Here is a 72,089-nt window from a genome sequence, read left to right as displayed (position 1 = left end):
ATATGCCATTTAGCAGACACTTTTATCCAAAGAGACTTACAGACATGTGTGCATACATTTTTACGTATGGGTGGTCCTGGGGATCGAACCCACTACCCTAGCGTTACAAGCGCCATGCTCTACCAATTGAGCTACAGAGGACCACATGGCATTAGTAAATTCATGGCATTAGTAAATTCTATCCACAAACCACTACTACCTAATAACATATTTTCATTCACATTACTAGAAAGTATTATTTTAATACCAGTTTACTCAAACAATCCATTTCGACATTTCTCATCTCCCAATTAACCTACTTTCCTTTTAACACAGAAAACCCTCTACAATCTCTATTATCCTCTACCGCTGTCTTTCCATCTAACGGTACTTTAGCAGGTGACAAATTATTGTTAAGTTATAGTCAAAACAAATAAAACATATATTCACAGGGATGCCACTTTAATTACTATGTTATCCTAGCTGCCATGGGTTGGTGGGACAATCCCTTTCGTATAATCTTACCAATTCAACCAGTGATCTGGGTCAACAGCATCAATGTAACAGTTTCCTTCCTTCCCTACATGGGCTTGAACCAGGGACCCTCTGCACACATCAACAACAGTCACCCTCGATGCACCGTTACCCATCGTTCCACAAAACCTGTGACCCTTGCAGAGCAAGGCAAACAATTACTTCAAGGTCTCAGAGTGAGTTACGTCACCAATCGAAACGCTACTAGTTCGCACCGCTAACTAGCTAGCCATTTCACACCAATAACACTCATCCCCCTTTTTACTTCCTCCTTTTCCGCAGCAACCAGCGATCCAAATACACCAAACTTAACCCATTATGACACTTACAGCTCTCTCACATTCAGCGAGCCCCAGTTGCTAACACACGCAGACCAACACCTGGAAACTCTCCAGACAACAAATAGAAACCATTCTCAAAGAACGTTCTGCATTTACCTCTATCGTAGGGTTAAAAACTAACTTGACAACTTTCCCAATCCTAGATTGCTGTTGTAGCTTCATGTTTGGTTCAGTTTCTCTGTTACGATATTGGGTCAGTAATATTTATGTAGTGATCTCAGCTAAAAGGTTCTATATTCCTCAGTTAATGTTATCTTTCATACTCTGCTTCCTTCCAACACTGCTTCATTATCCCTGGTGTTTTTTAATACTATTTTTATTATCTTTGTCCCCTTGCTTCACTACCCATTAAGATAAGACACTTGCTTCCCTGTGGTTCGTCACTATACTATTATTGTCCCCTGTTATCAACTAAGATAATAGCCACAGCTCTTATGAAACCACCAATCCGCCATTATTAGAAGTCAGCAGATCTAGGTAACTGTCCTTTCTAAGTAGGCTACAAGTAATAAACCAAACACTGGCTGTAGTTGACAAGCATATATTGAATTTGTATCCATAGTATTCATATTCAATCTATTCATTGACATTAAGCCACCATTCTCAATCGTTTAATCTAGCAAACCATTAGGCAACACAAAAAAATGACTACCTCGAAATCATCTCGCTATTCCTGTTAAATAAGTGAGTCTTTCAATTTGAACCAAGCACGCTGCTAAATCTTCCATTCTACATCACCAAACCAAATACTTTGTAGTATCTGTCTAAGCAACACATACCAACAGTTGAATTACACTCAGAAACCCAGATTTCAGTCTATGCCATTGAAATGATAAAGAAATCCTGCAAATAGCCCAATTACACTGGTTTATCGTCTTACCATCTGATACAAAATGAAGTTCCTTCACTTCATCGCCTTAGCTCCGCAATGATAATTAGTTTAATGGAAACCCTAAATTGGCTTTGTACTATGTTATAAGTTACGTCTAGAAATTCCACTCCTTATGGGCAGTTCATTTCTTAAACCTTATCTCTATCAAATGATCCATTAATGGCACCAACTCAGAAAACCTTTATTCATTATTTCCCACCCCTGATGTATGTCTACGTTTGGGTGAGCAAGTTAATATCTAAATATTATTTTAATTATTACTTTATCACGTCTCTAGTAATCGATTACACACAGAAAATTATTCCTATTTTCATATCTTCACATAATCCATTTAGAACGTTAGAAACTCCTAGGTACTCACATCCAACAATCCCTTCGTGTTTTTTAACGATTCTCAATCGACACAAATCAACTTCTTCAAACATACTCCAAGCAGAACCAAAAAAACAGACTGTAGTTTCCAGGACACTGACCTTCCTGTCACGGTTCTCTAACCTTCAAGAAACCCCATCAAAGTCAAGCCTTTCATTAAAACATAGACTTTTCCACTACTCTCTAAAATAACCTCACGCTCTCCATACCACTCCTTGATATTCTATGACCTAATTCTGTTATAAATCGGAACTTCTTATCCCAACTTATATCAAATGATCATACACATTCATATAATTGATTGTGCACCCTGTAGGGATTTATTATTCTCATGAATAATATGACTAGCTTGGAAGGAATGCATTAATGATTAAGGCATGGAGGGTCTTGTTTCACTTGGCAAGCTGTGATTGATGTGAAGAGCTGTTTTAGGGGGTAAGATAAGATAATAATTTGTGTCTCCAAATACTAGACTATATTGCTTCTTTGTGATCTGTGAACCATCCTTGGACGTAGGAATGGTGTCTAGGGGAGCTGGCTCTTCTCACCATGACAGGTTGTTATGATAAGAACTTATGCCTGGCAACAGGGATGCGCCAAGGGCCTGGGACCAACCGGTGCGCCAACGGATTGGCTGAGTAAGTCTAAACCACGCTCAGTGTCTACTCTGATAGGCCCAGCAGAGAGCGGGAACTGAGAACTGTCAGAGTATTTGAAGAAGAATCTGTAACAATGGATTAGTTTTTCTCTGTCTGCCCTGCGTGGTGTTTCAGTGAGCCCGTATACGAACCAACATACTTATCATTCATACATTTTGCATATAATAAATTTAGCTTGGATTGAATATCTCTTGATTCTTATTCCAATACCAGATCTGAATTACGCAATTTCTAACAACCCTTCAGATTAAAATTACATTCTGCTCTTTGTTCCTAAAATAGCCTATGTTGTTCCATTCAATTATTTAAGTTTGTTAGCTGACTTTTCGCTCTATCTTTAATCTATCCCTTTTAAAAATACCTTCTTGAGGATCCTCATTATCTGTCCATGCTGATAAATCCCTGATATATGGTTCCCCATAGAAAAATCCTAATTTACTTAACATCCATTCGCACATTGTCTGATTTTCACTACTTTTAAAAGAGACTTGTTTTAAATGCGGATTTGTCTGTAATAATTTCGTCATTTCCTTTCTCTCTCTTAGAGGTAAAAGAAGCTCTGATTTACTCTTAATGGTGACTGTCTTTCCAGATACCGGTCTACTAAGTTGGCTATCCATTACTTTTATTAGTTCATGCAATATTAGTAATCAAATACTTGAAATCCCCAACTTGATCTTTATAAAAAATGTGTTTGCCTATTTTGTCATTGGTGCCATGATTCAACATGCTTAATTGAATCTGCTCTGATTCTTTATGCAGTATGAGTTATTGTTCTCTCTCTCTTGACTGTTTTGAGTCATTTCATAAAGGACTCATTTTCTCATAGGGCTTTTACAATATGGTTGAGGCCTTGAACCTCTTCACATCTAACACTTTATCATGATTCTTTCACACCACAGGACTCAAACCTATTTAGCACACTTTATGATTATTCAACACCACATGACTTAAACCTATTTGTCACACTTTATGATGATTCTTTCACACCACAGGACTTAAACCTCACTTTATCACACTTCATGATGTCGTCATGTTGAGGACTTGAACCTCTGAACAACTTTATAATGTTTTTTTTTTACATTACAGGACTCAAACCTCTATCTTTACACATTAAAAGACCCTACACCCAATCTTGTTAAACCCACTCTCCTTCTCCTCTGTTGTTTTCTACACATTAATATGAACAAACCCTGTTTAGAATCATAGCACCATGTCATTGTCTAATTTGATATTTCTCCTTACATCTGTTTACGTACTTGAATACCACTCATCTGTCCCCCCCAACATTTTTTTTTTGCATTTTAAACATTCGTCACAGCTCAGCTTTACCACAGATAAGCAGAATCTAACCTAATCAACAAATGAAAGTCTGCTTACCTGTTAGTTCAGCTGTAAACTGCATCCTGTTCGTTTAGACTCCAATCTGTTATGACGAGTTTCTCTGGTATTGAGGACTTCAGGATGTAAGAGAATAGTTAAACACTTAGATGGAGAGTTGATTTAGAGTTATTTTATATTACAGTACTGGATTTGCATGACAAGCGGTACGGCGTAGCCTACTGTCATCCGAATGACTTACATAGAAAACCTCTGTTTATATCATGTTTTCCGAGCTAATTCCATCCAACAGTTGCCCACCAGTATTGAGTGTCACTCATCACCTACAATAGGATCCCCCTACATGGTATCGTGTTGCACCCTAGCCAGGATATTCCATCACATACTCCTTCTAAGATTAGCACAAGTGGTCCCCAAGCTATCTTGCCACGCAGACCTTCTGGCACCCACCCGTGACAGAAATAATTACATGGCGTGTCCTCCTCCTCTCAATTCAATACCGCTCATGAGTTTAAAGACATTAACAAATACTGTATAAAAAAAGTTATATCAGGGTCTGAATACTTTCCGAATGCACTGTACATTACTTACAGTAATATATAACTTTTATGAGAAACAGAGTATTATAATGTGTTACTGTCTTCAAATATTGTAATATTATTCCAGTTACTTTTCCAAATAACCCGTATATATTACTTTCAGAAGCACATCTCTACCGGCGTGTGTATATATATATATATATATTTTTTAAGCCTTGTCTCCTGCTTTATTTATTTTTTGTCATTTAGCAGACACTCTTATCCAGAGCGACTTACAGTTAGTGAGTGCATACATTTTTCATACTGGGCCCCCGTGGGAATCGAACCCACAACCCTGGCGTTGCAAGTGCCATGCTCTACCAACTGCTAACAGAATTCATGCTGTAGGCTAACTCGTTTACAGTAAAGCTGAAAATCAAACAAAGATGGCAGCTGTGTTTACCTTTTCCTTGTGGAAATGCTCCCAATATTTTGAGTTAATCGAGGAGAAAGAAAACAAAATTTAGTCAATTGCAAACTCTGCAAAGGCAGCATTGATCTCTTCATCCAGAAACACCACATATCAACTGAAAAAGCCTCTGGCGGTCATGTACAAAGGTACAAAGCTGGTAGCCAAAGTTCCAGAAATATGTGATAAAGGAGAAATCTATAAACATTATGATAATACATTTCTAACGAAATGTCATAATAAACAATAGAAATGTCTGATAAAAGCAATTCAAAACTGCAATAATAACATTGCTAAGAATGTGTGACTCCCCTTGTGGGTCTCGAACCCAGCCCACCAGCACCAAATAGCCTAACCACTGTCCTAATTAGGGATAACTCTATGGAATGTGCTAATTGGGCCAGTATAGTTAGGCCGTGTCCAGAAGAAACCCTAAATCCTCCTCCCTAGGCACTTGTGTAGATCTGAAACAACTTTATAAGTGTAAGCAATAGGGTGAATGCACTTTGAAGTAAATCTCAGCTCTGTTAAAAGTATACTCAATAAAATATTTGATTGATAATAATGGTGATTCAGGAGTATCATAAAAAATATTAATATGCCCCACCAACATTAGACAACTATACAGAAAGCCCTTTAATTGCTGAAATAACTATATAAAATCTTTGATGAGAGAATTGTCAGATTAACTGACACCTGACGAGGTGGCATAGTGTTGTAATAAGATTAGTGTACTGTGAACCAAGAGGTTGTGAGTTTAAATCCCAGGTGAGGACATGTTGAATAATAATTACTGTAGAACATGCACGATGTAACCATGTATTTCAAAGTGTGTCAAGTATGTCAGTTGAAAACACTTCATAAAGTAGAATACGTTTTTAATGAGTTTGCTAGATATCAAGTAAGCAACATGTGGAAAGAGTACATCAACAGACTGACATTGCTCTGCAAAAGCAATATTTTTATCTTGCAACCGTGACTGAAGATTGTTGACACTGCTGGAAGTATTTTCAAGCTATTTGCTAGCTTATGTTAGCAAGTAGCTAGCTAGCCCACGTAGCTAGCTAAGTGTGGAGAGACTTGTGTTACATCGATGGACTACCATCGCTTGTCCAATATTAGTCTGGACAATAGAACAAGTAAACATTCACCCAAGGCTGAAAAAAGTCAAAAGAATGTTGGTTGAGCTGGAATACTAGCGCAAGGTCATAGCAAATGAATTTAAACAAACCTTTGCTGAGCATCTTCTGACAGGAGTGATGCTTAGAGTTCCATTTTCCCTAAATTGCACAATCAAATTATCCCTTTTTATTTTACCACTACAATCTGTTCTTAGGACGAAACTGAAAAATAACAACTTGTGTAAAAAGTAAACATCCGCACCTCGATGGTGTCAAGTGTGCTTGTCTGCGTAACGAGGAATTAGGAAAAAAATGGCAACTTCTGACTATTTCTGGTCCAGCGATCGATACCAGCAGAGCTCGCTGCACAGCCTTACATCATTACAAAGACGAGATTCTCCTGACTAAAATGGTGTCTACACATTTTCTTGACAAAAATTTAAATATACACATTTTGAGATATTTGCCGAAATAGATTTCCCTATTTCCCCAAAACCATGGCAGTCTCAAAATTCTAAGAGCAGCCTTTTATTTAAAGATGCACTACGCAGAAATCGCTCAGCCATTTCCTGTTTGGTAAAATCCTAATAGTTTGTCTAATTTCAGTTTATGTGACAAAACAAGCAAGTATAGTGTAGAGCAGGGGTTCGCAAACTTTTTCAGTCGGGCTTCCAGCATTGGGGAACATCCCGCGCTCATCCTGCTCACACGCGCACCACATCTATTTCTATGGGCACAAGCACTGTTCATGACACAAACTGTTTCACCCCTCTTGTTGGCCAAGATAACATTTTGAAGGTTTAAAGCTTATTTCCTGCAATTCTACACATTTTGTCATGGGGTGCAGAGAAAATGGTGCTGTTTTAAAGCTCATTTTCTTGCAATTCTATAACCTTTTCCGTGCCTAATGTGTATGTATTCATGTGATATTTGAGTGACTCAAACATTACAACAAAATCTATGGGCTAAAAAACCTATCTAAAAAACATTAGCTGGCATTGGCTAGTTGATCTGGACATTTCTGACAAGTTATAAAAGCTCTCTAAGGTATGCAATGACTGACATGACAAGAGGAAACAGATGATGCACTGCCCAATTTTGAAGCTGGTGTAGAAATCGGAAAGTAAAAGACGCAAAAACGAAACTTAAGAACGGGAAGCAAAGAAATAGCACACATTGAACAGATCTACCACTTAGACTTGCTTTCAATGAGAATTACAGATCTATAACTCACATTTCTATGTGAATTTTGTCAGGATGCCCAAAAAGTTAAAAATTGCAGCTTTAACCAGCTAACTATTTATCTGCTACCATTTGTCTTTTTTGTTTGTCTTTTTTGTGGTTTACATTTTGTGGTTTGAACTAGTCCTCTATGTGAAAGTGTGGCAATAACTTATAAACTTTTCATTATCTACTCCTCTGATGGCATGGCTGGTAGGCAGGCAGCAAATTAACTATTCTGATGCATTAACTATTCCATGAAAAAGTGTTAATGTCCTTTCAACACATTCAAACCAAATATGCTATCCCATGTAACGAGATATGCTATCCCAATATCAGATATTGACTTCTTGACTTTTGGAGCTCTGTAGGGGACTTATCGACCACATTCCGGGGGAGCTTACTGATATTCTGTCCAGGGGTTTGAATTGTATGTCATGTTATCTAGTAGGTAATAGGTAGATACATTTGAAGTCGGAAGTTTACATCTTAGCCAAATACATTTAAACTCAGTTTTACACAATTCCTGACATTTAATCCTAGTAAAAAATTCCCTGTTTTAGGTCAGGTAGGATCACCACTTTATTTGAAGAATGTGAAATGTCAGAATAATAGTAGAGAGAATGATTTATTTTGCTTTTATTTCTTTCATCACATTCCCAGTGGGTCAGAAGTTTACATACATTCAATTAGTATTTGGTAGCGTTGCCTTTAAATTGTTTAACTTGGGTCAAACGTTTCGGGCAGCCTTCCACAAGCTTCCCACAATAAGTTGGGTGAATTTTGGCCCATTCCTCCTGACAGAGCTGGTGTAACTGAGTCTGGTTTGTAGGACTCCCTGCTCGCACACGCTTTTCAGTTCTGCCCAAACATTTTCTATAGGATTGAGGTCAGGGCTTTGTGATGGCCACTCCAACAACTTCACTTTGTTGTCCTTAAGCCATTTTGCCACAACTTTAGAAGTATGCTTGGGGTCATTGTCTATTTGGAAGACCCATTTGCGACCAAGCTTTAACTTCCTGACTGATGTCTTGAGATGTTGCTTCAATATATCCACATAGTATTCCTACCTCATGATGCCATCTATTTTGTGAAGTGCACCAGTCCCTCCTGCAGCAAAGCAACCCCACAGCATGATGCTGCCACCCCCGTGCTTCACGGTTGGGATGGTGTTCTTCGGCTTGCAAGCCTTCCCCTTTTTCCTCCAAACATAACAATGGTCATTATGGCCTGTGGCAGATCAGGGTGTTGGGTCAAGACGTTTACACAGATCAGACACGGACAGATTATTATTAGCTCGGTTTCAAGGGTGTTTATTAATAAAATAATCAAAAGAAAAGGATAGGTCTCCCCCATGAGACCCTCTCCAGGATACCGTCTCCAACTACACAGAAGTTACCTTACTTCACCCAGTCCTCTCCCATGTGCTGCCCTTCTGGCAGCTTTATGGGCCTTGCACAGCTGGTGAGCAATCCGCCCTTAATTACTCACCAGCTCCCAATCAGCCCCAATTAGTCCTGTCCGGAGAGCCCGTTGAGACCTGGCACGTCCAGCAGATGGAGCCACCGCCTGGTGATGTATACTCCATCTGTTACCAGGCCTCAACGAGTCTCCCCCTGTTGGCTGTCCTGCTGTATGCCCCCCCCCCCCTACCCCTACCCCCAGTTCTGTCGGGGAGGGAACGGTCATCAGTGCAACGTCTGTCTCCCTTCTCAATAGGGCATCTGTGTTTCCATGCTTCGCCCCTGACCTGTGCACAACAGAAAAAGAGAAGCGTTGAAGGGACAAGAACCACCTGGTGACACAATCGTTTGTGTCTTTTCCCCTGGCCATCCAGACCAGGTGAGCATGGTCCATGACCAGGGTGAAGTGGGTACCTAACAGGTAATACTTGAGTGTCTAGCGCCCACTTCTCTGCCAGACACTCTTTCTCAACAATATAGTTTTTTTTTTTATCTCGGTATCAGCTTTCGGCTGATGTACATGATGGGGTGCTCCTCCCCATCGTGTATCTGGGACAGAACGGCCCCTAGTCCCGTATCACATCCATCTGTCTGGACCACCATCAGCACCTGGAAATTGGGCGTTACGAGAATCGGATGGGAGTACAGCGCTTCTTTCAGACGGCTGAACGCCGCTTCTGTCTCGTCCGTCCATTTCACTGTTTTCGGGAGGCGGGCGCTGGTTAGATCGTGAGGGGGGAAGCTATAGCCGCAAAGTTGGGAATAAACCGGCTATAGTATCCTGCCAGTCCCAGGAAGGACTTGACCTGTGTCTTGGTGCGTGGAACGGGCCAGTCACGTACCGATCAAATACCCCAGGTACTCCACCTCCTCGAACACTAGCTTGCATTTCTTGGGGTTTGCGGTCAACCCGGCTTGTCTGAGAGTGTCCAGCGCTGCCTGGAGGCGCGTCAGGTGCTCCTCCCAACCTTGGCTGTGGATGATGATATCATCCAGATAGGCCGCTGCGTATTGCTGGTGGGTTCGAAGCACTCTGTTCATCAGTCGCTGGAATGTGGGCGGGGCTCCTTGGAGACCGAACGGGAGCACCCGGTACTGGTACAGACCGTCTGGTGTCGAGAATGTCGTCTTCTCCCGGGAGGAGGCTGCCAATGGTACCTGCCAATATCCTTTGGTCAGGTCAAGGGTGCTGATGTATCGGGCCTTTCCCAATCGGTCGATTAGCTCGTCTACCCTCGGCATGGGGTAGGCGTCGAATACGCTTATGTTGTTCACACCCGGGAAATCATTACATAAGCGGAGGCTACTGTCCGGTTTGGGCACCAGCACGATGGGGCTGCACCATGCACTGTGGGACTCTTCAATGACCCCCATCCTCAGCATAGCCTCCACTTCTTGTTTCACGGCTTTCTGTCAGGCCTCCGGAATTCGATACGGCCTCTTTCTTACCGTTTCCCCGGCTTCTCGGAGAACACTGCCGTGTTCCGATCGACAAGCTCCCGGAGCTCTTGCTTCTGGGCCGGGTCGAGGTCCTCACTGCTCGGGACCACCACTGGTACCGTTGGCGTCCTGGGTCCCGACCATAACACGGCCAAGGCTGTCCTCTCGTGCCACTTCTTCAACAGGTTCACGTGGTAAATCTGTTGAGGTTTCCGTCTCCCCGGTTGCCGTACGCGGTAGTTGACATGTCCCAGTTTCTCGACCACCTCGTATGGTCTGTGCCATGTGGCCAGGAACTTACTTTCGGCCATGGGGATCAACACCAACACCCTGTCTCCCACCTGGAATTCTCGGGGCTGGGCTCCCCGATTGTAGACCTGGGCTTGGGCGTGTTGGGCCTTCTCCATATGTTACCTCACGACTGGCCATATGGCTGTCATCCCCGCTCCTGCATCGTCTCCACGTGCTCTACCACGCTGCGTAAGGGGGTCGGTTGGGCTTCCCACACCTCTTTGGCGAGGTCCAGTAGGCCACGTGGCCTCCTCCCGTAGAGGAGTTCAAACGGGGAAAACCCAGTGGAGGATTGGAGTACTTCTCGGATTGAGAACATTAGGTGGGGTAGTAGCTGGTCCCAGTTCTTCCCATCCTGCTCGATGACCTTCCGCAGTATCTGTTTGAGCGTTTTGTTAATGCGCTCGACGAGCTCATCCGTCTGCTGGTGAAAAATGGAGGTCCGGATCTGCTTGATCTGCAGGAGGGCACATAACTCTTTCATGAGGCGGGACATAAACTCTGTACCTTGGTCTGTCAGGATCTCGTTCAGGATGCCCACCCGGCTACAGAGGTGGAACAGCTCCCGGGCGATTCCCTTGGATACCGCCGCCCTTAGGGAAATGGCCTCGGGATACCAGGTTGCATAGTCTACTATTACCAAGATGTACCTGTGTCCTCGTGCAGTCTTTACCAGGGGTCTCACTATGTCCATGGCGATGCGTTCAAAGGGCACCCCGATGATTGGCAGGGGGACCAGAGGGTTTTCGGAAGTGTGCTTTTAGGGCAGTGAGTTGACACTCCGGGCAGCTGCTACAGTAGTCTTCCACGGCCCTCCTCATCCCGGGCCAGTGGAACCGGGCGGCGACCCGTTTCCGGGTCTTCTCCATTCCCAGGTGCGCCCCCAACAGGTGGGTGTGGGCCAGCTGATGAACGGTTCCTACGTACCGTCGGGGCAGCATCAATACCTCTCGAAGTTCCCCCTGTTGGCACGACACCTTAAACAAAAGGTTATTCTTAATTTGGAAATGGGGGGTATCGCCAGTCACTCACCCCCGGAAGTAGCTGTCCATCCACCGCTATCACTTGGGCTGCGGCAGCTTTCAAATTCGGATCCTCCTACTGGGCTGTCCCGAATTGTCCCCTCAGTTGGCCCCCAACGGGGGTCTCGACTGGCCCCTCGAAATCGAGAAGGGGAGGCTGGGCTCCTCCTCCAGTGGTTCCTCGGGGGTTCGGGTTCCGGCTCCCCCTCCGACTCCGGATCCGTAGAGTCAGGTGGGTTAACCGGTGGCTGCCTGGCCGCACAGGCGAGGGGTCGTCCCTGCTCCCTTCTTCGGCCGGCTCGTATCTTTTTTTTCAACTCGTGCCCCCATAGGGCCGCGAACAGAGGACAATCCCATCCCACTAGGATAGGTACCGGTAGCTCTGGTACTGCACCCACCATCATCTGGCAGCTCCCTTGTGGTGTCATGATGTTGGTCCTAACGGCGGGACACCACTTTGTGTCACCGTGCACACAGGAAATTGATATCTCCCTACCCCGTTCGGTCTCCTGGTTCAGCAAGCTCGTGGTTACGAGCGTAACCATGCTTCCGGAGTCTAATAGGGCTTCTGTGTCGTGTCCATCAACATTCACAGGGACCATGGGTGCCGTTGATTCACGGTGCACCCAACAGGAGGTGACATAATTCACGGCGTGACCCACCTGGCCTCCGGTGCTAGCTGATGGCATTGACTCCTCTCGAGCAGGGCAATTCCAGGCAATGTGCCCCCGGGCGCCACACTCAAAACACCTCCGTTGGTCTCCATCTACCTGGGGTCATCGGTGGCGGGTCGGCCCTTCCCCAGCCGTCTCTCCATGGGTTTGTGGTCCCTTGGCCCTGCTGACTGTCGGTTCGGGGTACCCCGCGGTGGGGTTGTCCTTCCGTCCCCTCGCACAGGTCGCCGACTCGTCCCGGCTCCCCCTCAGTAGGGCCTGAGTGTTCTGATTAGTCTCCACTGCTTCCAGGAGGCCCTCCATGGTCTGGGGCGCGCATAGGCTTGCTGCCGTCTTCATGTCGTGGGGTAGCGCCCATACGAAGCGATCCAGGACCACTTTGTCGAGGAGGGAGAGGTTGGATACGTCGGTTAGGAGCCATGCCCTGGTGACTTGCAGAAGGTCGCTCATCTGGGTTTGGGGGGATGCGTCGGGTACAAACCTCCAGTCGTGGAACCGTTGAGCCCGATGGGCCAGGCTGTACCCGTAGCGGCTGAGTATCTCCCGTTTGAGTCCGTCGTAGTTAGATGCCTGTTCGTCGTTCAGGTCCCAAAACGCCTTTTGGGCATTCCCAGAGAGGAACGGGGCCAGCAGACTTGCCCACTTTGGCCTTGGCCATCCTTCCCGTAACGCTGTCCGTTCAAACGTACAGAGGTATGTTTCAATGTCATCATCTTCCGTTAGCTTGATTAAAAACTGGTTGGGATGGGATTCAGGAGACGCTCCTCCTTGCAGCTTCCTGACTTCCTCCACGAGGCGGACGTTTTGTAGTCGCTGTTCCTCCAGCGTTCGTTCCTGAACCGCCTGTTGTGCTTGTTGGGCCCGGACGAACTGAGCTATCAACTCATCCATGCTGATGCTGTGTAAACGGCAACCATGATCTGACCACGTTGTCAAGGTGCCCGTATTCTCCACCACTTGTGGCAGATCAGGGTGTTGGGTCAAGACGTTTACACAGATCAGACACGGACAGAGTATGATTAGCTCGGTTTCAAGAGTGTTTATTAATAAAATAATCCAAAAAAAAGGATAGGTCTCCCCCATGAGACCCTCTCCGGGATACCGTCTCCAACTACACAGAAGTTACCTTACTTCCCCCAGTCCTCTCCCATGTGCTGCCCTTCTGGCAGCTTTATGGACCTTGCACAGCTGGTGAGCAATCCGCCCTTAATTACTCACCAGCTCCCAATCAGCCCTAATTAGTCCTGTCCGGAGAGCCCGTCGACACCAGGCACGTCCAGCAGATGTAGCCACCGCCTCATGATGTATACTCCATCTGTTACCAGGCCTTGACGAGTCTCCCCCTGGTGGCTGACCTGCTGTACGCCACAGGCCAAACAGTTATATTTTTGTTTCATCAGACCAGAGGACATTTCTCCAAAAAGTACGATCTTTGTCCCCATGTGCAGTTGCAAACCGTAGTCTGACTTTTTTATGGCGGTTTTGGAGCAGTGGCTTCTTCCTTGCTGAGCGGCCTTTCAGGTTATGTCGATATAGGACTCGTTTTGCTGTGGATATAGATACTTTTGTACCTGTTTCCTCCAGCATCTTCACAAGGTCCTTTACTGTTGTTCTGGGATTGATTTGCACTTTTCGCGCCAATGTACGTTAATCTCTAGGATACAGAACGCGTCTCCTTCCTGAGCGGTATGATGGCTACGTGGTCCCATGGTGTTTATACTTGCACACTATTGTTTGTACAGATGAATGTGGTACCTTCAGGCGTTTGGAAATTGCTCCCAAGGATGAACCAGACTTGTGGAGGTCTACAATTTTTTTTCTGAGGTCTTGGCTGATATCTTTTGATTTTCCCATGATGTCAAGCAAAGAGGCACTGAGTTTGAAGGTAGGCCTTGAAATACATCCACAGGTAAATCCTCCAATTGACTCAAATGATGTCAATTAGCCTATCAGAAGCTTCTAAAGCCATGACATCATTTTCTGGAATTTTCTAAACTGTTTAAAGGCACAGTGAATTTAGTGTATGTAAACTTCTGACCCACTGGAATTGTGATACAGTGAATTATAAGTGAAATAATCTGTCTGTAAACAATTGTTGGAAAAATTACTTGTGTCATGCACAAAGTAGATGTCCTAACCGACTTGCCAAAACTATAGTTTGTTAAGAAGAAATGTGTGGAGTGGTTGAAAAACAAGTTTTAATGACTCCAACCTAAGGACGGAGAGCTGATTGTCCTCGCAGTGGCAGACCACGTGTAACAACACCTGCACAGGATCGGTAAATCTGAACATCACACCTGCGGGACAGGTACAGGATGACAACAACAACTGCCTGAGTTACACCAGGAACGCACAATCCCTCCATCAGTGCTCAGACTGTCCGCAATAGGCTGAGAGAGGCTGGACTGAGTGCTTGTAGGCCTGTTGTAAGGCAGGTCCTCACCAGACATCACCGGCAACAACGTTGCCTATGGGCACAAACCCACCGTCGCTGGACCAGACAGGACTTGCAAAAAGTGCTCTTCACTGACTTGTCGCGGTATTATCTCACCAGGGGTGATGGTTGGATTCACGTTTATCGTCGAAGGAATGAGTGTTACACCGAGGCCTGTACTCTGGAGCGGGATCGATTTGGAGGTGGAGGGTCCATCATGGTCTGAGGCGGTGTGTCACAGCATCATCGGACTGAGCTTGTTGTCATTGTAGGCAATCTCAACGCTGCGCATTACAGGGAAGACATCCTCCTCCCTCATGTGGTACCCTTCCTGCAGGCTCATCCTGATATGACCCTCCAGCATGACAATGCCACCAGCCATACTGCTTGTTCTGTGCGTGATTTCCTGCAAGACAGGAATGTCAGTGTTCTGCCAAGGCCAGCGAAGAGCCCGGATCTCAATCCCATTGAGCATGTCTGGGACCTGTTGGATCGGAGGGTGAGGGCTAGGGCCATTCCCCCCAGAAATGTCTGGGAACTTGCAGGTGCCTTGGTGGAAGAGTGGGGTAACATCTCACAGCAAGAACTGGCAAATCTGGTGCAGTCCATGAGGAGGAGATGCACTGCAGTACTTAATGCAGCTGGTGGCCCCACCAGACACTGACTGTTACTTTTGATTTTTACCCCCCCCCTTTGTTCAGGTGCATATTTTCCATTTCTGTTAGTCACATGTCAGTTTATGTCTCAGATGTTGAATCTTGTTATGTTCATACAAATACAAATATTTACACATGTTAAGTTTGCTGAAAATAAACGCAGTTGACAGTGAGAGGACGTTTCTTTTTTTGCTGAGTTTAGTTTATGTTTATGTCCTCTATCCCTGTTATACACCCTGATTTAATAAAATAGTACACTACAGTTCATTTAAACAGCAGCCATGTCGTTTTTCTCTCTGTATGTTTAAGAGAAGGAGTGTGACGTAGTCCCCAGAAGTCAGCAAAAGGGCATTCTTCCTTGCTACTCTTGTGACCCGCAACCAAATGAGAACCTTACAGTATTACTGATCGTGTGCTACAGTTAGTAGTGTACAGTGCATTTGGAAGGTATTCAGACCTCTTGACTTTTTCCACATTTTGTTACATTACAGCCTTATTCTAAAATTGATTACATTGTTTTTTCCCCCTAATCAATCTACTCACAATACCCCATAATGACAAATCAAAACAGGTTTTTAGAAATGTTTGCTAATTTATAAATAAAATAAAAAACTGAAATATTACATTTACATAAGTATTCAGACCCTTCACTCAGTACTTTGTTGAAGCACCTTTGGCAGTGATTACAGCCTCGAGTCTTCTTGGGTCTGACGCTACAAGCTTGGCACACCTGTATTTTGGGAGTTTCTCCCATTCTTCTCTGCAGATCCTCTCAAACTCTGTCAGGTTGAATGGGGAGCGTCGCTGCACAGCTATTTTCAGGTCTCTCCAGAGATGTTCGATCGGTTTCAAGTCCGGGCTCTGGCTGGGCCACTCAAGGACATTCAGAGACTTGTCCCGAAGCTAGTCCTGCATTGTCTTGGCTGTGTGCTTAGGGTCGTTGTCCTGTTGGAAGGTGAACCTTCGCCCCAGTCTGAGGTCCTGAGCGCTCTGTAGCAGGTTTTTATCAAGGATCTCTCTGTACTTTGCTCCGTTCATTTTTCCCTCGATCCTGACTAGTCTCTGCCGCTGAAAAACATCCCCACAGCATGATGCTGCCACCATCATGCTTCACCATAGGGATGGTGCCAGGTTTCCTCCAGACGTGACGCTTGGCATTCAGGCCAAAGAGTTCAATCTTGGTTTCATCAGACCAGAGAATCTTGTTTCTCATGGTCTGAGAGTCCTTTAAGTGCCTTTTGGCAAACTCCAAGCGGGCTGTCATGTGCCTTTTATTGAGAAGTGGCTTCCGTCTGGCCACTCTACCATAAAGGCCTGATTGGTGGAGTGCTGCAGAGATCGTTGTCCTTCTGGAAGGTTCTCCCATCTCCACAGAGGAACTCTGGAGCTCTGTCAGAGTGACCATTGGGTTCTACCCAAGGCCCTTCTCCCCCGATTGCTCAGTTTGGCCGGGTGGCCAGCTCTAGGAAGAGTCTTGGTGGTTCCAAACTTCTTCAATTTAAGAATGATGGAGGCCACTGTGTTTTTGGGGACCTTCAATGCTGCAGACATTTTTTGGTACCCTTCCCCAGATCTGTGCCTCGACACAATCCTGTCTCGGAGCTCTACGGACAATTCCTTCGACCTCATGGCTTCATTTTTTATTTGACATGCACTGTCAACTGTGGGACCTTATATAGACAGGTTTGTGCCTTTCCAAATCATGTCCAATCAAGTTGTAGAAACATCACAAGGATGATCAATGGAAACAGGATGCACCTGAGCTCAATTTGTAGTCTCATAGCAAAGGGTCTGAATACTTCTGTAAATAAGGTATTTCTGTTTTTATTTTAAAGAAATTTTCAAAAATATGTAAAAACCTGTTTTCGCTTCGTCATTAGGTGGTATTGTGTGTAGATTGATGAGGCAAAAAACATGTACTATACATTTTAGAATAATGCTGTAACGTAACATAATGTGGAAAAGGGGAATGGGTCTCAGGGATGTAGCTCAGTTGGTAGAGCATGGCGTTTGCAACGCCAGGGTTGTGGGTTCGATTCCCACGGGGGCCAGTATGAAAAAGTAAAAACAATGTATGCACTCACTAACTGTAAGTCGCTCTGGATAAGAGCGTCTGCTAAATGACTAAAATGTAAAAATGTAATGTCTGAATACTTTCCGAATGCACTGTATATGGACTCCATCCCTGTAGTCTTCTGACTTCTGGGGGTCTACCTCACACTCCTTATCTTCAATCAAAACTGACACATTCCTCTCTGTGAGATACCACCACAACAACCATTGCCTGATTTAGAACAGATTCTAGAAAGAAGATCCACACTTTAGCTCATCCTATGAAACATTTTCAGTTGCTACCTTCTTGAACCTCCTGATTGCTCTTTTAAAGCGATGCTCTAGTTCTACACATGGTGTATGTCTTTCTTTTTTGTATCGTTTTCCTATTGAGAGGGGATGCACGCTCAAGTTGTTCTTCCAGGTTGTGATCAAATGCTCGTTATTTTCATGGTTTCTATATGTTCTATATTTTTCACCATGTTAACGGGCCTTTACTAAATGTTTGTAAAATGTACAACCTTTTGTGTTTTGTCAATTTTCTGAAGATGCATATAATTATAGTAGGCTATATTTTATGGTATACTGACCTAATCTGATCATAGGGAAACAGAACATAAGTAGTTGCCTATACAATGTTTTACAGACATCAACCATAACTTAAGAGGTCCTTAATGGTGTTCTACTGCTGGATAAATTGCTTTGTAATGACCCAGTGTCACAAATGATGGCTCCTATTGATTGTGCAGCATACCCTGGGATACCCTTGGATGTAATGTAGCTGGACACATTGGTCAACTAACGTTAGCTAGCCATGCTGCCTCATCATGCTAGTTGTGTTACACTCAGCTATAGTTTTGTTTCATTACTGGTAGCATGTTTTATCTATCTGTGATCACGAGTGATCATTGCTTAAATGTTTGATTAGATGGATAGTCATGGATACAGCACACTATTGATTACAGCCAACAACATGTGCCTTACCATAATTACTCCAAATGCATCTTCTGTTTATTTATTAAATACCTTTCAAAGTCTGTTGGACATATACCTTTCTCTGGACAGTATTGCAGTCAATTGCTGCACATAGCCTCATCTTTGCTTCAGTAGGTATCAGGATCTTTGACAAACACATGAGGTTCCAGCTCAACATTTTCATAATCATGCTGGAAATTAGCTTTGGGTAATGATTTGTTTTTCATATTGCTTCCCCTCCCCCTAAACAAAAACAAAGAGAACATTTTACAGTAAACAAGGTATTTATTGACGTCGTATGTGTCTTATCGTGATTTTTTAAATTATTCTGAGACTTAGGACTAGTAGTGGAAAAACTTGCAAGGACATTGATTTCTAGCTATTTACGCCAAGTACGTTTTTTGTTTTGTTATTTGTGAGTTGAGAATTAGCTAGCTAGCTCAATATCTATGGGGACAAGCAAGCTATCTACCGCCAAGAAGAGGACAGGGACCATTTGTGTGCTACTGAATATGCATGACGTTGTTCATTAGGAAACGGCAACTACCTAGTGCACTCGTCCTAAACAAAGTAATCTCTATTTCAATTAGGTAAGTCAAGCCTACCAAACTTAGTGCACTCTGTGTATTACAGGTTCTGGTTTTGGAAACAGAAAACGGTATGTAGATCAAATGTTTCATTGATGAGAAAATTAGCAGAATGTCGGCCAAAATCCATCTCGCTCCATCTTCTCCCACTGCGGCCACTGGGCTTCCTCACATCACCATATTTGGTAGTAAGTGGAAACGCCAACCGGATGCTTCATATTTATACATCCGGTGAAATCGGTATCCTTGTTCTAGCTGCGAAATTACGGGTGTGTTCGTAAATTCACTCTGCAGTACCAGAGGGCGTTCGTAAATTCAGAGCGTTGTCAGATTGTCCGTTCGTAAATTCAGAGCATTTCGCTCTCGGAGCGCAAACTGGACGCTCTGGCAGGAGAGTAGGTTTGACCTCACAACTGCAGTCAAACACCCAAGCTAACTGGCTAAAGTTAGCTAGCGTAGCTACTTCCAGACATTAATTAGAGAACACCTCACTCTGACCATTTTTCTCGCCCTAGCAGAGCTGGTTAGGCTGTTTCAATGTTATCTAGAGCGTTGGTGACTAACTATGCTGCTGGCAACAATTTAATTACGTTTTTTGCCGACGTTTACTGACACTGGTCATATTTAACGGGTGTTGCGCGTTCGTAAATTCATCAGTTATTCTGCACACTCAGACGAGAGCGCTCTGGAAATCGGAATAGATAGCCAGAGTTAATTTACGAACGCACTCTACATCGAACACAACGGTCGGCCATCTTGGAGGCGATCGCCAGTTCATATGCCGCGTTCAAAAATACTGGGAGCTCGCACTCTCCGACTTCCGAGCCTTCAATCAACTGGGAATTCGGAGAAAAAAAACGAGATACTCGGGCATCTTTCTAGAGCTCCGACCTGAAGATCACTGACGTCTTGATTTGACCTCGTATTTTTCAGAGTTCCCAGTTATTGTGAACGCGTCATTATTATAGCTCAACGCGTGAAAGTACGGTATGTGACGTCATTATAAAACTGCTGTGACGCTGGGGTCGACTATTCGGTCAATACGGTACTTTCATAGTTACCACGTTATATTAGCGAACGCTAAAGTTATCGCATACCATACTGACTTTACATTTTGTATCTAAACCAACCTGTTTATACATTGTTGCCATCAAGGTACACTCAAGAACATGGCAGAAAGTGACTGGGATACCGTGACCGTACTGAGAAAGAAGGGACCATCTGTCGCACAGTCGAAGTCGAAACAGGTAGCTAACGTTAGTTAGGTAGCTAGCAAGCTTGGGCTAATGCGTTAGCGAACGTTAGCTGATAACTAGCGTAGTCTGGTTAGCCAGCGTCTGAACACGCTTGTCAGTGAACTGGGACCTAGCTGGTTTGGCTATCTTTGGCTTAAAACCTATTTACTTTTTCTTACTAGCTGTCTACCCTGCTAGCTTATTTGCATTCGAACTTGTAATTAGTTGGCCGACGTTTGCCAGAAATGGTTCCAAATGTACCTAGCTAGCTAGTAGTTAGCTAAAGACTACAGTCTAGTTATGTTAACCAAAGATGGTGGTGTTGTTATTATTGACTTTCCCTTTAAACTTTGGTGTGTGTCCTGTAATGTGGCTAAGTAGTAACGTTTAACTAGTTATAATTTATGAACTTGCTACACAGCCAGAACACATTGACACAACAATGTGATACGTTACTGTCTTTTAGGCTGTTGCAGCAGCTCAAAGACGTGGGGAAGAACTTGATACCACTAAGAAATGTAAGAACTCCCATCAATTTGTTCCTGTCCTTGTGTTATCTTTTGGTTTTGAAGGATGTTGTGCCATGTCTGTGGTTATTTATTAATAATGTTGAGATAACAGATGGATTGCTTGCTACACACACCATCTCAATAATGTCATCAAGGCCTTTAGTTTTTACTCAATTACAATTTTTGTTCTTTACTGCCAATTCGAATTTCATTATCTACAATGATGGAATCATGGCAGTATTGAGCAAGTGTTTGAATTCCCAGGGGAAGTGTACTGAAGGGGAGTAAACGTATTCATATTTAAACACAAAAGCACAAACACACATTTGTCTGTGACGTAAGTCTAGAAATATAGTTATTTAAATCTGCCAATACAGGTTGTTAGAGCCATTTTGTATGATATGTAACTAAAGGGGCCACCCATTGTCTTTCGACAACTAGGCTACATCGGCCATCAAAGCAGACTGCTGTCAAACTCTGACATAAGACAATGTCAGTCAACGTCAATCTTGATTCTTGGGATCCACAGGGTGTACTTTTTCCAGCCCAGTAACATACAGTAGTTGATTAAACTCAAGTGCTTTATGATTAGTTGAGTCAAGTGTGTCTACTGGGCTGGAACAAAAACCTGAAAACCATGTGGGTCCCCAGGATCAGGAATGAAGAACAAAGGGTGGCCCTTTTTGTTTGAGTCTTGTATCTTAGAATACATTTAATATTGTACAGCATTTGCCTGATAGTCCCAATAATTAGATATTGTTGTTGAATTTGTGTTAGCCTATATTACCCCTCTCTTCTTCTCTCCCTCTCTCAGGGGCTGCAGGACAAAACAAACAGCACGTGATCACCAAGAATACAGCCAAGCTTGACAGAGAGACTGAAGAGCTTCAACACCAAAGAGTATCTCTGGAGGTGGGCAAGGTCATCCAGCAAGGCCGGCAAAATCAGGGCCTGACACAGAAAGACCTGGCCACTGTAAGTACACTCTCCCAAATGTGGATGAAGAGATTAAAATATAGGAACTGTTCATTTTCACTGAGGGTTGTTTATTGAAGTGTATTTACCTTTGCTTAGCAGGGCTTGGATCAAATTAATTTTCTATACCAGTCATGGATATGTTGTTGGTCAATTTTTTTTAGAAAATCAATGAAAAACCACAGATAATTGGAGATTACGAATCTGGAAAGGCTATCCCCAATAACCAAGTCATGGGAAAGATTGAAAGAGCAATTGGTGAGTTTTTATTTACAGGTCTTTTTTCTGACACTGACATTCTACATTTTCTAGCATAGCTTCATATGGATTTGTGGTTGTCAAATCATCCTTCTCACAGCATAGGCCTGTTTGACACCATTATTGGGTTATTTTTGTACTAACTAGTCTGATTACAATAATATATGATTATATCAGTATCACTAATGGAACAATAAAGCCCAGGTGTTTCGAGATGGTGTCAACAAAAATCTGAGCGTTTTTCCTCCTTGTTGTCCATAGGACTGAAGTTGCGTGGGAAGGACATTGGGAAACCCTTGGAGGCAGTCCCAAAGAAAAAGTGAAGGCAAAGCCTCGAAGCAGCTTAGCCTACAATATTACCACCACAGCTGACAGCCTTGCAAATTCTCCAGAGAGCTAGCACACCTTAACCAGTTTATTTAACTTGGGCTGCTACTTTCTTTTACTGCCCTGATTCCAGTAATGAATGTCAAGCTTGCAGGACCTGATTTAAACATCAACATTGCATTACTAGATTCAAATATACTGTGGTTTTGTTTTGCATCTGGCTTTCAGCAAACTACAAGAAGAGAAAATTGATTTTTACTGAATGGTTTTAATGTCTACAATACTATCTTCTATACTCGCTGAGGTCTGTCTCCATGTTCTGTGGTCATTCCCTTTCAACTAGACATGAATAAGTTTGGCATTTTGGCTAAAGGGTTTTATTGTAGCGTATGCTTTTCTAACATTTATGCAAGAATGCTGCTTTCATGGGCTGGTCTCTCCCGAAAAAGTGATTTATTAAATCTCAAGGGACCAAAAAGTTAAACTAAATAATAAAATCTGGAATATGAAACCATTGTGTCTCGGATTGATTCTCGGACACACTGTTGCCATATGCAGTACCAAAGACTTAAGCCATATGTCCACCAGATACACATGTGTTTTGCCATTTGTGCCATTTGTGTACAGATCCTTGCTACATGGGGCCATGCATTATAATGCTGAAACATGAGGCGATGGCGGCGGATGAATGGCACAACAATGAGCCTCAGGATCTCATCAGGGTATCTATGTGCATTCAATTGCCATCAATAAAATGCAATAGTGTTCGTTGTCCATAGCTTATGCCTGCTCATACCATAACCCCACCGCCACCATGCGGCACTCTGTTCACAACGTTGACATCAGCAAACCGCTCGCCTGCTCACATGACGCCATACAGGTGGTCTGCAGGTGTGAGGCCGGTTGGATGTACTGCTAAACTCTAAAATCACGCTCCATCAAAACTTGAGTTATCTGTAACAGGGATGTAAACAAATTTGTGCACAACAATACTATTGTTTTGTGTATTGGAACATTTCTGATATATTTTATTTCAGCTCATGAAACATGGGACCAACACTTTATATTTGTGTTCAGTATAGTTTGTTTCTAGCCTTCTGTCTCAATCTCAAGCAACATCAATACATTTAACTGGTTGTCATATAGAGTACTGATTTGAAATCACTAGCTTCACCTGCATGATGGGATGCTAAATTACACAAGCCATTCTGTTGGCTGGTTTGCACTACCCAAGTGTAGTAATGATGAATTCTCCCAGTGTCCTCCTTACCCGGAGACAAGTCCTTCAGCCGGTATCTTCTTGTCTCTAATAACACAATAGTCAGTATCATTTTGGCCTCTATGGTGCCACTCTTCCCCATGGGGAACATTTATGAACTTCTGTTTGTACCACCGCACGGTAATGCAACGCATTAATATTGAACGCATGTGGTACACAGAACGCACCGCAGCCGTGCTGCATCCCAAACTTACTAGCCTGTTCAACCTCTCTTTCGTAACGTCTGAGATCCCCAGAGATTGGAAAGCTGCCGCGGTCATCCCCCTCTTCAAAGGGGGTGACACTCTAGATCCAAACTGTTACAGACCTATATACATCCTGCCCTGCCTTTCGAAAGTTTTTGAAAGCCAAGTTAACAAACAGATCACCGACCATTTCGAATCCCACCGTACCTTCTCCGCTATGCAATCCGGTTTCCGAGCTGGTAATGGGTGCACTTCAGCCACGCTCAAGGTCCTAAACGATATTATAACCGCGATCGATAATAGACAGTACTGTGCAGCCGTCTTCATCGACCTGGCCAAGGCTTTCGACTCTGTCAACCACCGCATTCTTATTGGCAGACTAAATAGCCTTGGTTTCTCAAATGACTGCCTCACCTGGTTCACCAACTACTTCTCAGATAGAGTTCAATGTGTCAAATCGGAGGGCCTGTTGTCTGGACCTATGGCAGTCTCTATGGGGGTGCCACAGGGTTCAATTCTTGGGCCGACTCTTTTCTCCGTGTATATCAATGATTTCGCTCTTGCTGCTGGTGACTCTCAGATCCACCTCTACGTAGACGACACCATTTTGTATACATCTGGCCCTTCATTGGACACTGTGTTAACAAACCTCCAAACGAGCTTCAATGCCATACAACACTCCTTCAGTAGCCTCCAACTGCTCTTAAACACTAGTAAAACTAAATGCATGCTCTTCAATCGAACGCTGCTGGCACCCGCCCACCCGACTAGAATCACTACTCTCGATGGGTCTGACCTAGAGTATGTGGACAACTACAAATACCTAGGTGTCTGGTTAGACTGTAAACCCTCCTTCCAGACTCACATTAAGAATCTCCAATCCAAAGTTAAATCTAGAATCGGTTTCCTATTTCGCAACAAAGCCTCCTTCACTCATGCTGCCAAACATGCCCTCGTAAAACGGACTATCCTACCGATCCTTGACTTCGGCGATGTCATTTACAAAATAGCCTCCAACACTCTGCTCAGCAAATTGGATGTAGTCTATCACAGTGCCATCAGTTTTGTCTCCAAAGCCCCATATACTACCCACCACTGTGACCTGTACGCTCTTGTTGGCTGGTCCTCACTACATATTCGTCGCCAAACCCACTGGCTCCAGGCCATCTATAAATCACTTCTAGGCAAATCCCCGCCTTATCTTATCTCATTGGTCACCATAGCAACACCCACCCGTAGTATGCGCTCCAGCAGGTATATCTCACTGGTCATCCCCAAAGCCAACACCTACTTTGGCCGCCATTCCTTCCAGTTCTCTGCTGCCAATGACTGGAACAAATTGCAAAAATCTCTGAAGCTGGAGACACTTATCTCCCTCACTAACTTTAAGCATCAGTTGTCAGAGCACCTTACTACTGCACCTGTACACAGCCCATCTGAAATTAGCCTGCCCAACTACCTCATCCCTATATTGTTATTTATTTTGCTCATTTGCACCCCAGTATCTCTATTTGCACATCATCTCTTGCACATCTATCATTCCAGTGTTAATACTAATTGTAATTATTTTGCACTATAGCCTATTTATTGCCTTACCTCCACAACTTGCTACATTTGCACACACTGTATATATATTTTCTGTTGTATTTTTGACTTTATGTTTTGTTTTACCCCATATGTAACTCTGTGTTGTTGTTTTTATCGCACTGCTTTGCTTTATCTTGGCCAGGTCGCAGTTGTAAATGAGAACTTGTTCTCAACTGGCTTACCTGGTTAAATAAAGATGAAAAAAAAAAAATAATAATAATAAAAGCGTTGCGGACTGCTCCATTGCCAATGAATGACTTCCGCCGCAAGTCCATTGACAATGAATGGCTTCCGCCGGAACGCAGTGTTTTAACGCATCTGGTGGAAAAGAAGCTTTGACTTAACTCTGTGGCAGCACCAACAAATACACCTCGGCTCAGCAATGTCTGATTGATTTATGTTGTAAAACCTGCGTCAAGATTGCAAATCACTACGGAATCGCATTGAACAAACCTCACAGAAAACAAATCCAGTTGATATACATACTTTTTTTTTTAAGGAAGCTGGATCGCTAACGATGTTACGTTAGCAACAAGCTAGCTAACGTTATCTATATCCACATGTACGTGTGGTGGTCAACGTTTCACACGGTTGGGTGGCACAACAGTATGGTCGGGGACGGTGTCATTTACAAGCTACTGCCAACCAGATTATCTCAGTTAGCTAACGTTAGCTAGCTGCTTAATCTGTCGCGCAACCCGAACCGTTTTCTTTGATAACTCCAAAACTACGTCAACGCTACCCCATCCCTGCCCACCCAGGCAGTCAGTGGCAACAAAACAAGAGATCGGAGAGATGACGGCAACATCATGTCTGAGAGATATCCTTTAGCCGAGAAAGGCCTCTCGGAGGGCTATGCGCGATTTAGGTTCAAGGACACGTCGCTGCTCATTTGGCAACAGCAGCAAATGGAGCTGGAACAGGGCCCACCGAGTAACTACCTCAGTAGGAGTCAAAGTACGTGGTACAGTCAGAATGGAAACCAGGCAGTCGTAGTACGGGACAAACGAACTGTCACAGTGGATCCAACTGCTGACACTGGAAGTTCCAGAATATGTTTGATAATGTGACAGTTATAGTGACACACATGTATTCATATGCCCTATGCTTCTATATTTGTAAACGGCTTGTACAAAAATATATGGTGCAGACTGAAGTTGATTATTTGTGTGCTGAAAGACGTCTGCCAGAAATATGTTATGACCATTCACTGGCCGACTAATGTGCTGGTCAAAGCAAAGTAAGCCTGTGCATTTACATTGGGGTATGGCAGTATCATTTATATAGCATTTTTGCATTTCAATGCAGTATTATTGTAAACTGACGAACTGCGGTATTGTCAATATATGCGCTTGTATCACAACACTTGTAACAAAACAATTGTTGCAACAGCAAGTGTAGGTTAATTATGTGTATTGTCATGTGAAATAGAAGTCTGCACTTTCAATTCAATTTCTGTCTGTTACTTACCACAAACCTTTAACATAGCTATGTCCCTGCCTTCTATTGGCTGTAACAGCTGTGATGTGGATAGGATACAAAGAACCAAAGAGCTCACAATTGTATGTTGGTGGTTTATTTATGAAAACAAAGGAACTCAGAAAATAAGGGATCCCATGTAAATAATTACATAAAATATAAACTTATTGTTTGCCCTGCATCCCCATGTAATTTCACCCTTCAATGAATCTTACATTTCTCAAAAGACACATCTACAGAAGTTACTATACTGTGCTACAAAATATTTAAGAAAGTTACAGCAGTATGCAAATACATACAATTGTTTTATTTAAATAAAATTTACCTATGACCAATAACTAAAATGAACAAATCAGTGAATATAGTGAAAACACGTCCTTAAAGTGCCTTCTGAAAGTATTCACACCCCTAGACTTTTTCCACATTTTGTTGTAACAAAGGGGTATTCAAATTGATTTGTCTGTCAATGATCTACACATGTCAAAGTGGGAAAAAATTCTAACATTTGTAAGACAAAAAAAATAAAACACTCTTGATTAGATAAATATTCAACCCCCTGAGTAAATACATGTTATACTGAACAAAACTATAAACACAACATGTAGTGTTGGTCCCATGTTTCATGAGCTGAAATAAAAGATCCCAGACATTTTCCAGATGCACAAAAAGCTGATTTGTCAAATTTTGTGCACAAATTTGTTTACATCCCCATTAGTGAGCATTTTATACTTTGCCAAGATAATCCATCCACCTGACAGGTGTGGCATATCAATAAGCTGATTAAACAGCATGATTATTACATATGTGCACCTTGTGCTGGGGACAATAAAAGTCCACTAAAATGTGCATTTTTGTCACTACACAATGCCACAGATGTCTTAAGTTTTGAGGGAGCGTGCAAATGGCATGCTGACTGCAGGAATGTCCACAGAAGCTGTTGCCAGAGAATTGAATGTTAATTTCTCTACCATAAACATAGTTTTAGAGAATTAGGCAGTACGTCCAACCGGCCTCACAACCGCACACCACGTGTAACCATGCCAGCCCAGGACCTCCACATCCAGCTTCTTCACCTGCGGTATCGTCTGAGGCCAGCCATCCGGACAGCTGATGAAACAACCAAATAATTTCTGCACAAACTGTCAAGTTACACGTTTTTAATGTCACATGCACAAGTACAGTGAAATGCTTTTCTTGCAAACTTAAAACCCAACAATGCAATAATCAATAACAATGTAAGACTAGAAAAAACACAAGAAACAAGACATGAAGAACACAGTAAGGATTCAGAACGTATTCAGACCCCTTGACTTTTTCCACATTTTGTGTAAAGGAAAGAATGGGGCCTTATTCTAAAATTAATGAAATTGATTTTTCCCCTCATCAATCTACACACAATACCCCATAATGACAAAGCAAAAATGGGTACAAAATAATATCTAATTTACATATGTATTCAGACCCTTTACACAGTACTTTGTTGAAGCACCTTTGGCAGCGATTACAGCCTTGAGTCTTCTTGGGTATGACGCTACAAGCTTGGCACACCTGTATTTGGGGAGTTTCTCCCATTCCTCTCAAGCTACAGTGGGGGAAAAAATTATTTAGTCAGCCACCAATTGTGCAAGTTCTCCCACTTAAAAAGATGAGAGAGGCCTGTAATCTTCATCATAGGTACACGTCAACTATGACAGACAAATTGAGAAAAAAAAATCCAGAAAATCACATTGTAGGATTTTTTATGAATTTATTTGCAAATTATGGTGGAAAATAAGTATTTGGTCACCTACAAACAAGCAAGATTTCTGGCTCTCACAGACCTGTAACTTCTTCTTTAAGAGGCTCCTCTGTCCTCCACTCGTTACCTGTATTAATTACTCGGAACCTGTTTGAACTTGTTATCAGTATAAAAGACACCTGTCCACAACCTCAAACAGTCACACTCCAAACTCCACTATGGCCAAGACCAAAGAGCTGTCAAAAGACACCAGAAACAAAATTGTAGACCTGCACCAGGCTGGGAAGACTGAATCTGCAATAGGTAAGCAGCTTGGTTTGAAGAAATCAACTGTGGGAGCAATTATTAGGAAATGGAAGACATACAAGACCCCTGATAATCTCCCTCGATCTGGGGCTCCACGCAAGATCTCACCCCGTGGGGTCAAAATGATCACAAGAAAAGTGAGCAAAAATCCCAGAACCACACGGGGGGACCTAGTGAATGACCTGCAGAGAGCTGGGACCAAAGTAACAAAGCCTACCATCAGTAACACACTATGCTGCCAGGGACTCAAATCCTGCAGTGCCAGACGTGTTCCCCTGCTTAAGCCAGTACATGTACAGGCCCGTCTGAAGTTTGGATGATCCAGAAGAGGATTGGGAGAATGTCATATGGTCAGATGAAACCAAAATATAACTTTTTGGTAAAAACTCAACTCGTCGTGTTTGGAGGACAAAGAATGCTGAGTTGCATCCAAAGAACACCATACCTATTGTGAAGCATGGGGGTGGAAACATCATGCTTTGGGGCTGTTTTTCTGCAAAGGAACCAGGACGACTGATCCGTGTAAAGGAAAGAATGAATGGGGCCATGTATCGTGAGATTTTGAGTGAAAACCTCCTTCCATCAGCAAGGGCATTGAAGATGAAACGTGGCTGGGTCTTTCAGCATGACAATGATCCCAAACACACTGCCCGGGCAACGAAGGAGTGGCTTCGTAAGAAGCATTTCAAGGTCCTGGAGTGGCCTAGCCAGTCTCCAGATCTCAACCCCATAGAAAAATCTTTGGAGGGAGTTGAAAGTCCATGTTGCCCAGCGACAGCCCCAAAACATCACTGCTCTAGAGGAGATCTGCATGGAGGAATGGGCCAAAATACCAGCAACAGTGTGTGAAAACCTTGTGAAGACTTACAGAAAACGTTTGACCTGTGTCATTGCCGACAAATGGTATATAACAAAGTATTGAGAAACTTTAGTTATTTACCAAATACTTATTTTCCACCATAATTTGCAAATAAATTCATAACAAATCCTACAATGTGATTTTCTGTTTTTTTTTCTTCTCATTTTGTCTGTCATAGTTGACATGTACCTATGATGAAAATTACAGGCCTCTCTCATCTTTTTAAGTGGGAGAACTTGCACAATTGGTGGCTGACTAAATACTTTTCCCCCCCACTGTAAAATAAACAACAGAAAAGTGGTGCGTGCATATGTATTCACCCCCTTTGCTATGAAGCCCCTAATTAAGATCTGGTGCAACCAATTACCTTCAGAAGTCACATAATTTGTTAAATAAAGTCCACCTTTGTGCAATCTAAGTGTCACATGATCTGTCACATGATCTCAGTATATATACACCTGTTCTGAAAGGCCCCAGAGTCTGCAACACCACTAAGCAAGGGGCACCACCAAGCAAGCAGCACCATGAAGACCAAGGAGCTCTCCAAACAGGACAGGGTTGGGTTATCAAAAAATATCAGAAACTTTGACCATTAAATCCAGTATTAAAAAATTGAAAGAATATGGCACCACAACAAACCTGCCAAGCGAGAGCCACCCACCAAATCTCACAGACCAGGTGAGGCATTAATGACAATGACATGGAGGGCATTAATCAGAGAGGCAACAAAGAGACCAAAGATAACCCTGAAGGAGTTGCAAAGCTCCACAGCGGAGATTGAATTATCTGTCCATAGGACCACTTTAAGCCGTACACGCCACAGAGCTGAGCTTCACGGAAGAGTGGTCAGAAAAAAGACATTGCTTAAAGAAAAAAATAAGCAAACACGTTTGATGTTCGCCAAAAGGCATGTGGGAGACTCCCCAAACATATGGAAGAAGGTACTCTGGTCAGATGAGACTAAAATTGAGCTTTTTGGCCATGTCTGGCGCAAACCCAACACCTCTCATGACCCCGAGAACACCATCCCCACAGTGAAGCATGGTGGTGGCAGCATCATGCTGTGGGGATGTTTTTCCATCGGCAGGGACTGGGAAACTGGTCAGAATTTAAGGAATGATGGATGGCGCTAAATACAGGGAAACTCTTGAGGGAAACCTGTTTCAGTCTACCAGAGATTTGAGACTGGGACAGAGGTTCAACTTCCAGCAGGACAATGACCCTAAGCATACTGCTAAAGCAACACTTGAGTGGTTTAAGGGGAACCATTTAAATGTCTTGGAATGGCCTAGTCAAAGCCCAGACCTCACTCCAATTGAGAATCTGTGGTATGACTTAAAGATTGCTGTACACCAGCAGAACCCATCCAACTTGAAGGAGCTGGAGCAGTTTTGCCTTGAAGAATGGGCAAAAATCCCAGTGGCTAGATGTGCTTAGCTTATAGAGACATACCCCAAGAGACTTGCAGCTGTAATTGCTGCAAAAGGTGGATAGTTATGCACGTTCAAGTTCTGTTTGTTTCACAATAAAACATATTTTGCATCTTCAAAGTGGTAGGCATGTTGTGTAAATCAAATGATACAAACCCCCCAAACTACTATTTGAATTCCAGGTTGTAAGGCAACAAAATAGGAAAAATGCCAAGGTGGGGTGAATACTTTCGTAAGCCACTGTACGAACGGTCACTGTGGGGACGACACCATCGATGCACTTATTGATGAAGCCAGTGACTGATGTGGTGTACCAATGCCATCGGAAGAATCCCGGAACATATTCCAGTCTGTGCTAGCAAAACAGTCCTGTAGCTTAGCATCTGCGTCATCTGACCGCTTCCTTATTAACCGAGTCACTGGTGCGTCCTGCTTTAGTTCTTGCTTATAAGCAGGAATCAGGATAAAATGATGGTCAGATTTGCCAAATGTAGGGCGAGGGAGAGCTTTGTAAGTTTTTTTTCCTCTGGTTGCACATGCTGGTGGAAATTAGGTAGAATGGATTTAAGTGTCCGGCCACTAGGAGCGCTGCCTCTGGATGAGCGTTTTCCTGTTTGCTTATGGCCTTATACAGCTCATTGAGTGCGGTCTTAGTGCCAGCATGGGTTTGTGGTGGTAAATAGACAGCTACAAAAAATATAGAAGAAAACTCTCTTGGTAAATAGTGTGGTCTACAGCTTATCATTAGATACTCTACCTCAGGCGAGCAAAACCTCAAGACCACCTTAGTATTAGATTTCGTGCACCAGCTGTTGTTTACAAATATACACAGACCGCCACCCCTTGTCTTACCGGAGTCAGCCGTTCTGTCCTGCCGATGTAGCGTATATCCCGCCAGCTGTATGTTATCCATGTTGTCGTTCAGCCACGACTCTGTGAAACATAAGATATTACAGTTTTTTATGTCCCGTTGGTAGGATATCCTTGATCTTAGGTCGTCCATTTTGTTTTCCATTGATTGGCTAATAGGACTGATGGAAGAGGCAGATTACTCGCTCACCGTCAGATCCTTACAAGGCACCCCGACCTACGCCCACGATATCTCCGCCTCTTGCTCATGCGAATGACAGGGTTTTGGGCCTTGTCGGGTGTCTGTAGAATATCCTTCGCGTCCAACTCGTTGAAGAAAAAAATCTTCGTCCAATATGAGGTGAGTAATCGCTGTCCTGATATCCAGAAGCTCTTTTTGGTCATAAGAGACGGTGGCAGAAACATTATGTACAGAATAAATTACAAATAACGTGAACACACACACACATACAGTGGGGAAAAAAGTATTTAGTCAGCCACCAATTGTGCAAGTTCTCCCACTTAAAAAGATGAGAGAGGCCTGTAATTTTCATCATAGGTACACATCAACTATGACAGACAAAATGAGAATTTTTTTTCCAGAAAATCACATTGTAGGATTTTTTATGAATTTATTTGCAAATTATGGTGGAAAATAAGTATTTGGTCAATAACAAAAGTTTCTCAATACTTTGTTATTGCCAACAAAGGGTATATGACACAGGTCAAATGTTTTCTGTAAGTCTTCACAAGGTTTTAACACACTGTTGCTGGTATTTTGGCCCATTCCTCCATGCAGATCTCCTCTAGAGCAGTGATGTTTTGGGGCTGTCGCTGGGCAACACTGACTTTCAACTCCCTCCAAAGATTTTCTATGGGGTTGAGATCTGGAGACTGGCTACGCCACTCCAGGACCTTGAAATGCTTCTTACGAAGCCACTCCTTCGTTGCCCGGGCGGTGTGTTTGGGATCATTGTCATGCTGAAAGACCCAGCCACGTTTCATCTTCAATGCCCTTGCTGATGGAAGGAGGTTTTCACTCAAAATCTCACGATACTTGGCCCCATTCATTCTTTCCTTTACTCGGATCAGTCGTCCTGGTCCCTTTGCAGAAAAACAGCCCCAAAGCATGATGTTTCCACCCCCATGCTTCACAGTAGGTATGGTGTTCTTTGGATGCAACTCAGCATTCTTTGTCCTCCAAACACGACGAGTTGAGTTTTTACCAAAAAGTTCTATTTTGGTTTCATCTGACCATATGACATTCTCCCAATCCTCTTCTGGATCATCCAAATGCACTCTAGCAAACTTCAGACGGGCCTGGACATGTACTGGCTTAAGCAGGGGGACACGTCTGGCACTGCAGGATTTGAGTCCCTGGCGGCGTAGTGTGTTACTGATGGTAGGCTTTGTTACTTTGGTCCCAGCTCTCTGCAGGTCATTCACTAGGTCCCCCGTGTGGTTCTGGGATTTTTGCTCACCGTTCTTGTGATCATTTTGACCCCACGCGGTGAGATCTTGCGTGGAGCCCCAGATCGAGGGAGATTATCAGTGGTCTTGTGTGTCTTCCATTTCCTAATAATTGCTCCCACAGTTGATTTCTTCAAACCAAGCTGCTTACCTATTGCAGATTCAGTCTTCCCAGCCTGGTGCAGGTCTACAATTTTGTTTCTGGTGTCCTTTGACAGCTCTTTGGTCTTGGCCATAGTGGAGTTTGGAGTGTGACTGTTTGAGGTTGTGGACAGGTGTCTTTTATACTGATAACAAGTTCAAACAGGTGCCATTAATACAGGTAACAAGTGGAGGACAGAGGAGCCACTTAAAGAAGAAGTTACAGGTCTGTGAGAGCCAGAAATCTTGCTTGTTTGTAGGTGACCAAATACTTATTTTCCACCATAATTTGCAAATAAATTCATAAAAAATCCTACAATGTGATTTTCTGGAAAAAAAATTCTCAATTTGTCTGTCATAGTTGACGTGTACCTATGATGAAAATTACAGGCCTCTCCCATCTTTTTAAGTGGGAGAACTTGCACAATTGGTGGCTGACTAAATACTTTTTCCCCCACTGTATAGCACAATTGGTTAGGGGGCCATAAAAACGGCAGCCATCTCCTCCGGCGCCATTCCACTCTTCCAGTGGAAGCTTTCTTCCATGGCCTGCATACTCAGAAATGTGACCCATTGAGCATGTTTGGGATGCTCTGGATCGACGTGTACGACAGCATGTTCCAGTTCCCGCCAATATCCAGCAACTTCGCACAGCCATTGAAGAGGAGTGGGACAATATTCCACAGGCCACAATCAACAGCCTGATCAACTTTATGCGAAGGAGATGTGTTGTGCTGCATGAGGCCAATGGTGGTCACACCAGATACTAACTGGTTTTCTAATCCACGCCCCTACTTTAAAAAAAAAAAGGTATCTGTGACCAACAGATGCATATCTGTATTCCCAGTCATGTGAAATCCATAGATTAGGGCCTAATGAATTTATTTCAATTGACTGATTTCCTTATATGAACTAACTCAGTCAAATCTTTGAAATTGTTGCATGTTGCATTTATATTTTTGTTCAGTGTAGAATCACCTTTGGCAGCGATTACAGCTGTGTTTTTTTGGGTAAGACTAATAGCTTTGGACACATGGATTGTACAATATTTGCTCATTGTTTTAAAAATTCTTCAAGCTCTGTCAAGTTAGTTGTTGATCATTGCTAGACAGCCATTTTCAAGTCTTGCCATATATTTTCAAGCCGATTTAAGTCTAAACTGTAACTAGGCACTGAGGAACATTCAATGTCTTCGTAGGCAACTCGTTAGCAACTTGTGTTTTAGGTTATTATCCTGCAGAACAGTGTGTGTCTATTGGAAAGCAGACTGAACCAGGTTTTCCTCTAGGATTTTGCCTGCGCTTAGCTCTATTCAGTTTATTTTTTGCCTAAAAAAACGTGCCGATGACAAGCATACCCATAACATGATGCAGCCACCTCCATGCTTGAATATACACTGCTCAAAAAAGTAAAGGGAACACTTAAACAACACAATGTAACTCCAAGTCAATCACACTTCTGTGAAATCAAACTGTCCACTTAGGAAGCAACACTGATTGACAATACATTTCACATGCTGTTGTGCAAATGGAATAGACAACAGGAGGAAATTATAGGCAATTAGCAAGACACCCCCAATAAAGGACTGGTTTTGCAGGTGTTGACCACAGACCACTTCTCAGTTCCTATGCTTCCTGGCTGATGTTTTGGTCACTTTGAATGCTGACGGTGCTTTCACTCTAGTGGTTGCATGAGACGGAGTCTACAACCCACACAAGTGGCTCAGGTAGTGCAGCTCATCCAGGATGGCACATCAATGCGAGCTGTGGCAAGAAGGTTTGCTGTGTCTGTCAGCGTAGTGTCCAGAGCATGGAGGCGCTACCAGGAGACAGGCCAGTACATCAGCAGACGTGGAGGAGGCCGTAGGAGGGCAACAACCCAGCAGCAGGACTGCTACCTCCGCCTTTGTGCAAGGAGGAGCAGGAGGAGCACTGCAAAATTACCTCCAGCAGGCCACAAATGTGCATGTGTCTGCTCAAACGGTCAGAAACAGACTCCATGAGGGTGGTATGAGGGCCCGACGTCCACAGGTGGGGGTTGTGCTTACAGCCCAACACCGTGCAGGACATTTGGCATTTGCCAGAGAACACCAAGATTGGCAAATTCGCCACTGGCGCCCTGTGCTCTTCACAGATGAAAGCAGGTTCACACTGAGCACATGTGACAGACGTGACAGAGTCTGGAGACGCCGTGGAGAACGTTCTGCTGCCTGCAACATCCTCCAGCATGACCGGTTTGGCGGTGGGTCAGTCATGGTGTGGGGTGGCATTTCTTTGGGGGTCCGCACAGCCCTCCATGTGCTCGCCAGAGGCAGCCTGACTGCCATTAGGTACCAAGATGAGATCCTCAGACCCCTTGTGAGACCATATGCTGGTGCGGTTGGCCCTGGGTTCCTCCTAATGCAAGACAATGCTAGACCTCATGTGGCTGGAGTGTGTTCCTGCAAGAGGAAGGCATTGATGCTATGGACTGGCCCGCCCGTTCCCCAGACCTGAATCCAATTGAGCACATCTGGGACATCATGTCTCGCTCCATCCACCAACGCCACGTTGCACCACAGACTGTCCAGGAGTTGGCAGATGCTTTAGTCCAGGTCTGGGAGGAGATCCCTCAGGAGACCATCCGCCACCTCATCAGGAGCATGCCCAGGCGTTGTAGGGAGGTCATACAGGCACGTGGAGGCCACACACACTACTGAGCCTCATTTTGACTTGTTTTAAGGACATTACATCAAAGTTGGATCAGCCTGTAGTGTGGTTTTCCACTTTAATTTGACTCCAAATCCAGACCTCCATGGGTTGATACATTTGATTTCCATTGATCATTTTTGTGTGATTTTGTTGTCAGCACATTCAACTATGTAAAGAAAAAAGTATTTAATGAGATTAGTTCATTCATTCAGATCTAGGATGTGTTATTTTAGTGTTCCCTTTATTTTTTTGAGCAGTGTATGAGTGATACTCAGTGACCGGTTGTTGAATTTGCCCCAAACATAACGCTTTGTATTCAGGACATAAAGTTCATTTATTAGCCACATTATTTTGCAGTTTTACTTTAGTGCCTTATTGCAAACAGGATACATGTTTTGGAATATTTGTATTCTGTACAAGCTTCCTTCTTTTCACTGTCATTTAGGTTAGTATTGTGGAGTATCCATCCTTAGTTTTCTCCTTTCGCCTGTAACAGTTTTAAAGTCACAACTGGCCTCATGGTGAAATCCCTGAGCAGTTTCCTTCCTCTCTGGCAACTGAGTTAGGAAGGACGCCTGTATCTTTGTAGTGACTGGGTGTATTGATACACCATACAGTGTAATTAATAACTTCACATGCTCAAAAGGGAAAATCATTTTTTTTTTTTTTTTTTTTTTTTAAATCTACCAATAGGTGCCCTTCTTTGCGAGGCATTGTGGTTGAATCTGTGTTTGAAATTCACTGCTTTACTGAGGGACCTTACAATGATGTGTATGTGTGGGCTACAGCGATGAGGTAGACATTAAAAAATCATGTTGTTAAGCACATTTATACTCCTGAACTTATTTAGGCTTGCCATAACAAAAGGGGTTGAATACTTATTGACTCAAGACATTTCAGTTTTTCATTTAATTCATTTGTAAAAATTTCAAAAAACATAATTCCACATTGACATTATGGGGTATTGTGTGTAGGCCAGTGACACAATCTCAATTTAATTAATTTTTAATTCAGGCTGTAACACAAAATGTGGAAAAAGTCAAGGTGTGTGAATAATTTCTGAAGGCACTGTATATACTTGTCTCAACTCGTATGACATCACTCAGGCACACCAAGCTGTTTTTAAATTTTTTAATGTACGAGGTTGTCTGAATCTGAGTTAATGGTAATTTAGCCGATAAAAGTTTAAAACATCACCACTACTAGCAACTAACTGAATGATCTCAGCTTCATGAACTGCCATTGTAAATGATCTCAAATCGATCGAAAATACACTTACCACCTCACATACATAATAGTAAAAATCCAGTCACAACAGGTGTATTTGTACAGGGTAAACAAGCAGTTTGAATACATTATTCTGAATTTGGACTAGATTGTTTATTAGGACACTTAACTACACTGAACAAAAATATAAATGCAACATGTAAAGTGTTGGTCCCATGTTTCATGAGCTGAAATAAAAGATCCCAGAAATTTTCCATAGGCACAAAAAGCTTACTTCTCTCAATATTTGTGCACACATTTGTTTACATCCCTGTCAGTAGGCATTTTTCCTTTGCCGAGATAATCCATCCACCTGACAGGTGTGGCATATCAAGAAGCTGATTAAACAGCATGATCCTTACACAGGTGTACCTTGTGCTGGGGACAATAAAAGGCCACTCTAAAATGTGAAGTTTTGTCACACAACGCCACAGATGTCCCAAGTTTTGAGGGAGCGTACAATTGGCATGCTGACTGCAGGACTGTCCACCAGAGCTGTTGCCAGAAAACGGAATGTTAATTTCTCTACCAACGTCATTTTAGAGAATTTGGCATTACGTCCAACCGCCCTCAACCTCAGACCACGAGGAACCACGCCAGCCCAGGACCTCCACATCAGGCGTCTTTACCTGTGGGATAGTCCAGCCCGCCTGATGAAAATGTGGGTTTGCACAACCGAAGAATTTCGGCACAAACTGTCAGAAACCGTATCAGGGAAGCTCATCTGCGTGCTCGTCGTCCTCACCAGGGTCTTGACCTGACTGCAGTTTGGCGTCGTAACCGACTTCAGTGGGCAAATGCTCACCTTTGATGGCCACTGTCATGCAGCCGTTCATCCGCCTCCATCACCTCATGTTTCAGCATGATAATGCACGGCCCCATGTTGCAAGGATCTGTACACAATTCCTTCGAAGCTGAAAATGTCCCAGTTTTTCCATGGCCTGCAAACTCACCAGACATGTCACCCATTGAGCATGTTTGGGTTGCTCTGAATCGACGTGTACGACAGCGTGCTCCAGTTCCCGCCAATATCCAGCAACTTCGCACAGCCATTGAAGAGTAATGGGACAACAATACACAGGCAAAATCAGTAGCCTGATGAACTTTATGCGAAGGAGATGTGTCGCGCTGCACGAGGCAAATGGTGGTCATACCAGATACTGACTGGTTTTCTGATCTACACCTCTACCTTTAAGGTATCTGTGACCAACAGATGCATATCTGTATTCCCATTCATGTGAAATCAATAGATTAGGGCCTCATTTATTTATTTAAATCGACTGATTTCCTTAGATGAACTAATGTTGTGTTTATATTTTTGTTCAGTGTAGCTTTGTTTACAGAGGTCTTTGCAATGCTCAAATGTTAACAAAATATCATCTATAAGATGACTTACTTTTAGATTCAAATGTTCTGTCTTGAGTAAACCAATTGAGTTTTTGTACATGTGGTGTTTAGTCGATTACATAGATGAGACGGAGAGCCCATTGCTCTCCACTCTTAAAAGAAACAGGCTATACTGTAAGTGTTAATTCACCTACATTTGGAATATAACCATCATGTTCAAATGAAAGACTAGCCCATACACAGACAAAGGAAATAGTTATTTCATTCAATAATGAAAGTTGTCAGATATGGCACATGCCAAATATACAAACAGGTCAGGAAACAAACCACAAGAGTATGTGATGTGTGTTAAAACATCTTAGGAGGGGATCATTTAACATTAAACACTGGCTGCATAGAGATACATGTAAAGGACAGTGACAATAGAAGTGTCAAGAACTATCGAATAAAATTGAGAAAAACATAGAAACTCCAAACCCAGTCTCAACTGCTTGATAAAAGAAATCACCTGACAAATCATCAGGTGAACTCTTTGAGAAGCAGATGTTAAAGGTATGAGTACATCTAGTAATACATTACTTTGGGAGGTATCAAACCAAAAAAGTTCATTTGTATATGCTCCACATACGTGATGCAGAATATCAAAGCAAACACTGCTAAGAAAATATGAGACACAAAAAAGATAATTAGACAATCAGCAAAAGGTGTTCGAATAGCAACTTTACTTTGCCACAAATGTGTAGATAAAATATCCTCAGGAAATACAGATAGGGCCATGATTAAGTCAATGTACTATTCAACCACAGTCTAGTGTTAACCCACAACTATATTTTAACAGACCCTTGAGACATAACAGATTTAAACACTGATTGGAGCATGGAAGATTGATAACAAAAATAAACAGTTTCCAATTCTTTGCGATAGATGACCAGTAACCATTTGTTTGACATTGTCAATGGAAATTAGATGTATGATCATAAAAATAACAATTATCTTAATTTCTTCAATATAGCTGTATCCATACAGTCCAAAAAAATGAATGGAATGTTGTGAGGTGGCAAAGGTCAAACTACAGGCAACAGCCATCCCAGGAAGAGAAAGACCGTATTTGTCCCTTGAGACAATGTTGTCCAAACCAAAATCAATCTTAGTGTTTCTTAAAGATTTCCTACTTGTATAACAGTCTTTCAAAGTAGATTCAGCTACGAGCACCCATGTAAAGCAGAAATCTTTTTTCTCTTCAATTAAAATAACTAACATGTTGTTCTGGTGATACCAGGCATTTCCCTTTGAGGGCCAGCAAAAACAAACCCTGACTATGTTCCGTCAGCTATATCTTCTTACACGTTTCCTACTTTGTCTCTAAAGACATTTCTAAATACAAAACATTATCAATATCCTCAGTCATCGAAAGTCTTCTTTATCTTATAAAAGTCATCCAGGGGAAGAAAAAAAAGAGAGTACTCTACTAGCTAAAAAGGGGGGTAAATTACCTAAGGTGAGAGAGGGACTCAGGGTATGGGGGGTCTTTCTCTGATCAATCGGAGTCACTGCTTTCTGAGCTGGAGCCACTGGAGCTGCTGCTGCCAGAGTCAGAGGAGCTGCTGCTTCCGCTCAGCCGAGAGGCGCCCCCTGCTGGCGCCGAGCCTGACTTCTCTGCAGAGAAGGAAGGAGGCGAGGGTTAATACTGAGGCACACAGTCAAATCATCCTTTTCACAGAGAGCGTCAATGGACAATATATTATACAAAGCCCAAAGTGGCATAATTAGTAATAGGCCACATCCACTCAATACTACTTACATTTAAGATGCAGTTATGGTGACATTGTTCAATGACAAACACTTTCGAGGTGCATGGTTAGAGGAGAAAAAGAGGTAGCCATCCAAGCAGTCTGAGAAAGAGTTTCCTACAGAAATGTCTGAATCTGTTCTATTTCCCTCCATGGCTAAAGCCTAATGCAGAAACACCGAAAAATTTGTCCCATTTAAGGCTGTCCCCAACAACAACAAAATCTTGGTCGACCAAGAGTCATCTGTTCTTTCGACCAATCGAAATTTTAAAACGTTTATTTCTCCATATATTGACACATCCTACGTGTTTTAATCAAATCAACTATATTCACTGAGCTTGTCTGATGCTTTAAGCACACTTTTTGCTTAAATAACTAAGACACACAAATGACTAGAGGGAGTCCAACCAGCAATTTATTTGATTGTGCCGGGCCCAGACTTGCTGCACTGTGTTAAAAAAAAAAAACAGCAAGTGACTGTGTGACTAGTACTTGTCTCTCTCCCCTCCCTGCTGCAGCGACCACCACAGATCAACGTTTTTATCGCGCTGTCCGTGTTGCTGAAGTTGTAACAGAATTACAGCCATTTCTGACTGAAAAGCTAGGCTACCGAAATCCCTCATTTGTTTAGGAAAAACACTCCCTATTCCCTCAACCCTTGCTCTCTTTACGTGACACATGTATGCATCGCATGCACGTGACCAAAGACCTATAGCATGGGACAAGTATTACTAGAGAATGTTGGTTATGTAATTATTACTCCAGAATGTCCGTTATTCCAGAGGACGATTCGGACGGGATTAGTTTTTTTTCCAAACTGCTCCCTGTAATTCTTTTTTTCAATAAATTGACAGTTATGACGGAATCCTGGAGGTTTTTATTCTAGGCATGAAGATACAGTATTTCATAATGTCCAGGTGATAGGGCCACACTGATAACTCAAGCTTGGTTTTCAAGTTTCTAAACCATACCAAACCAACTAACCTGTGCCCCCGCACATTGACTCTGTACCAATACCTCTTGTATATAGCCTCCCTACTGTTATTTTATTTTACTGCTGCTCTTTAATTACTTTATTTTTTTACTTAACACATTTTTCTTAAAACTGCATTGTTGGTTAAGGGCTTGTAAGTAAGCATTTCACTGTAAGGTCTACACCTGTTGTAATTGGCGCATGTGGCAAATAAAATGTGATTTGGTATAGTGTCGCCATAATATTTGAATTGAGGAAGTGTGATCATAATCGTTAGGATATTTTAGCGATCCTCAGTACGTCCCAAATGCCCCTCAGCCTTCAGATGCGAGCTAAACCCCAGTCAACACGGTGGGTTCGGGCCCATTCCTTTTGAGACTCAGGGGACTCTATATCGACTCTGGGGGCTTCATACGGGTCAAGCTCGGCAAAATCAGGACGACTTGGGAAACATGATCCACGACAGACAGCACATCTCAGTGTCATAGGCCTACTGTAGAAAAATAGGCTCTGGCCTATCTGTAAACGCTGATACATCCTGACAAAATAAGTCATTTGAGTGGCCTAATGTAATTTTCAGGACCTTGTAAACTGTCTATAATAAACCCATAACTGATCCAGTGAAACACAATTCAGCATGAAACACAAAAGGATGTTTGAGCGGTAATTCAAATTAGCCTACATCACAGCAGTTTACAGCCTAGACAATAAATGTGTACTAACAAAAAAAAAGTGTTGTTGTAGCCTAGGCGGTAAAACAATTGTATTTTATAAAAACGTAGGCCTAATGATATCAAGAGCGGAGCGTGCCCGACGAAGGAGTGATGCAGCCTACAACCATGCATGTTGAATTATTGCAATAGCTTATTAAACTGTTACAAATTGAGTCTATAGCTTATTAAAATAGAAAAATAAATAACCACCATGACAGTCAACGGAAAAAAAGAAAAAAGAAAAAATGAATGCATGCATACTGTCACTTTGGATAAAAGCATCTGCTTAATGTCATGTATTATTTTTGCACACCTCATATTTGTGAGACAGCGAACATTTTCCTGCATGGAACTTTTGACAGTAATGTTAGCTAACGTTATATGGGCTGCCTGCGCATTCTGAGAAGACAGAAGAAAATAAAACAGCGTATCTAAACCGGGTAAATTAAAAACTGTGTAATTCAGTCATAGTGTTTCTTTGTCATAACCCAAGGTTGCATGCCACATTTATCCTGAACCTGAACATAGACAAAGTTTAATTCATGATTGAAACCACCAAGTCAACAATAGGCTGCTATTTCCTGTCTGTTTTACAAATCTGTGATTGTAATTTTCAATATATCAAATGGCAGCATACAGTTGAAGTCGGAAGTTTACATACACCTTAGCCAAATACATTTAAACTCAGTATTTCACAATTCCTGACATTTAATCCTAGTAAAAAATCCCTGTCTTTATTTTAAGAATGTGAAATGTCAGAATAATAGTAGAGAATGATTTATTTCAGCTTTTAATTATTTCATCACATTCCCAGTGGGTCAGAAGTTTACATACACTCAATTAGTGTTTGGTAGCATTGCCTTTAAATTGTTTAACTTGGGTTAAACATTTCGGGTAGCCTTCCACAAGCTTCCCACAATAAGTTGGGTGAATTTTGGCCCATTCCTCCTGACAGAGCTGGTGTAACTGAGTCAGGTTTGTAGGCCTCCTTGCTCGCACACGCTTTTTCAGTTCTGCCCACACATTTTCTATAGGATTGAGGTCAGGGCTTTGTGATGGCCACTCCAATACCTTGACTTTGTTGTCCTTAAGCCATTTTGCCACAACTTTGGAAGTATGCTTGGGGTCATTGTCCATTTGGAAGACCCATTTGCGACCAAGCTTTAACTTCCTGACTGATGTCTTGAGATGTTGCTTCAATATATCCACATAATTTTCCTTCCTCATGATGCCATCTATTTTGTGAAGTGCACCAATCCCTACTGCAGCAAAGCACCCCCACAGCATGATGCTGCCATCCCTGTGCTTCACGGTTGGGATGGTGTTTTTCGGCTTGCAAGGACTCCCTTTTTCCTCCAAACACAACAATGGTCATTATGGCCAAACAGTTCTATTTTTGTTTCATCAGACCAGAGGACATTTCTCCAAAAAGTACGATCTTTGTCCCCATGTGCAGTTGCAAACTGTAGTCTGGCTTTTTTATGGCAGTTTTGGAGCAGTGGCTTCTTCCTTGCTGAGTGGCCTTTCAGGTTATGTCGATATAGGACTTGTTTTTACTGTGGATATAGATACTTTTGTACCTGTTTCCTCCAGCATCTTCACAAGGTCATTTGCTGTTGTTCTGGGATTGATTTGCACTTTTCGCACCAAAGTACGTTAATTTCTAGGAGACAGGACACGTCTCCTTCCTTACCGGTATGACGGCTGCGTGGTCCAATGGTGTTTATACTTGCGTACTATTGTTTGTACAGATGAACGTGGTACCTTCAGGCGTTTGGAAATTGCTCCCAAGGATGAACCAGACTTGGAGGTCTACAATTTCTTTTCTGAGGTTTCTTGGCTGATTTCTTTTGATTTTTCCATGATGTCAAGCAAAGAGGCACTGAATTTGAAGTTAGGCCTTGAAATACATCCACAGGTACACCTCCAATTGACTCAAATTATGTCAATTAGCCTATCAGAAGCTTCTAAAGCCATTACATAATTTTCTGAAAATGTCCAAGCTGTTTAAAGGCAGTGTCAACTTAGTGTATGTAAACGTCTGACCCACTGGAAGTGTGATACAGAAAATTATAAGTGAAATAATCTGTCTGTAAACAATTGTTGGAAAAATTACTTGTGTCATGCACAAAGTAGTTGTCCTGACCGACTTGCCAAAACTTTAGTTTGTTAACAAGAAAGTTGTGGAGTGGTTGAAAAACTAGTTTTAATGACCCCAACCTAAGTGTATGTAAACTTCTGACTTCAACTGTACATGTATCGTCAATTGCCAACATCAACGCTTGCTGAAGTATCCTTAATAGGGAGCTAACATTACCTCAGGTTTTATGTGTGCTTGTTTTTTTACATGGTCGAATTAATAAACTAAACTAGCAGCTTGAGCAGGCCTCGGCGCCTGACTTTCCAACGGTCATTGTGAGAGTCAGTCAGCTGGTTAACAGTCGAGGCCAGACGGAGAAGGTACCAAAAGGTTCATAATAGGTAATTGTAGCTATTGTATTTGTAGTAGTGTATTTCGTAGCAGTCACAAATTAGTTTGTGACATTGTAGCTAGCTTAATTTATGGACTGGTCATGGTTGTTGTCAAAGTTTCTCCATTAACGTCAACTAACGTTAATGTTAGCTAGCTATCTTAGCTAATTGTTAGAGCAGAGGTAGCTAGTTATGTCAAAACGTTTAGGGTCTAGCCTATGTGATATTAGGTAGTTAATTGAGCTAGCTCGTATTTTTGTTTGTAAAACATCGGTAGTCTAGCTTAGACTAGGCAAGAAAGCACCCGGTTAACATAGCTATCTAGCGAACAGTCAGCTACGCTAGCTACTGTAGCTATGTCCAGTGAGTCACAAAGAACTTGCGCGATCCCCAACTTGTCTCGAGCAGAGATGGCAAAGAGCGCTCCAAGATTCAGTGATGATGATGATGATAATGGTTGTTTTCATTTCATGTGTACTATTGCAGCTAAACGCTGAATTACAGTAACACATACAATATATAGTTTTTTTTCCATACGGTCCCGGTGGTTCTGTGTAATGTTAGCTACCTGAATTATTTGGATCTAGGTAGTGGTCGACCACAAAACAATAAATCGTTTTGCGAAACTATTCATGGTTGACCCTATACAGTCAATGGGTCAATCAGCTGCTGTCTACGTTCATTGAAAAGCAAATCTATAAAAAAAGAAAATTAACTGTAAGTATAATGTAAAACAACATTCTATAGGTTGAATGATTAGTTTCCATGTTATTCCATTCCTCACTTGAACCCCATGTAAAGCGATGTGCTCGACAAAACATGCTTCTTGTTTGTCTTCCAGCCAGCAGACTCCGTCTCTCTACCCTCAGCCTCTCTGATGGACTGTCTCCATCTTCCACCACCATGCGCCAAATACTCTTGACTGTTCACAGCCAGAAACGTATGTGACAACATTTTTTGTTGTTGTCATTTAGCAGATGCTCTTATCCAGAGCGACTTACAGGAGCAATTAGGGTTAAGTGCCTTGCTTAAGGGCACATCGACAGATCTTTCAACTAGTCGGCTCGATTAGAACGAGCGACCTTTCGGTTACCGGCACAACGCTCTTACCCACTAAGCTACCTGCTGCCCCAGTTATCACTCATAATAACGTATTATTTGTTGAACAACAATTACAGTCCACCCATTCTGGTTAACAATACATTTTAACTTTCCACTAATAATAACTGGAAGTATAATGTAAAAAAAACATTCTATAGGTTGAATGATGAACTTGAACCCCATGTCATCTTGTTTATCTCCCTAACAGCAGACTCAGTCTCTCCACCCTCAGCCTCTGATGGACTGTCTCCACCTTCCACCACCGTGCGACAAATACTCAAAATTCTCAAAATGTGAATCTGAAGGCTGGCACCCTGAGCCTGAGCTGGTGTGGCTGTACAGAAAAAGGAGTCGATCTCAAATGTGAAAACTGTTCAAGGGTGTGTAGACTTTCACTAGGCACTGTATACCCATTGATTCTTGAAGAAAATAAGTTATAAATGCTTATTGAGCTTAGTTGAACTGTTCTACCCCATCAGAACCAAACATAGGCCTGTTTAACTGAAAACAAACACTGTATAGACTTTTGTGTGGTGTCAAAATCGGACTAATTGTTGTAACTACTTCTTTTGCTCTTTTTTTCTGTTATTCTAAGGTGCTGTCAGGAGAAACCTTCACATCCAAAGCTACAGATGGAGAGACGGAGAAGTTCGTCATAAGGTGGCTGCAGCTTGCACCAGACAGAGACGGAGGCAGAAAGGAGAGGACCGAACACAGCAAGGAAAGGGCGGATAGACCCAGAGAGACATAGACACATTTACATAAACACAGTCCCAGTCAAAAGTTTGGACACACCTACTCATTCAAGGGTTTTTCTTTATTTTTACTATTTTCTACATTGTGCAAAGCTGTCATCAAGGCAAAGGGTGGCAATTTGAAGAATCTGAAATATAAAATATATTTTTCATTTGTTTAACACTTTTTTTGGTTACTACATGATTCCATATGAGTTATTTCATAGTTTTGATGTTTTCACTATTATTCTACAATGTAAAAAATAGTAAATAAAAATCAAGGAAAACCCTTGAATGAGTAGGTGTGTCCAAACTTTTGACTGGTACTGTACATACATGTAAGGGATAAACACTGATGCTTTGTACATTATCTGGAAATAATGGATTACTTGGTACTGCTTTTTAGTTTATTAGTTTATTAGTTCCAGATAATGTACAGAGCGGCGGCATTTATCCCGCTTATACCACGGTTGCCAAAGAAAACAAGCACACATTTACTGTTAAAAATTACATGTTTTCATTGAGATTTTGATAAGTAAATTCATACTATTTCACCCTTCCACTAAATCTGGTTGTTAGTTCTATCAGTTAGGTTGCTAGGGAAGCAGACGTGTTGTTCATTATATTTGTTTGATTGCTATGCAGGCTAGAAATGTTCTTATCCCTTGCTTGCTAGCTAGCCAACTATGGCTAACACAGTCGTGTCAACTCTGCAGATAGAATAACGTCAAAGTAGCTGCATTAAAGTTTGTTTAAGCTGTTTTCGAATGACATTTATTAGGGTACATCCTTGCTACTGTACATACGTAGTGCCTGTTGAGGGATGACACCTACACAAAGTACATTTCATCTATTTAAATAAAAGTTTCAAAATGAGAAAATGTAATGTATTTGTTGTTCATATTTCGGTTGATAGCTGCAATATTACTACCTACATTTAATAATAAATACAAAATAGTGGGGGAGGGGTAGAATCAAGTGGATTTGGGACATTGTTGGGCAGATTCTGGCCCTAAAATAGCAGCTTTGGCTCAGTTCAGGCTGCCAGATCTGGGCCGAATGACTCGGGCCTAGTCTGTACTGTCATTCATTTCGGACTCGGGCCGGATCCGTCTGCCAGCAGTTTTAGATCTGGAATTACGGAATCAGGCCAGATGTGAGCCAGTTGTTTGTGCTACCTGGGACAGTGCAATTGCACTTGAGATGCGTTTTAAGGCTATGGATGAGAAAGTTAACTTATCATTTACAAACGTTTAGGTCAGTTGTATGTGGCTTTGCGATCTATTAACAGCAAGGGTTCCATTAAATAGGCTCAATATTTTTTACTGATGCATTTGGCAATATTCAATTAACACGCACAAAACACATAAACAAAAGCATTCACTGTGAAAGTTGATAGGCTACACGTAGGCCATTCATTTATAGCTTATAAGCAGCACTCAGTTCAATTTATCAAATCAGTTATTGTTTTCTTGCGCAAACCGCGAGCAACACCTGTCAAACTCAGACTCTCAAAACACAGGGATGTCGATTCGCACGGGACTAGTATTATCAGGGGACCTTGGAGTAGGTTATTCTGGCTGGAATTGTTACTCTCCTGCCATGTAAAAATTACTGACATGGCAGATTCGGACGGGACTAAAATTACAGATGTGGTGTTTTGTGCTCGTGCACATAATTACATTACCCGACCTCCCCCAGTAAAACTAATCCTGTCCGAATAGGGCACAATAGGGCCTGACCTATAGCATATCATAATCACATCAATAAATTGGTTATAACAAACTGAACACCGTAACACATGTGACAGCTAAATGGATGCAGAGGACATGACAAATAAACTCGAAACGGGGGAATGTTTACTGGTTGCTCAGGAGGCAAAGGGAAAGTCAGATGTGTGGAATAAATTTGACTAGTTGTGGAAAATACTGGAGATCAAGAAAAATAAGGTAAGGAGAAAGTGCTGCGTGCATATTATGTGTGCCAAACAGGTGCTGTATAGATTACAATATACTATTTCTGACCGTTTGGAACAATGTAAACACTAAATAAATGATAAGCGTACCAGAGTCTGTTGTTACCTTTATTACAGCTAAAAACAGTCGCATTCATTTGTGAATGCAATTTGCGAAATGGAACGGTTTATTTATTGTTTAAGTTAATTATTCAAGGCTCGCTTTATTTTATCTTAAAACTAAAATGCTTGATTGCATTTCAAATCATGAATGACGTATGCTGTGTGATGACATGAACAAATGAATTATTGATTGATACAGTAGCCTATATAAGTATTGAAATATAGGCCTAAGTAAGTTACGGTATTAAGACTAAACAGGATGCACTCTTAGGCTTACAGCTCAATGTTGGTTATACAAGGCTGCTATACTAAGCCTACTAATGATAATGACATTACTTATGATCATAATAACAACAACAACAAGGAGATCAAGAAAAAAGGAGCGTTATTATTATTATAAATATAATTTTTTGGACAATTTGGAACACAAAATAAATTATAAATAATACCAGAGAGGCTGTTCTAACAAAAACAAACGTAAGGCCTTTATTACAGCAAAGCAAAGATTAAAAACAGCCAAATTGTTTACTTGACATGTCATTGCGTGAGGCTTGGTGCTCACGGAATCAGTAGGCTATTAAACAAACAGGCAACAGAAGCAGGATCTGTCTTATTCCTGTAGATATATTGATGATTTATAAAGCCAGACACATTTAACAGTTAGGCTATTGATTATAGACCTAACTAAATTGGCGTTTCCTTTCCTCACTTTTCTTAGACAATAATGCAAGGGCTGTTTTCCTCTGCCGCATTGTTCTCAACACCAATATGCTGGTTAAATTTGCTATTATGCACATAGCAACATGGTCTAGGAAAAGGCGCCAATTCAACATCACACTGATGTGTTTCTGAACCGTGGACAGCAGCCACTATCCAACGTGGGAGAAAGCACATTTTACATAAAATAATATTATTTTTATTAGCGTTGCACCATTGTTCTTTTGTAATATAACCATATACAATTTCAGTAGCACGTCTTAGACTGATGGACTGTGTCATCCCCACGGCCTCCTGAATGGATCAGTCCACTCAGACAGGTGTTTTGTACACCATGATATGTCAAAAAAAATTTTTTGCTACTGCTCAACTAAAGATATATTGTTCGATCAACAGCCTATCGACCAAAACATCGACCAGTCGGCTAAATGGGGTAAGCCCTAGTCCCATTCCATGTTTGTATTATTTCTATTGATTGTCTATCACTATGTGCCATCAGTGTGATTGATCACAAAACTAGAACAAAAGAGGACCATGATTTGGGGGATTTTCACTAAATTTAATCCATAGAAGTGTCCTTTGGAGGAAGATTGATTACTTTATTTGACATTTGTATCTTAAAGCATAATTGAGAAATAATTAATTGAAGTTCAAACATTTGACATTTTGGCCTTACTCAGGCCTCCTTTTGACACTATAATGTTTCATCTGCCATATTAAGCTTTACCGCTTGCTCTGTAATATGAGTAGTATTTTGATTTTTTAAAACTATTTCTTGCATTCATTTATGAATAAAGATCAATCTAAACATGAATATTGAAGGAAAAAAACCGTTTCATTTGGCAAATGTTTCAATATGTTGTTGATCATAATATACTATACAAGTCAAAAGTTGACACACCTACTCATTCCAGAGTTTTTCTTTATTTTTACTATTTTCTACATTGTAGAATAATAGAAGACATCAAAACTATGAAATAACACATATGGAATCATGTAGTAACCAAAAACATTGTTAAACAAATTCTTCAAAGTAGCCACCCTTTGCCTTGATGACAACTGTGCACACTCTTGGCATTCTCTCAACCAGCTTCATGAGGTAGTCACCTGGAATGCATTTCAATTAACAGGTGTTGCCTTCTTAAAAGTTAAATTGTGGAATTTATTTCCTTCTTAATGCGTTTGAGCCAATCAGTTGTGGTGTGACAAGGTAGGGGTGGTATACAGAAGATAGTCCTATTTGGTAATAGACCAAGTCCATATTATGGCAAGAACAGCTCAAATAGGCAAAGAGAAACGACAGTCCATCATTACTTTAAGACATGAAGGTCAGTCAATACGGAGCATTTCAAGAACTTGGAAAGTTTCTTCAAGTGCAGTCACAAAAACCATCAAGCGCTATGATAAAACTGGCTCTCATGAGGACTGCCACAGGAAATGAAGACCCAGAGTTACCTCTGCTGCAGAGGATAAGTTCATTAGAGTTACCAGCCTCAGAAATTGCAGCCCAAATAAATGCTTCATAGAGTTCAAGTAACAGACACATCTCAACATCAACTGTTCAGAGGAGACTGCGTGATTCAGGCCTTCATGGTCGGATTGTTGCAAAGAAACCACTACTAAAGGACACCAATAAGAAGAAGAGACTTGCTTGTGCCAAGAAACACAAGCAATGGACATTAGACCGGTGGAAATCTGTGCTTTGGTCTGATGAGTCCAAATTTGAGATTTTTGGTTCCAACCGCCGTGTCTTTGTGAGACGCAGAGTAGGTGAACGGATGATCTCTGCATGTGTGGTTCCCACCGTGAAGCATGGAGGAGGTGGTGTGATGGTGCTTTGCTGGTGACACTATCAGTGATTTATTTAGAAATCAAGGCACACTTAACCAGCATGGCTACCACAGCATTCTGCAGCGATACGCCATCCCATCTGGTTTGTGCTTAGTGGGACTATCATTTGTTTTTCAACAGGACAATGTCCCAAAACACACCTCCAGGCTGTGTAAGGGCTATTTGACCAAGAAGGAGAGTGATGGAGTGCTGCATCAGATGACCTGGCCTCCACAATCAACCCAATTGAGATGGTTTGGGATGAGTTGGACTGCAGAGTGAAGGAAAAGCAGCTAACAAATGCTCAGCATATGTGGGAACTCCTTCAAGACTGTTGGAAAAGGATTCCAGGTGAAGCTGGTTGTGCAAAGCTGTCATCAAGGCAAAGGGTGGCAACTTTGAAGAATCTAAACTCTAAAATATATTTTTATTTGTTTAACACTTTTTTTGGTTACTACATGATTCCATATGTGTTATTTCATTCTGTAAATCTACGGCAGGGGTTCTTAAACTTTTTTAGCTCGAGACCCAAATGAGAAATTAATCGTCCTCCCGTGACCCAAATTGTCCTCCAAGCGACCTAAATTAATTATAGATGTGATTATAGATGTATTCTCATAACTCGCGATCCACCTCTCACATACCCTGACCAATAGTTTAAGAAAGAAACCCTGATACACAGGCATACAGTGAGGGAAAAAAGTATTTGATCCCCTGCTGATTTTGTACGTTTGCCCACTGACAAAGAAATGATCAGTCTATAATTTTAATGGTAGGTTTATTTGAACAGTGAGAGACAGAATAACAACAAAAAAATCCAGAAAAACGCATGTCAAAAATGTTATAAGTTGATTTGCATTTTAATGAGGGAAATAAGTATTTGACTCCCTCTCAATCAGAAAGATTTCTGGCTCCCAGGTGTCTTTTATACAGGTAACGAGCTGAGATTAGGAGCACACTCTTAAAGGGAGTGCTCCTAATCTCAGTTTGATTGCTTCTGTGGACACCTGTCCACAGAAGCAATCAATCAATCAGATTCCAAACTCTCCACCATGGCCAAGACCAAAGAGCTCTCCAAGGATGTCAGGGACAAGATTGTAGACCTACACAAGGCTGGAATGGGCTACAAGACCATCACCAAGCAGCTTGGTGAGAAGGTGACAACAGTTGGTGCGATTATTCGCAAATGGAAGAAACACAAAAGAACTGTCAATCTCCCTCGGCCTGGGGCTCCATGCAAGATCTCACCTCGTGGAGTTGCAATGATCATGAGAACGGTGAGGAATCAGCCCAGAACTACACGGGAGGATCTTGTCAATGATCTCAAGGCAGCTGGGACCATAGTCACCAAGAAAACAATTGGTAACATACTACGCCGTGAAGGACTGAAATCCTGCAGCGCCCGCAAGGTCCCCCTGCTCAAGAAAGCACATATACTGGCCCGTCTGAAGTTTGCCAATGAACATCTGAATGATTCAGAGGAGAACTGGGTGAAAGTGTTGTGGTCAGATGAGACCAAAATCGAGCTCTTTGGCATCAACTCAACTCGCCGTGTTTGGAGGAGGAGGAATGCTGCCTATGACCCCAAGAACACCATCCCTACCGTCAAACATGGAGGTGGAAACATTATGCTTTGGGGGTGTTTTTCTGTTAAGGGGACAGGACAACTTCACCGCATCAAAGGGACGATGGACGGGGCGATGTACCGTCAAATCTTGGGTGAGAACCTCCTTCCCTCAGCCAGGGCATTGAAAATGGGTCGTGGAAGGGTATTCCAGCATGACAATGACCCAAAACACACGGCCAAGGCAACAAAGGAGTGGCTCAAGAAGAAGCACATTAAGGTCCTGGAGTGGCCTAGCCAGTCTCCAGACCTTAATCCCATAGAAAATCTGTGTAAACTGAAGGTTTGAGTTGCCAAACGTCAGCCTCAAAACCTTAATGACTTGGAGAAGATCTGCAAAGAGGAGTGGAACAAAATCCCTCCTGGGATGTGTGCAAACCTGGTGGCCAACTACAAGAAACGTCTGACCTCTGTGATTGCCAACAAGAGTTTTGCCACCAAGTACTAAGTCATGTTTTGCAGAGGGGTCAAATACTTATTTCCCTCATTAAAATGCAAATCAATTTATAACATTTTTGACATGTGTTTTTCTGGATTTTTTTGTTGTTATTCTGTCTCTCACTGTTCAAATAAACCTACCATTAAAATTATAGACTGATCATGTCTTTGTCAGTGGGCAAACGTACAAAATCAGCAGGGGATCAAATACTTTTTTCCCTCACTGTATACAGTGGGGGAAAAAAGTATTTAGTCAGCCACCAATTGTGCAAGTTCTCCCACTTAAAAAGATGAGAGAGGCCTGTAATTTTCATCATAGGTACACGTCAACTATGACAGACAAAATGAGAAAAAAGAATCCAGAAAATCACATTGTAGGATTTTTTATGAATTCATTTCCAAATTATGGTGGAAAATAAGTATTTGGTCAATAACAAAAGTTTCTCAATACTTTGTTATATACCCTTTGTTGGCAATGACACAGGTCACACGTTTTCTGTAAGTCTTCACAAGGTTTTCACACACTGTTGCTGGTATTTTGGCCCATTCCTCCATGCAGATCTCCTCTAGAGCAGTGATGTTTTGGGGCTGTCGCTGGGCAACACGGACTTTCAACTCCCTCCAAAGATGTTCTATGGGGTTGAGATCTGGAGACTGGCTAGGCCACTCCAGGACCTTGAAATGCTTCTTACGAAGCCACTCCTTCGTTGCCCGGGCGGTGTGTTTGGGATCATTGTCATGCTGAAAGACCCAGCCACGTTTCATCTTCAATGCCCTTGCTGATGGAAGAAGGTTTTCACTCAAAATCTCACGATACATGGCCCCATTCATTCTTTCCTTTACACGGATCAGTCGTCCTGGTCCCTTTGCAGAAAAACAGCCCCAAAGCATGATGTTTCCACCCCCATGCTTCACAGTAGGTATGGTGTTCTTTGGATGCAACTCAGCATTCTTTGTCCTCCAATCACGACGAGTTGAGTTTTTACCAAAAAGTTATATTTTGGTTTCATCTGACCATATGACATTCTCCCAATCCTCTTCTGGATCATCCAAATATACTCTAGCAAACTTCAGACGGGCCTGGACATGTACTGGCTTAAGCAGGGGGACACGTCTGGCACTGCAGGATTTGAGTCCCTGGCGGCGTAGTGTGTTACTGATGGTAGGCTTTGTTACTTTGGTCCCAGCTCTCTGCAGGTCATTCACTAGGTCCCCCCGTGTGGTTCTGGGATTTTTGCTCACCGTTCTTGTGATCATTTTGACCCCACGGGGTGAGATCTTGCGTGGAGCCCCAGATAGAGGGAGATTATCAGTGGTCTTGTATGTCTTCCATTTCCTAATAATTGCTCCCACAGTTGATTTCTTCAAACCAAGCTGCTTACCTATTGCAGATTCAGTCTTCCCAGCCTGGTGCAGGTCTACAATTTTGTTTCTGGTGTCCTTTGACAGCTCTTTGGTCTTGGCCATAGTGGAGTTTGGAGTGTGACTATTTGAGGTTGTGGACAGGTGTCTTTTATACTGATAACAAGTTCAAACAGGTGCCATTAATACAGGTAACGAGTGGAGGACAGAGGAGCCTCTTAAAGAAGAAGTTACAGGTCTGTGAGAGCCAGAAATCTTGCTTGTTTGTAGGTGACCAAATACTTATTTTCCACCATATTTTTGCAAATAACTTCATTAAAAATCCTACAATGTGATTTTCTGGATTTTCTTTCCTCAATTTGTCTGTCATAGTTGACGTGTACCTATGATGAAAATTACAGGCCTCTCTCATCTTTTTAAGTGGGAGAACTTGCACAATTGGTGGCTGACTAAATACTTTTTTTCCCCACTGTATATCAAAGTTCCAGATTGGGATCTCACCTAGTTTTATAGTTATGATAAAAATTGTAGAAGTATGATCCAATTCACTTGCAGCACATACGGATTAAACATTATGGAGTCTATGGTGGTCCTCTGTAGCTCAATTGGTAGAGCATGGCGCTTGTAACGCCAGGGTAGTGGGTTCGATCCCCGGGACCACCCATACGTAAAAATGCACACATGACTAAGTCGCTTTGGATAAAAGAGTCTGCTAAATGGCATATTATATTATTATATATTATATCTTAAAGGAGGCCTGGGTAAGGCCAAAATGTCACAAATATTCCAACTTCAATTAAAAGAAAACTCCACCCAAAACCACAAATTCGTAAGATTTACAGTGTTATTTAGCATTGTGGGAACAAGGTTATGACAAGGTTCGTAGCAGCATGTGAAAATCTGTTGCAGCACAAGTCGACTACAAAACCCATAATTCAAATACTCTCTCCCTGAGCTGGCTAGCTAGTTGATAGCTAGCTAGCAAACGTAGCTACACACAATAATACCAGTCAATATCAGCATGTGAAGTAGCTAGCTAGCTGTAAAATCGCCTAAACAAACTGCACTATCAATTTAGGAGTCTACAATCTCACCATGTTCAACTTGCAGTTCGTCTCAGTCTGCCTCAATGTGCAGAGTGCAGACGTTGCTAGCTATGACAACAACGGCCCTTTCCCACAGACACACAGGGAGCATTGTGTGATGGTACTTGAAGAAAAAACTGAGTTGAATAATCTGGTACACTGTTTAGATTGAGCACATCTAAGTGAAATATATACTTTTTCATGACGATATAAACGGATGGATATGTTTAGACAAGTATGCCCATACCATCTATTGGCTGATTTGGTGATCTGGAGTGCAAGTAATTGTTTTAAAAGCATTATGAGATGTTATAGTGTGTTATCCGACAGCTCCAGTGATGAGTACCTTATACGTATGACGCGTTCCTACACGATTTCCTGATTTCACAGACGGACCACTTAAAAAGTTAAAACATGGTGAAAATAGTTATTTTACCCACTCATTGAACACAGACTACTCTAAAAATTGACAGGAGTTTAAAGAGTTTACTTTCTGGGGGTGGATTATTCCTTTAATTATGTCTCAATTACACTTTAAGACACAAATGTCAAATATATGTCAACAATCGTTCCTCCAAAGGACCCTTCTATGGATGCGATTTCACGAAAATCCCCCAAATCATGGTCCTGTTCTAGTTTTGTGAGGAATCACTCATCATAAAGCTACAGGACAGTGACGACTCAAGTAGATCTATGCCACTTCCTGATATGAGGAGCTCCATGCCTAGACCGTCGCTAGGGGGGGGGGTAACTGATCCTTGAAACTAGAGAAACATCTCCTAATTCTACAAAGCAACAACAAAACAGCCATCAAGGCCTCAAGTTTTCACTGGCCTAGATTTCACTTGCCCATCTCTTGCCTAAACTATTCTAAGCTCATTTGGCAGCCTGTTGCACAGTGTGAGCTCTGAAACACAGGTACCTTTTTCAGGCGGTTTCTTGTTGTGGTTCAGTTGTCCACTCACGTCCCGTAGTCTCTTTTCTAACTCTTTCTTCTTTTCCTGAACCAGTTCTTCCTTAGACTTGGCACTCTTTTCCTTCATGCCCGCTGCGAGAGACACACAGCGCCATGGAATAAGTTCCCACATTCGGTGCCTTGCTGATGTGTCAAGAGCTGCACGTCTTTGTCCCCTCTAACATCGTTTTTTTTCTGTGTTTTGGTGGTGCTAACGAGTCCACTTAAAATGAAATTGGACCAAAACAATAGTTCCAGTTCAAGTCAGTTTTGCTCTCTTGAATTAGGCTATATTTCTGTCATCGCATTCAACAGAAGCACTGTACGTGAATTGTCACAAACTGCACTGCATACGAGCGACAATTTTATCTGAACTGAAGGCCAATTTTCAATGAACCACCAACGCCAGATGTGCAAAGGGTGGGAGGGTGAGTAACCTCTGTTCAAAAGGGGGGGTTAGAGGAACAAATGCAAGGGAGCTTTAAAGCATTTAGGCAACAGACAGAGAAAGGAGAGGTTTATCCCTGAAGAAGCCGTAACCATTAGTGACTGGAAAAGGGCATCTGTGAAAACACCAAGAAAAAGTAATAGCTCACAACTTACGTAAAAGTTTCCGCTGCTTTTTCTGCAAACAGGACTTGACGTATCGTTCGAGCTCACGGAGGGTAGACGGCTTGAGTGTCTCAAAGTCTATCTCTATCTCGTCCGGATTGGAGTCACGCAGCGACGGCTCCCGGGACTGGATGATGTGGACCACCCTGCCCAACTTCTCACCCGGAAGACGGTTGATGTCAAGGCTGAGCTGGCGCTTCTCGTCGTACGACATGGGAAGGGACGGCTCCTCTTCAGACTCGTTGTTCGCCACCATCACCTTGGACCCTTTCTTCGGTTGCCTGAAATAGTTTTGGTCAGATCTTTGTTAGGCCTACAGCTTTTGCCTCTCTCAGGATGTTCAGCTTAGCACTGAGAGAAGATCAAAGAACAGATGATTTGTGACAGACTGACATGTCTGTATCAGGCTACATGGGGATACGAGTCAAAGTGTAACACAGCACTGCGTAACACTGTTGCAACATGAGACATAGTAACAATGATTTATCCAAAAGCAAAAGTTACCGGCAGTATTGAGCAAATTACTTGTGATACTCAGGAGAGTGTGATGAATTACGAAACACATAAGAAAACACTGGGCAGTAGTACCTGGTAGCCACCACCGTGCTGTTTGGTTTCCGGGCTGGAGCCTTCTTCTGATTTGCTGGCTTGGCTTGTGGTGCAGACTTGGGTTTCTTCTCGTCATCAGCCTTCCCCTTATCAGCCTTCCCCTTGTCCTTCTCTTTGTCTTTCTTCTTCTCTTTTTCCCTTTTCTCCTTTTTCTTTGGTTTACTTACTGGGGCCTGTGACAGAACAGCCAGCTGTTCGTGAACGGCCTTCAGCTGAGGAGAAAAGCAGAGTCAAGAGTCACCTATGAGCCCAGATGTTGGTGTATGTAGGGTGAAGCTGATGCAGGGACTGAGGCAAGATACTGGGAGTGATGGCAAAATACAGGTATTGATGGCTAGCTTAATGTGGGATGTAGGCATGTGTAACCTGTTGCAGAGAATCTGCATCATTTTGTCTTGGACCATTTCATGTCACAATTATGACAGTGATATTAGTTATATATTAGCCCTGGGAGGGATGTTTTCTTTTCCATTGACTTTGAAGGGGTCTCATTTTCAAGCAAATTCATGCGTTTGTTTGATTGACTTGGCTTTTGCTGCATCTTAAATCATCCTCAAGTTATCTTATTCATGTTTATTATGTGCATTAATTAATGGACTATACAGCACTCATGTTTCTGCATATCTTCTCAAATGAAAGCTCAGAATATTCATAAAGGAAACAATCAAGTGTGTGTGTGTGATGTGTATAATGTACATTGATTTATCTCAGAAAAACAGTACTATACTGGCATGCAAATGAGGTCTTGTTAAATAATTTCACATTGGCCTGGGAAAAAAGCTTTCAGAAAAGCACACCGGGCCACCAGCCTGTACTGTAGCTATCTACCTAACACTTGAAAACAAGAAGCACATGCTGACTCCCCAAGTGACGCATTGACTGATTGCTTTTTGAAGAAACAGGTACGTAATATAGAACAAAAATATTGAATACCCTCACACTGACACTTCCTTGTCTTCAGCACAAAAACATTGGTCTTTGAGTTATTCCACTTGAAAAAAGGAGGAAATATTTTAAAGTGAAGCTACAATACAGCAAAAGCATTTGAAATCATTGCCAGAATCATAAAAACTCCCACTGCTAACACTATCACCATTCGCCACCAGCCAACACTGTCACCAAGTTTTATTAGTGGTGTACACCATCCAACGAAATGCTTACCATGAAAACTAAAATGTCCTATTTTTAAAACACTAAAATAATGCAACAATGGAGGGAAAAAGTAACTATCAACATCTTACAAAAAAACGTAGAAAGGACTATCTAGGCCTACATGACAAAGAGCAAGCTGACTACTAAGGGAAAGACCATCTACTAGGGATGTGCAGTTATTCGAATATCCGAACGGACATTAGTTTTCGAATACTTTAACACGGAAAAGGCTTTTTCTAAATTGTATTGAAATATCAATGTGACATTGTTACATACTACAAATATATACCATTACATTTCAAATGATTAATTTAATACAACAAACTTTTTTATGTAGTTTTTATGACATGAGCCCCATAAAAAGACCGGTAGCATTCAAGTGTGTAGCTTATTGTTTATGCTGGCCAATCAAAGTGGCAAATAGGCTAAACGTAATTAAAAGTTAGCGAAATGAGAAGGAGTAGGCTTCAACAAGAAACCAACAGTTGTTTTATCTTAATGGGGTTAGGGAGAAAGCGCAGCATGTACAATGGATTCAGAATGGATTCAGACCCCTTCCTCTTTTCCACATTTTGTTAAGTTACATCCTTATTCTAAAATTGATTAAATAAAACAAATTCCTCATCAATCTACACACAATACCCCATAGTGACAACGCAAAAACAGGTTTGTAAATAAGGTATCTGTTTTTTATTTGTTAGAAATTTCTGCACATTTAAAAAAAAAAAAAAACTGAAATACCTTATTTACGTAAGTATTCAGACCCTTTGCTATGATACTCGAAATTGAGCTCATGTGCATCCTGTTTCCATTGATCATCCTTGAAATGTTTCTACAACTTGATTGGAGTCCACCTGTGGTCAATTCAATTGATTGGACATGATTTGGAAAGGCACACACCTGTCTATATTAGGTCCCACAGTTGACAGTGCATGTCAGAGCAAAAACCAAGCCATGAGGTCGAAGGAATTGTCTGTAGAGCTCCGAGACAGGATTGTGTCGAGGCGCAGATCTGGGGAAGGATACCAAAAAAAGTCTGCAGCATTGAAGGTCCCCAGGAAGTGGCCTCCCTCATTCTTAAATAGAAGAGGTTTGGAACCACCAAGACTCTTCCTAGAGCTGGCAAACTGAGCAATCGTGGGAGAAGGGCCTTGGTCAGGGAAGTGACCAAGAACCCGATGGTCACTCTGACAGAGCTCCAGAGTTCCTCTGTGGAGATGGGAGAACCTTCCAGAAGGACAACCATCTCTGCAGTACTACACCAATCAGGCCTTTATGGTAGAGTGGCCAGACGGAAGCCACTCCTCAGTAAAAGGCACATGACACCCCGCTTGGAGTTTGCTAAAAAGGTACCTAAAGGACTCTCAGACCATGAGAAACAAGATTCTCTGGTCTGATGAAACCAAGATTTATATTTTTGGCCTGAATGCCAAGCGTCACATCTAGAGGAAATCTGGCACCATCCCTACGGTGAAGCATGGTGGTGGCAGCATCATGTTGTGGGGATGTTTTTCAGCGGCAGGGACTTGGAGACTAGTCAGGATCGAGGGAAAGTTGAACGGAGCAAAGTACAGTGAGATCCTTGATGAAAACCTGCTCCTGAACGCTCAGGACATCAGACTGGGGCGAAGGTTCACCTTCCAACAGGGCAACAACCCTAAGCACACAGCCAAGACAACGCAGGAGTGGCTTCGGGACAAGTTTCTGAATGTCCTTGAGTGGCCCAGCCAGAGCCCGGACTTGAACCCGATCGAACATCTCTGGAGAGACCTGAAAATAGCTGTGCAGCGACGCTCCCCATCCAACCTGACAGAGCTTGAGAGGATCTGCAGAGAAGAACGGGAGAAACTCCCCAAATACAGGTGTGCCAAGCTTGTAGCGTCATACCCAAGAAGACTCGAGGCAGTAATCGCTGCCAAAGGTGCTTCAACATACTGAGTAAAGGGTCTGAATACTTATGTAAATTTGATTTCAGTTTCTAAAAACCAGTTTTTGCTTTGCCATTATGGGGTATTGTGTGGAGATTGATGAAAAACAACAATTTAATCAATTTTAGAATAAGGCTGTAACGTAACAAAATGTGGAAAAAGTCAAGGGGTCTGAATACTTTCCGAATGCACTGTAGAATCAATTAGCCTAGCTAGCTAGCTTCTCTGGGCTACTCCAGTCAAGAAAGGCACTGTTATATCATAGGAGGCACTATAGAAGGACAGGCTCATTGTAATGGCTGGAATGGAGTCAAATACATTTCCGTGTGTTTGATGTGTTTGGTACCATTCCATTTATTCCATTCCAGCCATTACAATGAGCCCATCCTCCTACATCTCCTCCCACCAGCCTCCTCTGTGTTATATGGGATGATAAATAACATTGGGGCTGCTACAAGTTAGCTAGTCTTGGCTATGGCCGAGTTGCCTTGGCTAACGTTACTTCGTCTCTCTCTCCCCCTCCGTCTGCTCGGCTTGCTCCCATCTCACACACAACGGCCCCTCCGCAGCTGCAGCAATAGAGCGCCAGCGCCTCTCCCTCGCGCAGCAGTGCTCAGGTTAAAAACATTTCAAAAACCACATGTATTTTGAATATCCGGATATCCAACATTTCATTTCAAACCCCCATCCCTACCATCTACCAAGCACACTTACAATCCGTTTCAGAGTTCTGATCCCCACCTGTAACCCTCTACCGCTCTTTCAACAAGGTGCAATACAAAAATATAAATAGTTTTGTGGGGACGGGGAAGTAAGAGATAAATCACCTGAAAACGTTTGGCACACCCGTTTTTTTTCCCCGCCCTGTTACCATTGGGGTGCTCCACAGTGATTTGCTGGTAAGAAAGCCAAAGGGGAAATCAGTGGACAAAGATAGAACACTCCAAAGATCATGTTAACATCCTAGCAGCACAACAAACTATTCATTAGAGCTAAATACTGTCACCATTGGTATGAATGAAATGTAAAACATTGCTCTAAATGTGAGCTCTACAGTTACAGCATGCAAGCCATGATACCAAGATATTCTAACAGTTTGTGGCGGTAGAGGGTTAACTATGTCACTTTTACTGTGGATCTCTGAACATCGTGGAGTGGCTTTGATTTCTAAGTGTTAGCGGTCTAAATCTGAAGTGGGGGATGAAGGAGGCAGCTCCCTGTTCATCCATCCATGGGTTTTGGATCTTGGTCCTTGGTTGTGAGAACCCACCTGTTCCGAACCCACCTGTTCCTGCAATTCGGCGAGCCGCGTGGCCCGCTCCTCCTCTGAGTCCGAGCTCTCCGAGCTGGAGGTGTTGCCGCTGCTCTCACTGCTCTCTGTACTCTTGCTTACCACCGGCGTGGTGGAGGGCTGGGTGGCTTCGATGGGCTCGTCCGGCATCTTGGCAAATCGCATCTCAAACACGTCCTGAGAAACAAGAAGACAAGGGGTAGTTCAACCGACAGCGCTTCAATGAGGCGATTTGGATATCTGATTAATCTTATCCTACCTGGAGCTTCCTGGCCATGGCTACAACCTCGTGGTCGGGGGGGTTGTACTTGTAGCAATTTGAAAACATTAACCGGACGTCTGTCGCAAAGCTTTGGGCATCTTGGTAATCTTGACTGTCAATTTTTTTCTGTGGATACAGCACAAACAGTCCGAGCCTTATTACTGAGAAAGCCATCTCTTCAAAACTCAAAAACAAATCTACTAGTAAAACCGATGTAATCGTCCTCCCCTTAGCTGTTACGGTGTCGACTGTTGTTGAGGGACAGTTTTAACCACCAAATAAAAACAGTGGCCACATTATTTTCCTCCACCAAGTAAACAGCCAGGCTTTGGAGGGTAATTTAGAAGAGTTAGGAGTGAGTCGAGGGAGTGAATAGGGGACCTACTTTGACAGTGCTGAGGTCCATGGGGTGCTTGATGATCTCATGGTAGTCATGCAGTTCTAGCGCCTCTGCATCTACAGGCTTGTAGAAAGGCCAAGCGTAGGCTGCATGCTTCTTGGAGAGCATCTCCTTCAGGATATCATCGCAGTGCTTGAGCTGCTCGCCGAGCTTGCCTTTCTTGCCACCGAGCAGGGGCACCTCTCCGTCCTCTGTGCCCTTCTTTGGGGGCTTGACGGGCCGCACCGTGCTCTCCCGCCTGGATGAGACTTTCCCCTGTTTGGATTCCAGGAGCTGGGTAGGGGAGTCACTTCTGCTGGCAGAGATTGCTGAGGTGGTGGGAGTTGTTGTGTCTGCTTTCCTTTTCACCCCCTTTTTCTGTGGAAATGACGGTGGTCAAACAATTACATCAGTGGCCTGCTTCTCTTTATCAAGACATGGAATACTCTATATTTTCTCTGATTTCTAATAGATTACATCCTAAGAAAACATTGAGGAGTAAAATTTTAAAATACGCCCCCCCACACGAAATCCCGTTAGACTGTAGAACTAAATAAAAAGACCCCCTAGAGCGGCCCGTCTTTCTGGACTTACTTCTTAACATTTCTACATTACATTTTTTTTAAAATCTATTTTATAAAAAATAAAAATACATAGACAAAAACAACAAACAAATAAACATTTACATACACACATTTTCACAAACACTAATGACATCACACTTGCTCAGACCCAAATGCTCCCACCATATCCACACCCAACGTTGTTTCCAATACCTGCAAGACTTTCTGGACTTACTTTGATGACTGGCTGTGCCGTGGGAACCACAGCCATCATGGAGGCAGCGGGAGACACAGCTTGGACAGGGGTAACAGAGATGATGGTTGGCACTGGCATAGCTGCTATGACAGGAGTCTGACAAACAGGTGGAGGGGAGCTGGGATAAGTGGATGGGGGTGAATCTGTTGACTCAGCCTGTGCTTGGCCCCCTGTAAGAAAGATGCGGGAAGCAAACATTTGTAAAAGACAGACACAACTTTTCCTCAGCACATGAGTCCCTCCCAACTGTGAAAGGCTGGAGTTACCTGCACTAACATGCCCTCCTGGTTTGTGGGCAGCTTTGACTTTGGGGGCCGGTGGTAGCAGCTCCACCTCCTCCTGAGGCATTTGGGCCACTTTCTGTAAGAAGATTTTCTCCAGAGCTTGGGCCATCAGCACAATGTCATCTGTAGGCTGTGGGAACACAAGAGGGAATGAGTTATGGGTGAAGATGAAGGTGAAGGTCAGATAAATCGCCTGATCAAAATCATCACAGCTATCAACAATACCTAGAAAGGTGATGGGGCGCGTCTAGACAGAGTAGAGCAAGTGTAAATACATTCAAATCACAATCCTCATCTTGATGAGTCAAAATAAAGTTCAAAAGTTTAAATGAATGTCACTGGAAAACCATATGTGTGTGTAAATGTCTGTGTATGTGATCCTGTGAAAAAAATGGCAAAAAGGAAGTATGCTCTTTGAACAACTTTGTTTCTATCTAGATTTGGAATTAATGGTAAAGGAGAATTTACCTTGTTGTAGATGTAACAGTTGGTAAACATCGTGTTGAAGTCCTGCATGCATTCGCTGGCGCTCCAGTAGTAGTTATTCTCTAGCCTCTTCTTTATTGTTCCCATGTCCATTGGGCTCTTGATAACTTTATGATAGTCCTATATGACAGCATCAATTGGAAAGAACCATTCACTATGAAGGAGCAATAAAATCATGGCCGGGAAATAAACAACATGTTTTAAGATGAATGTTGAACAATGAGGGGTTCATCATTTTCCACATCGTAATAGAACTACTACTTAGGAACCACACCAAAATGTACACACATCCACACAGAGTATTTACATTCAAATATAACAGCCTGCTTCTACCCAGAGCCAAATGCAGGGCGCGTTCCTAAATTCGCTCTGACAATCTACTTCGATTTCAGAGCACTCTCGTCTGAGTGTGCCAGAGCGCAGAATAACTGATGAATTTACGAACGCTCAACACCCGTTGAATATGGCCGGTGTCAGCAAACCTCTGCAAAAAAACATAATTAAATTGTTGCCAGCAGCACAGTTACAATCATCAACACTCTGGATAACATGAAAACAGCCTAACCAGCTCTGCTAGGGCGAGAAAAAAAAGTCAGAGTGAGGTGTTCTCTCATTTATGTCTGGAAGTAGCTAGCAAGCTAGCTAACTTTAGCCAGTTAGCTTGGGTGCTTGACTGCTATTGTGAGGTTAGAACGCTCCGATCAACCCTACGCCTCGGCCAGAGCATCCAGTGTGCGCTCTGAACACTCCGAGAGCGAAACGCTCTGAATTTACAAACGGACAATCTGACAACGCTCCGAATTTACGAACGCACCCGTAGAGTTAAAGCTAGAATCCTTAGTTGTTACATCCATTTCTGGACTTATAAATTAATGACATATACCCATTGATTCTTGGAGAATATAAATTATAAATGCCTCATGAGCTTAGTTAAACTGTCACACCCTATCAGAACCAAAAATATAATCTTGTTTTACTCCAATGTTTGTAAACGTAAATCTAAACAAACACTGTATAGCCTCAAAACATGGTTAAAAAGGTCCAATGCAGCTGTTTTTATCTAAAAAATCAAATCATTTCTGGGTAACAACTAAGTACCTTACTGTGATCATTTTCAATTAAAATTGTAAAAAATAAACAAAAATTGCTTCTTAGCAAAGAGGAATTTCTCAAGAAATGTGCTAGGACTGTAAGAGTGGTCTGAGTGGGGAGGAGAAAACTGAAAATGAGCCGTTATTGGCGGAGAGGTTTGGAACTTTCTTTCTTATTGGTATGGCACCAGGCAGGCCAAAACTCCATCCCACCAAAACAGGCTGAAATTTCAGCGGTCTTTTCAAACAGCTCTTAAGAGTAAAAGGGAATTATCATAATTTTCACAGTATTATTCCCAACCTCAGTGTGGAAATATATATAAAAACACACATTTTTGACAGGACTGGGCCTTTAAAACTATAATTTTGATATCATCGATGATCAGTCCTTGCATCCATAGCGCTGGTTATGAAATTGAGAGTGGTTACATTTCTCCAGGGCCTTCCCTCAGCTTTTTACCAAAACAGAGGTGGGGTGTGGTGACTGCTTTGTTATTGTTTCAATTAAGGATTCTAGCTTTTAGTCTGTTGGTCGACCAAGATTGTTTTAGTCGAGCAGCAACAAATAAATAAATACATGTCTTTGCGCCCATCTCAGTGAACTAATCCATTGGAAGACTAAAAGCCAATCTATGCTTGATTCGAAAATGTGCTCCATATGGAGGGTGTGACGCAATTGCGGAGCCTCCAGAGGCATGCAGAGGCCAAATCAAGCTCCGTACCGTATCGCCATGCGCCTCCAAAATGTTGTAAAAACGCGGAGGGCTCTGTATAGACATGATTGGTTGACGGTAGGTGGGGTCGGTACATCCTGTATAAACACAAACTCACTTCCTTGACAACAGCTCTGCACTGTTCCACGAAGCGCAAGAAGTATGAATGCCCCGACTTCTGCTGAGGCCATATCACCGTAAATGCAGACGTCAGATTGGCCATGTGCCCAGATGCACAATGCACTTCTCTCTCCAGAATGCGCTTTCTCCTGCCAATTTGTGCACATTCATTGTTTCATAACTTCATTGTGTGCGTTTGATTGTTAGTGTATATCAATTCCCCATTACATATATCACCAGGAGTACATTTACCGTTAATTCCTGTAATTTCTAATCTACAATGTTTGTTACTTTGGTTACTGTAATTAATTATATTGCATTCAATATTATTATTCCAGTCTTCCAATTCTCATTGTCAAAGTGGACACATTGTTTGCAGAGAGCACACCTATGCTACACTTGTGAGAAACAAGTTTTGGTTTATTTCATTCCATTTACGAATTTTGTCAATTTAGTCATTGTCTTTTGTTTGGAGCGATCCTGTCAATGTTGAGTAAGGACACGCACGCATAGAAGTAGGCCTATAGGCTACCTGGCCTGCTCACAAATGTAGGCATATAAATGTGCCCATTTGGGGATGATAGTATTTCTGATTGGCTTAACGCACCACCACTAATGACCTGTGGAGCTTCTCAAAGTAATGTTTTCTTCACCTCAAACTGCAAGCAAACTAAGTATGTTTTTACATCCATTGAGAATCACAATAGTTCCTCAATGTATTTGAAAAATCTTTCCAGCGCTGTCCCTTTCGATAACCACTAAGCGTGAAAGGGAAAAATGGCATGCTCTGATTCAGTGGAACATCAAAAATAGGTCTACCTGATTACTTCTCATCAGTGCTGGACCTGGAATGAAATAGGTTCCGGTACTCATTTTGGGAGCTGGAACTGTTTATATTTAGGTGCAGGAGCTCCACAATACTTTTGAGCTAATATTCTATAAGAGGAACAGGAACTCAAGCAGTAGAACATTTGAGGTGTCGGTACTCAGCTCCGGTGAGCTACTGCCCAAGTCGAGCACTGCTTCTTATCCCTTATGCAAATAGCCTACAGCTGTGTCTGTCCCGAGCTTACTGGCGCAGGAAACTGTGGGCCCAGAATATTTTATACAATGTTGCAAGTTCACTAGCGCAAGCTTCGGCCGGACCAAAGTTAATAGTTGACACAATGTTTCAAGTTCGTTGCAGACAGGCCATGTGTAGCCAATGTGATTCATAGGATATTTGTTTTTATCAGGATATGTTCTACCTGCTGGCTGCAATGATTTTATTTGAGGCTTTATGTAGGCTATTTTTACATAGTTGGCAATGGCAATAGAAGTTACTTTTTAGGTTTGTATCATTTTCATTTGGATAGAATTTTGATTAACCACATGACAATGGTTTTGAGATATGAAGACCTTATCAATGAAATGAAACTGTTTAAAGAAAATGTGCACATGAAAACCATAACTGGTACGCAGATCGGTAGAAATGGTAAGATAAATTGGCATTCCACATGAGAAAGGTTGCCGACTCCTCGTGTAGCCTATTACCAGGAGAGTAATGGCAGAATCTGCGAAAGCCAGCAGGAGCGGGAGGAGAATAGTAGGGTCAGGTTAAGTTTTTTCTTCTGGTTATCTAGATCTCTGGCGCCCTCTTGCGGCATTTGTATTATTTCATCAAACCGTAAGCTTAAAGCATCAGACAAGCGCAATGCATATAGTTTATTTTATTGAAACACATAGGGTGTGTCTATATATGGAAAAATACACTTTAAACATTTCGACCAATCGATTGGTCGAAAGAACAGACAACTTTTGGTCGACCACGATTATTTTTTGGCGGGGCCAGCCCTACTACCTTTAAGGATCTGCTTCTACCCATTACTAACTACCAATAACAGAGAAAAAAACTACTGAGTGTGAACTCGACTTACAGCAAGACATAATTTGATGGCATCCACAGGCGTGTAAAAGGGCCACGCAAACTGATGTTTCCATAGAGTCTTCACCACAACATTCTGCATGTACTGTAGTTGGTTAGTTTTCCTGCCAGGCTTGTTGGGGTTGGTGAACTCTGGTGGCGGGGGATTAACAAGCGCCGGGACTGCCGCAGGAACAGCCGACATACTGGCAACAGGAGAGCACTTCTTCCCTGTTCTGTAAAACGTCTGAGAGTCTAGTGTTTTCAATGGATACTTTGCTCCTCTTTCAGCTCCTTATTCCTCCAGCAGTACACACATCCCATCTCACGACCTGAGTGTCCGTGCCCTGCCAAACAAAATAAACAAATATTGGAATTAGAAAATGAAGGGAGGGGTGCAGTTCAGAAAATATGAGACACTCCGATGGAGTTTCAGATGGCATCCTCCCAGACAGTAAGGTTTACTCGAGTCAATTAGGCTAGTATTTTATGACAAAGACTTTGAGCTATCAGTGGTAACTAAATTATAAACTAAAAGTCAAATTAATCAAAAATGTGACTACACATTCCATCTAGCCTAAGTAATATAGCCTACACAGACACCTGATTACTTTGAATTTGTAAAATGGGCAAAGAATTGAGCATTTTGCTGGGTAACAGCTAGCTACAGATTAGATACTGTTTGGTGTATCACAGAGAATTTTCGACCAACCTTAACAATACTATCTTCGTTCTCAATTCGGCCAAAAATGTATCTTCTAAAATGTCCGTGTCCAGTTGCAGGTGGAGCGTTTGAACTAACAAAATGCTCCATAAAATAAATAAATGTTTTGCTCCATTAAGTAATCCAACAATGTGTACGCTGCCATCTTGTCTATTTCAAATATTCTCCCATTGATCGAGGCAGGTGGGTGTCCACCCCAAAGTGCCGCATGTCATGACAGCCCTGTCTCGATCAATGAGAGAAGACTTGAAAGAGACAAGATGGCAGCGTACACATTGTTGGATTACTTCATGGAGCAAAACAAATATTTTAATAACGGAGCATTTTCTAAATTCAAAAAGAGCCCCTGCAACTCATGTTATAGGACTCCCGTTTCCACAAATCGAGAACGAAGATTGTATCACCAATACCAGCTGAAAACCTGTAATTACATTATCTGGTGTTGCAATCTGTAGGTACACCAAACAGTACCTAACCTGTAACTCCCAGTAGTGGACACCAAAAATATTTGGTTAATTCACATTATCTGGTGAAACAATCTGTAGCTAGGCAACAGCAATGATGCAGAGATAAACATTCACAAAAGCACACTTTTTTCCCCCATGTCACGTCCAATTTTAGGAAAATAGTTAAGCCAAAATCTGACACACTTAGCAATTAAAATACATATGGCTTAATGTACAGCTAAGTAGCTATCCACTCGACTGAGCATACACCTTTCATCTCACAAAATAGTAGCTAGTTTACATGTAGCGATGGTGTGCATGATGATTGCGCATCATCACATCTATTCCTTTAAAAAGATGGCGGTCAGGGGGGATGCAATGCTAGCTTAGCTAGCTCGCTAACTAGCCTCTCAATCGGCAAAATCCTAAATGTGCACGCCATGTAAAGACCTAGCAAGCGAACGTACACACTACACTAGTTCGCTTGAAGTAACTACACCTAAAATGTTGAGTAGTGTGTTGTAGAAGCAATGAAAATGATATCATTAGATAGCTAGCTTACCATTTAAACTTCGCATATGATAAATGTAGCGTTAGCTACTAGCCTAACAAATCCGAACTGCTTTGTAGGTATGCATTGTTTCAAGGCGCCGAGCGGGCAGGCTGACTCAGAAAGCAAGCTAGATTGAGTGTATTTGAGAAATACTTCGATATGCATCCTTCCTTCAAATTACACAAACCAGAACAAAATAACATATTTTACTTTATTACTTTCTCCTCAAATGGCTCCAGTGGTGCTTCGCTCGCAGTTTTCTGGTACCTTTTATTTCAACGAAGTAGCTAGCATATTAGATGAGTTATCAGCATAGAGATATATAGAGGACTCATCTTTGTAGCTGTGCAATTCTAGCGTCTGTGACAGCATAGGCAGCTCCATTAGACTATTTCCAATTTGAAGAAGTCAATTTTCTTCTTCACGATTGGCTGATCACTCACGAGGACCCGGTTGGACATGACTCCAACAGGGTCACCAGGAGGGATCAGCCAATGAAGTTGAAGTCCCACCCAGTTGGCCACATTAAAATGGTGGAAGCGCTCAATGGCGCCGCCCATGCTAATAGTATTTTTGGCACTAGAAGCCTCTATCATTCTTTATGGTCATCAGCGGTCTGCAATATCCCATGCCCATGCGCAATGTCGAGCAGCATCATGGTCCTTGTTGTGTTTTGATGGTTAAAGTATTTAGAATTGGCGGTATGTACATAAATTACTTACTACATATCCCAAGATGCACCTCCTTATTGCACAAGCCATGTTTTGGCCAAACACGTCGTCATGAAGGGAAACGTATTGCTCGAAGCTATCAATTGGTTTTGATACGACATTATTTAATATATAAATCAGATATTACCTACAATAATACATAACCTGTAGGAACAATGGATTTAAAGTAAATATGTCTGATATAATGTTGAAATTGTACAACTCCCTGCATTCCCAGCTAACAAGTCTAGGGAGAGAGAACGTGTTTGTAATGTTACTTGTAATGTTCCCCTAATGATTGAGTGTCCAGTTTTTCATTAGTAAGGGGAACATTCTATTTACACTGAACAAAAAATTAACTCAACACGTAAAGTGTTGGTCCCATGTTCCATGTTTTCCATACGCACTAAAAGCTTATTTCTCTAAAATATTGTGCTCACATTTGTTTAAATCCCTGTTAGTGAGTATTTCTCCTTTGCCAAGATAATCCACCCACCTGACAGGTATAGCATATCAAGAAGCTGATTAAACAGCATGATCATTACACAGGTGAACATTGTGCTAGGGACAATAAAAGGATACTCTAAAATGTGCAGTTTTGTAAGATAGTGTGTATGAAGTCATGTGGACGAGCAGTTTGCTGATGTCAATGTTGAGTGCCCCATGGTGGTGTGGTTATGGTATGGGCAGGCATAAACTACGGACAATGAACACAATTGCATTTTATCGATTGCAATTTGAATGGACAGAGATACCGAGACGAGATCCTGAGACCCATTGTCGTGCCATTCATCCGCTGCCATCAGCTGATGTTTCAGCATGATAATACATGGCCTCATGTCGCAAGGATCTGTACACAAATACTGGAAGCTGAAAATGTCCCAGTTCTTCCATGGCCTGCATACTCACCAGACATGACACCCATTGAGCATATTTGGGATGCTTTCGATTGGCGTGTACGACAGCGTGTTCCAGTTCCCGCCAATATCCAGCAACTTCGCACAGCCATAGAAGAGGAGTGGGACACCAGAAAACCAGATACTGACTGGTTTTCTGATCCATGCCCTTACCTTTAAATAAAAAAAGGTATCTGTGACCAACAGATGCATATCTTTATTCCCAGTCATATGAAATCCATAGATTAGGGGCTAATGAATTTATTTCA

The 72,089-nt window shown here is 42.3% G+C and overlaps 3 protein-coding genes across 12 annotated transcripts; 2 read left to right on the top strand and 1 right to left on the bottom strand.

The window, feature by feature from the left end:
* Positions 1-19,979: 19,979 nt before the first annotated feature.
* Positions 19,980-22,856, top strand: LOC121584575 (endothelial differentiation-related factor 1 homolog). 2 transcript variants are annotated; one of them, XM_041900536.1, is made up of 6 exons: positions 19,980-20,086; positions 20,197-20,288; positions 20,743-20,794; positions 21,600-21,760; positions 21,925-22,018; positions 22,280-22,856. In XM_041900536.1, the coding sequence occupies exons 2-6, from the start codon at positions 20,211-20,213 to the stop codon at positions 22,339-22,341; spliced, it is 447 nt and encodes a 148-aa protein (XP_041756470.1). In that variant the 5' UTR covers positions 19,980-20,086; positions 20,197-20,210; the 3' UTR covers positions 22,342-22,856. The 2 variants fall into 2 exon arrangements, with proteins under 2 accessions (XP_041756470.1, XP_045081826.1); XM_045225891.1 differs by lacking the exon at positions 19,980-20,086 and having other exon boundaries at positions 20,093-20,288.
* A 2,840-nt stretch (positions 22,857-25,696) lies between these two features.
* On the top strand, positions 25,697-26,848 carry LOC121584079 (putative uncharacterized protein BRD3OS). The gene has a single exon (XM_041899911.2). It carries the CDS (start codon positions 26,206-26,208, stop codon positions 26,464-26,466), a length of 261 nt encoding a protein of 86 aa, XP_041755845.1. The 5' UTR covers positions 25,697-26,205; the 3' UTR covers positions 26,467-26,848.
* A 12,367-nt stretch (positions 26,849-39,215) lies between these two features.
* LOC121584573 (bromodomain-containing protein 3) lies at positions 39,216-70,578 on the bottom strand. Of its 9 annotated transcripts, none has more exons than XM_041900526.2 (13): positions 70,425-70,578; positions 68,505-68,838; positions 64,647-64,784; positions 64,161-64,308; positions 63,874-64,064; positions 63,082-63,453; positions 62,694-62,822; positions 62,414-62,611; positions 61,971-62,039; positions 58,043-58,275; positions 57,446-57,735; positions 56,810-56,935; positions 39,216-40,627 (listed from the first exon to the last, which is right to left on the bottom strand). In XM_041900526.2, the coding sequence occupies exons 2-13, from the start codon at positions 68,694-68,696 to the stop codon at positions 40,509-40,511; spliced, it is 2,205 nt and encodes a 734-aa protein (XP_041756460.1). In that variant the 5' UTR covers positions 68,697-68,838; positions 70,425-70,578; the 3' UTR covers positions 39,216-40,508. The 9 variants fall into 9 exon arrangements, with proteins under 9 accessions (XP_041756460.1, XP_041756465.1, XP_041756461.1 ...); XM_041900531.2 differs by having other exon boundaries at positions 62,429-62,611; XM_041900527.2 differs by having other exon boundaries at positions 70,433-70,578.
* Positions 70,579-72,089: the final 1,511 nt, after the last annotated feature.

The sequence above is a fragment of the Coregonus clupeaformis genome, chromosome 16 (genome assembly GCF_020615455.1).
Source record: "Coregonus clupeaformis isolate EN_2021a chromosome 16, ASM2061545v1, whole genome shotgun sequence".
NCBI lineage: Eukaryota > Metazoa > Chordata > Actinopteri > Salmoniformes > Salmonidae > Coregonus > Coregonus clupeaformis.
This window is presented reverse-complemented; position numbering and strand designations above follow the sequence as displayed.

Bases quoted from the DNA above. Each gene is read 5' to 3' on its own strand.
- LOC121584573 (XM_041900526.2), bottom strand. From the start codon at position 68,696: ATGTCGGCTGTTCCTGCGGCAGTCCCGGCGCTTGTTAATCCCCCGCCA. The intron at 62,612-62,693 runs GTAGGATAAGAT...CTTGTTTCTCAG, and splicing joins CCATGGCCAGGAAGCTCCAG to GACGTGTTTGAGATGCGATT. The intron at 56,936-57,445 runs GTAAGTTGTGAG...TGTCTCTCGCAG, and splicing joins AAAGCAGCGGAAACTTTTAC to CGGGCATGAAGGAAAAGAGT.
- LOC121584079 (XM_041899911.2), top strand. From the start codon at position 26,206: ATGTCTGAGAGATATCCTTTAGCCGAGAAAGGCCTCTCGGAGGGCTAT.
- LOC121584575 (XM_041900536.1), top strand. From the start codon at position 20,211: ATGGCAGAAAGTGACTGGGATACCGTGACCGTACTGAGAAAGAAGGGA. The intron at 20,289-20,742 runs GTAGCTAACGTT...ACTGTCTTTTAG, and splicing joins CACAGTCGAAGTCGAAACAG to GCTGTTGCAGCAGCTCAAAG. The intron at 20,795-21,599 runs GTAAGAACTCCC...TCCCTCTCTCAG, and splicing joins ACTTGATACCACTAAGAAAT to GGGCTGCAGGACAAAACAAA.